Genomic DNA, 72,089 nt, shown 5'->3' with positions numbered 1-72,089 from the left:
ATTTCGTGCAGAATTCTGCTGTTTTCTTGCAATTCAGCCGTTGAATCTTGGTAAAAAGTGATGATTTTGTAGATTTCGTGCTCTTCTTTATGAATTCAAGCCAGAAAACAACAAAAATCGGCGAGAAATCGTTGTTTTGCATCGAAATATGCGGTTTTCTGTAAGAATTTTGATGATTTCGTGCAGAATTCTGCTGTTTTCTTGCAATTCAGCCGTAGAATCTTGGTAAAAAATGATGATTTTGTAGATTTCGTGCTCTTCTTTGCGAATTCAAGCCAGAAAACAACAAAAATCGGCGAGAAATCGTTGTTTTGCATCGAAATATGCGGTTTTCTGTAAGAATTTTGATGATTTCGTGCAGAATTCTGCTGTTTTCTTGCAATTCAGCCGTTGAATCTTGGTAAAAATCATGATTTTGTAGATTTCGTGCTCTTCTTTGCGAATTCAAGCCAGAATACAACGAAAATCGGCGAGAAATCGTCGTTTTGCATCGAAATATGCGGTTTTCAGTAAGAATTTTGACGATTTCGTGCAGAATTCTGCTGTTTTCTTGCAATTCAGCCGTTGAATCTTTGTAAAAAGTCATGATTTTGTAGATTTCGTGCTCTTCTTTGCGAATTCAAGATAGAAAACAACGAAAATCAGCGAGAAATCGTCGTTTTGCATCGAAATATGCGGTTTTCTGTAAGAATTTTGATGATTTCGTGCAGAATTCTGCTGTTTTCTTGCAATTCAGCCGTAGAATCTTGGTAAAAAGTGATGATTTTGTAGATTTCATGCTCTTCTTTGCGAATTCAAGCCAGAAAACAACGAAAATCGGCGAGAAATCGTTGTTTTGCATCGAAATATGCGGTTTTCTCTAAGAATTTTGATGATTTCGTGCAGAATTCTGCTGTTTTCTTGCAATTCAGCCGTTGAATCTAGGTAAAAAGTCATGATTTTGTAGATTTCGTGCTCTTCTTGGCGAATTCAAGATAGAAAACAACGAAAATCGGCGAGAAATCGTTGTTTTGCATCGAAATATGCAGTTTTCTCTAAGAATTTTGATGATTTCGTGCAGGATTCTGGTGTTTTCTTGCAATTCAGCCGTTGAATCTTGATAAAAAGTCATGATTTTGTAGATTTCGTGCTCTTCTTTGCGAATTCAAGCCAGAAAACAACGAAAATCCGCGAGAAATCGTCGTTTTGCATCGAAATATGCGGTTTTCTGTAAGAATTTTGATGATTTCGTGCAGAATTCTGCTGTTTTCTTGCAATTCAGCCGTAGAATCTTGGTAAAAAGTGATGATTTTGTAGATTTCGTGCTCTTCTTTGCGAATTCAAGCCAGAAAACAACAAAAATCGGCGAGAAATCGTTGTTTTGCATCGAAATATGCGGTTTTCTGTAAGAATTTTGATGATTTCGTGCAGAATTCTGCTGTTTTCTTGCAATTCAGCCGTTGAATCTAGGTAAAAAGTCATGATTTTGTAGATTTCGTGCTCTTCTTGGCAAATTCAAGATAGAAAACAACGAAAATCGGCGAGAAATCGTTGTTTTGCATCGAAATTTGCAGTTTTCTCTAAGAATTTTGATGATTTCGTGCAGAATTCTGCTGTTTTCTTGAAATTCAGCCGTTGAATCTTGGTAAAAAGTCATGATTTTGTAGATTTCGTGCTCTTCTTGGCGAATTCAAGATAGAAAACAACGAAAATCGGCGAGAAATCGTTGTTTTGCATCGAAATATGCAGTTTTCTCTAAAAATTTTGATGATTTCGTGCAGAATTCTGCTGTTTTCTTGCAATTCAGCCGTTGAATCTTGGTAAAAAGTCATGATTTTGTAGATTTCGTGCTCTTCTTTGCGAATTTAAGCCAGAAAACAACGAAAATCGGCGAGAAATCGTCGTTTTGCATCGAAATATGCGGTTTTCTCTAAGAATTTTGACGATTTCGTGCAGAATTCGGCTGTTTTCTTGCAATTCAGCCGTTGAATCTTGGTAAAAAGTCATGATTTTGTAGATTTCGTGCTCTTCTTTGCGAATTCAAGATAGAAAACAACGAAAATCAGCGAGAAATCGTCGTTTTGCATCGAAATATGCGGTTTTCTCTAAGAATTTTGATGATTTCGTGCAGAATTCTGCTGTTTTCTTGCAATTCAGCCGTTGAATCTTGGTAAAAAGTCATGATTTTGTAGATTTCGTGCTCTTCTTTGCAAATTCATGCCTGAAAACAACGAAAATCGGCGAGAAATCGTCGTTTTGCATCGAAATATGCGGTTTTCTGTAAGAATTTTGATGATTTCGTGCAGAATTCTGCTGTTTTCTTGCAATTCAGCCATTGAATCTTGGTAAAAAGTCATGATTTTGTAGATTTTGTGCTCTTCTTTGCAAATTCAAGCCAGAAAACAACGAAAATCGGCGAGAAATCGTCGTTTTGCATCGAAATATGCCGTTTTCTGTAAGAATTTTGATGATTTCGTGCAGAATTCTGCTGTTTTCTTGCAATTCAGCCGTTGAATCTAGGTAAAAAGTCATGATTTTGTAGATTTCGTGCTCTTCTTGGCAAATTCAAGATAGAAAACAACGAAAATCGGCGAGAAATCGTTGTTTTGCATCGAAATTTGCAGTTTTCTCTAAGAATTTTGATGATTTCGTGCAGAATTCTGCTGTTTTCTTGAAATTCAGCCGTTGAATCTTGGTAAAAATCATGATTTTGTAGATTTCGTGCTCTTCTTTGCGAATTCAAGCCAGAAAACAACGAAAATCGGCGAGAAATCGTCGTTTTGCATCGAAATATGCGGTTTTCTGTAAGAATTTTGATGATTTCGTGCAGAATTCTGCTGTTTTCTTGCAATTCAGCCGTAGAATCTTGGTAAAAAGTGATGATTTTGTAGATTTCGTGCTCTTCTTTGCGAAATCAAGCCAGAAAACAACGAAAATCGGCGAGAAATCGTCGTTTTGCATCGAAATATGCGGTTTTCTGTAAGAATTTTGATGATTTCGTGCAGAATTCTGCTGTTTTCTTGCAATTCAGCTGTTGAATGTTGGTAAAAAGTGATGATTTTGTAGATTTCGTGCTCTTCTTTGCGAATTCAAGATAGAAAACAACGAAAATCAGCGAGAAATCGTCGTTTTGCATCGAAATATGCGGTTTTCTCTAAGAATTTTGATAATTTCGTGCAGAATTCTGCTGTTTTCTTGCAATTCAGCCGTAGAATCTTGGTAAAAAGTGATGATTTTGTAGATTTCGTGCTCTTCTTGGCGAATTCAAGATAGAAAACAACGAAAATCGGCGAGAAATCGTTGTTTTGCATCGAAATATGCGGTTTTCTGTAAGAATTTTGATGATTTCGTGCAGAATTCTGCTGTTTTCTTGCAATTCAGCCGTTGAATCTATGTAAAAAGTCTTGATTTTGTAGATTTCGTGCCCTTCTTTGCGAATTCAAGCCAGAAAACACCGAAAATCGGCGAGAAATCGTCGTTTTGCATCGAAATATGCGGTTTTCAGTAAGAATTTTGATGATTTCGTGCAGAATTCTGCTGTTTTCTTGCAATTCAGCTGTTGAATCTAGGTAAAAAGTCATGATTTTGTAGATTTCGTGCTCTTCTTGGCAAATTCAAGATAGAAAACAACGAAAATCGGCGAGAAATCGTTGCTTTGCATCGAAATATGCGGTTTTCTGTAAGAATTTTGATGATTTCGTGCAGAATTCTGCTGTTTTCTTGCAATTCAGCCGTTGAATCTTGGTAAAAATCATGATTTTGTAGATTTCGTGCTCTTCTTTGCGAATTCAAGCCAGAAAACAACGAAAATCGGCGAGAAATCGTCGTTTTGCATCGAAATATGCGGTTTTCAGTAAGAATTTTGATGATTTCGTGCAGAATTCTGCTGTTTTCTTGCAATTCAGCCGTAGAATCTTGGTAAAAAGTCATAATTTTGTAGATTTCGTGCTCTTCTTTGCGAATTCAAGCCAGAAAACAACGAAAATCGGCGAGAAATCGTCGTTTTGCATCGAAATATGCGGTTTTCTGTAAGAATTTTGATGATTTCGTGCAGAATTCTGCTGTTTTCTTGCAATTCAGCTGTTGAATCTTGGTAAAAAGTGATGATTTTGTAGATTTCGTGCTCTTCTTTGCGAATTCAAGCCAGAAAACAACGAAAATCGGCGAGAAATCGTCGTTTTGCATCGAAATATGCGGTTTTCTCTAAGAATTTTGATGATTTCGTGCAGAATTCTGCTGTTTTCTTGCAATTCAGCCGTTGAATCTTGGTAAAAAGTGATGATTTTGTAGATTTCGTGCTCTTCTTTATGAATTCAAGCCAGAAAACAACAAAAATCGGCGAGAAATCGTTGTTTTGCATCGAAATATGCGGTTTTCTGTAAGAATTTTGATGATTTCGTGCAGAATTCTGCTGTTTTCTTGCAATTCAGCCGTAGAATCTTGGTAAAAAATGATGATTTTGTAGATTTCGTGCTCTTCTTTGCGAATTCAAGCCAGAAAACAACAAAAATCGGCGAGAAATCGTTGTTTTGCATCGAAATATGCGGTTTTCTGTAAGAATTTTGATGATTTCGTGCAGAATTCTGCTGTTTTCTTGCAATTCAGCCGTTGAATCTTGGTAAAAATCATGATTTTGTAGATTTCGTGCTCTTCTTTGCGAATTCAAGCCAGAATACAACGAAAATCGGCGAGAAATCGTCGTTTTGCATCGAAATATGCGGTTTTCAGTAAGAATTTTGACGATTTCGTGCAGAATTCTGCTGTTTTCTTGCAATTCAGCCGTTGAATCTTTGTAAAAAGTCATGATTTTGTAGATTTCGTGCTCTTCTTTGCGAATTCAAGATAGAAAACAACGAAAATCAGCGAGAAATCGTCGTTTTGCATCGAAATATGCGGTTTTCTGTAAGAATTTTGATGATTTCGTGCAGAATTCTGCTGTTTTCTTGCAATTCAGCCGTAGAATCTTGGTAAAAAGTGATGATTTTGTAGATTTCATGCTCTTCTTTGCGAATTCAAGCCAGAAAACAACGAAAATCGGCGAGAAATCGTTGTTTTGCATCGAAATATGCGGTTTTCTCTAAGAATTTTGATGATTTCGTGCAGAATTCTGCTGTTTTCTTGCAATTCAGCCGTTGAATCTAGGTAAAAAGTCATGATTTTGTAGATTTCGTGCTCTTCTTGGCGAATTCAAGATAGAAAACAACGAAAATCGGCGAGAAATCGTTGTTTTGCATCGAAATATGCAGTTTTCTCTAAGAATTTTGATGATTTCGTGCAGGATTCTGGTGTTTTCTTGCAATTCAGCCGTTGAATCTTGATAAAAAGTCATGATTTTGTAGATTTCGTGCTCTTCTTTGCGAATTCAAGCCAGAAAACAACGAAAATCCGCGAGAAATCGTCGTTTTGCATCGAAATATGCGGTTTTCTGTAAGAATTTTGATGATTTCGTGCAGAATTCTGCTGTTTTCTTGCAATTCAGCCGTAGAATCTTGGTAAAAAGTGATGATTTTGTAGATTTCGTGCTCTTCTTTGCGAATTCAAGCCAGAAAACAACAAAAATCGGCGAGAAATCGTTGTTTTGCATCGAAATATGCGGTTTTCTGTAAGAATTTTGATGATTTCGTGCAGAATTCTGCTGTTTTCTTGCAATTCAGCCGTTGAATCTAGGTAAAAAGTCATGATTTTGTAGATTTCGTGCTCTTCTTGGCAAATTCAAGATAGAAAACAACGAAAATCGGCGAGAAATCGTTGTTTTGCATCGAAATTTGCAGTTTTCTCTAAGAATTTTGATGATTTCGTGCAGAATTCTGCTGTTTTCTTGAAATTCAGCCGTTGAATCTTGGTAAAAAGTCATGATTTTGTAGATTTCGTGCTCTTCTTGGCGAATTCAAGATAGAAAACAACGAAAATCGGCGAGAAATCGTTGTTTTGCATCGAAATATGCAGTTTTCTCTAAAAATTTTGATGATTTCGTGCAGAATTCTGCTGTTTTCTTGCAATTCAGCCGTTGAATCTTGGTAAAAAGTCATGATTTTGTAGATTTCGTGCTCTTCTTTGCGAATTTAAGCCAGAAAACAACGAAAATCGGCGAGAAATCGTCGTTTTGCATCGAAATATGCGGTTTTCTCTAAGAATTTTGACGATTTCGTGCAGAATTCGGCTGTTTTCTTGCAATTCAGCCGTTGAATCTTGGTAAAAAGTCATGATTTTGTAGATTTCGTGCTCTTCTTTGCGAATTCAAGATAGAAAACAACGAAAATCAGCGAGAAATCGTCGTTTTGCATCGAAATATGCGGTTTTCTCTAAGAATTTTGATGATTTCGTGCAGAATTCTGCTGTTTTCTTGCAATTCAGCCGTTGAATCTTGGTAAAAAGTCATGATTTTGTAGATTTCGTGCTCTTCTTTGCAAATTCATGCCTGAAAACAACGAAAATCGGCGAGAAATCGTCGTTTTGCATCGAAATATGCGGTTTTCTGTAAGAATTTTGATGATTTCGTGCAGAATTCTGCTGTTTTCTTGCAATTCAGCCATTGAATCTTGGTAAAAAGTCATGATTTTGTAGATTTTGTGCTCTTCTTTGCAAATTCAAGCCAGAAAACAACGAAAATCGGCGAGAAATCGTCGTTTTGCATCGAAATATGCCGTTTTCTGTAAGAATTTTGATGATTTCGTGCAGAATTCTGCTGTTTTCTTGCAATTCAGCCGTTGAATCTAGGTAAAAAGTCATGATTTTGTAGATTTCGTGCTCTTCTTGGCAAATTCAAGATAGAAAACAACGAAAATCGGCGAGAAATCGTTGTTTTGCATCGAAATTTGCAGTTTTCTCTAAGAATTTTGATGATTTCGTGCAGAATTCTGCTGTTTTCTTGAAATTCAGCCGTTGAATCTTGGTAAAAATCATGATTTTGTAGATTTCGTGCTCTTCTTTGCGAATTCAAGCCAGAAAACAACGAAAATCGGCGAGAAATCGTCGTTTTGCATCGAAATATGCGGTTTTCTGTAAGAATTTTGATGATTTCGTGCAGAATTCTGCTGTTTTCTTGCAATTCAGCCGTAGAATCTTGGTAAAAAGTGATGATTTTGTAGATTTCGTGCTCTTCTTTGCGAAATCAAGCCAGAAAACAACGAAAATCGGCGAGAAATCGTCGTTTTGCATCGAAATATGCGGTTTTCTGTAAGAATTTTGATGATTTCGTGCAGAATTCTGCTGTTTTCTTGCAATTCAGCTGTTGAATGTTGGTAAAAAGTGATGATTTTGTAGATTTCGTGCTCTTCTTTGCGAATTCAAGATAGAAAACAACGAAAATCAGCGAGAAATCGTCGTTTTGCATCGAAATATGCGGTTTTCTCTAAGAATTTTGATAATTTCGTGCAGAATTCTGCTGTTTTCTTGCAATTCAGCCGTAGAATCTTGGTAAAAAGTGATGATTTTGTAGATTTCGTGCTCTTCTTGGCGAATTCAAGATAGAAAACAACGAAAATCGGCGAGAAATCGTTGTTTTGCATCGAAATATGCGGTTTTCTGTAAGAATTTTGATGATTTCGTGCAGAATTCTGCTGTTTTCTTGCAATTCAGCCGTTGAATCTATGTAAAAAGTCTTGATTTTGTAGATTTCGTGCCCTTCTTTGCGAATTCAAGCCAGAAAACACCGAAAATCGGCGAGAAATCGTCGTTTTGCATCGAAATATGCGGTTTTCTTTAAGAATTTTGACGATTTCGTGCAGAATTCTGCTGTTTTCTTGCAATTCAGCCGTTGAATCTTGGTAAAAAGTCATGATTTTGTAGATTTCGTGCTCTTCTTTGCGAATTCAAGACAGAAAACAACGAAAATCAGCGAGAAATCGTCGTTTTGCATCGAAATATGCGGTTTTCTCTAAGAATTTTGATGATTTCGTGCAGAATTCTGCTGTTTTCTTGCAATTCAGCCATAGAATCTTGGTAAAAAGTGATGATTTTGTAGATTTCGTGCTTTTCTTTGCGAATTCAAGCCAGAAAACAACGAAAATCGGCGAGAAATCGTTGTTTTGCATCGAAATATGCGGTTTTCTGTAAGAATTTTGATGATTTCGTGCAGAATTCTGCTGTTTTCTTGCAATTCAGCCGTTGAATCTTGGTAAAAAGTCATGATTTTGTAGATTTCGTGCTCTTCTTTGCGAATTCAAGCCAGAAAACAACGAAAATCGGCGAGAAATCGTCGTTTTGCATCGAAATATGCGGTTTTCTGTAAGAATTTTGATGATTTCGTGCAGAATTCTGCTGTTTTCTTGCAATTCAGCCGTTGAATCTAGGTAAAATGTCATGATTTTCTAGATTTCGTGCTCTTCTTGGCGAATTCAAGATAGAAAACAACGAAAATCGGCGAGAAATCGTTGTTTTGCATCGAAATATGCGGTTTTCTGTAAGAATTTTGATGATTTCGTGCAAAATTCTGCTGTTTTCTTGCAATTCAGCCGTTGAATCTATGTAAAAAGTCATGATTTTGTAGATTTCGTGCTCTTCTTGGCGAATTCAAGATAGAAAACAACGAAAATCGGCGAGAAATCGTTGTTCTGCATCGAAATAGGCAGTTTTCTCTAAGAATTTTGATGATTTCGTGCAGAATTCTGCTGTTTTCTTGCAATTCAGCCGTTGAATCTTGGTAAAAAGTCATGATTTTGTAGATTTCGTGCTCTTCTTAGCGAATTCAAGCCAGAAAACAACGAAAATCGGCGAAAAATCGTCGTTTTGCATCGAAATATGCGGTTTTCTGTAAGAATTTTGATGATTTCGTGCAGAATTCTGCTGTTTTCTTGCAATTCAGCCGTAGAATCTTGGTAAAAAGTGATGATTTTGTAGATTTTGTGCTCTTCTTTGCGAATTCAAGCCAGAAAACAACGAAAATCGGCGAGAAATCGTTGTTTTGCATCGAAATATGCGGTTTTCTGTAAGAATTTTGATGATTTCGTGCAGAATTCTGCTGTTTTCTTGCAATTCAGCCGTTGAATCTATGTAAAAAGTCATGATTTTGTAGATTTCGTGCTCTTCTTTGCGAATTCAAGCCAGAAAACAACGAAAATCGGCGAGAAATCGTCGTTTTGCATCGAAATATGCGGTTTTCTCTAAGAATTTTGACGATTTCGTGCTGAATTCTGCTGTTTTCTTGCAATTCAGCCGTTGAATCTTGGTAAAAAGTCATGATTTTTTAGATTTCGTGCTCTTCTTTGCGAATTCAAGACAGAAAACAACGAAAATCAGCGAGAAATCGTCGTTTTGCATCGAAATATGCGGTTTTCTCTAAGAATTTTGATGATTTCGTGCAGAATTCTGCTGTTTTCTTGCAATTCAGCCATAGAATCTTGGTAAAAAGTGATGATTTTGTAGATTTCGTGCTCTTCTTTGCGAATTCAAGCCAGAAAACAACGAAAATCGGCGAGAAATCGTTGTTTTGCATCGAAATATGCGGTTTTCTGTAAGAATTTTGATGATTTCGTGCAGGATTCTGCTGTTTTCTTGCAATTCAGCCGTTGAATCTTGGTAAAAAGTCATGATTTTGTAGATTTCGTGCTCTTCTTTGCGAATTCATGCCAGAAAACAACGAAAATCGGCGAGAAATCGTCGTTTTGCATCGAAATATGCGGTTTTCTGTAAGAATTTTGATGATTTCGTGCAGAATTCTGCTGTTTTCTTGCAATTCAGCCGTTGAATTTAGGTAAAATGTCATGATTTTCTAGATTTCGTGCTCTTCTTGGCGAATTCAAGATAGAAAACAACGAAAATCGGCGAGAAATCGTTGTTTTGCATCGAAATATGCGGTTTTCTGTAAGAATTTTGATGATTTCGTGCAAAATTCTGCTGTTTTCTTGCAATTCAGCCGTTGAATCTATGTAAAAAGTCATGATTTTGTAGATTTCGTGCTCTTCTTGGCGAATTCAAGATAGAAAACAACGAAAATCGGCGAGAAATCGTTGTTCTGCATCGAAATAGGCAGTTTTCTCTAAGAATTTTGATGATTTCGTGCAGAATTCTGCTGTTTTCTTGCAATTCAGCCGTTGAATCTTGGTAAAAAGTCATGATTTTGTAGATTTTGTGCTCTTCTTAGCGAATTCAAGCCAGAAAACAACGAAAATCGGCGAGAAATCGTCGTTTTGCATCGAAATATGCGGTTTTCTGTAAGAATTTTGATGATTTCGTGCAGAATTCTGCTGTTTTCTTGCAATTCAGCCGTAGAATCTTGGTAAAAAGTGATGATTTTGTAGATTTCGTGCTCTTCTTTGCGAATTCAAGCCAGAAAACAACGAAAATCGGCGAGAAATCGTTGTTTTGCATCGAAATATGCGGTTTTCTGTAAGAATTTTGATGATTTCGTGCAGAATTCTGCTGTTTTCTTGCAATTCAGCCGTTGAATCTTGGTAAAAAGTCATGATTTTGTAGATTTCGTGCTCTTCTTTGCGAATTCAAGCCAGAAAACAACGGAAATCGGCGAGAAATCGTCGTTTTGCATCGAAAAATGCGGTTTTCTGTAAGAATTTTGATGATTTCGTGCAGAATTCTGCTGTTTTCTTGCAATTCAGCCGTTGAATCTTGGTGAAAAGTCATGATTTTGTAGATTTCGTGCTCTTCTTTGCGAATTCAAGCCAGAAAACAACGAAAATCGGCGAGAAATCGTCGTTTTGCATCAAAAAATGCGGTTTTCTGTAAGAATTTTGATGATTTCGTGCAGAATTCTGCTGTTTTCTTGCAATTCAGCCGTTGAATCTTGGTAAGAAGTAATGATTTTGTAGATTTCGTGCTCTTCTTTGCGAATTCAAGCCAGAAAACAACGAAAATCGGCGAGAAATCGTCGTTTTGCATCGAAATATGCGGTTTTCTCTAAGAATTTAGACGATTTCGTGCAGAATTCGGCTGTTTTCTTGCAATTCAGCCGTTGAATTTTGGTAAAATGTCATGATTTTGTAGATTTCGTGCTCTTCTTTGCGAATTCAAGATATAAAACAACGAAAATCAGCGAGAAATCGTCGTTTTGCATCGAAATATGCGGTTTTCTGTAAGAATTTTGATGATTTCGTGCAGAATTCTGCTGTTTTCTTGCAATTCAGCCGTTGAATCTTGGTAAGAAGTAATGATTTTGTAGATTTCGTGCTCTTCTTTGCAAATTCATGAAAGAAAACAACGAAAATCGGCGAGAAATCGTCGTTTTGCATCAAAATATGCGGTTTTCTCTAAGAATTTTGATGATTTCGTGCAGAATTCTGCTGTTTTCTTGCAATTCAGCCGTTGAATCTTGGTAAAAAGTCATGATTTTGTAGATTTCGTGCTCTTCTTTGCGAATTCAAGCCAGAAAACAACGAAAATCGGAGAGAAATCGTCGTTTTGCATCGAAATATGCGGTTTTCTGTAAGAATTTTGATGATTTCGTGCAGAATCCTGCTGTTTTCTTGCAATTCAGCCGTAGAATATTGGTAAAAAGTGATGATTTTGTAGATTTCGTGCTCTTCTTTGCGAATTCAAGCCAGAAAACAACGAAAATCGGCGAGAAATCGTTGTTTTGCATCGAAATATGCGGTTTTCTGTAAGAATTTTGATGATTTCGTGCAGAATTCTGCTGTTTTCTTGCAATTCAGCCGTTGAATCTTGGTAAAAAGTCATGATTTTGTAAATTTCGTGCTCTTCTTTGCGAATTCAAGCCAGAAAACAACGAAAATCGGCGAGAAATCGTCGTTTTGCATCGAAAAATGCGGTTTTCTCTAAGAATTTTGATGATTTCGTGCAGAATTCTGCTGTTTTCTTGCATTTCAGCCGTTGAATCTAGGTAAAATGTCATGATTTTGTAGATTTCGTGCTCTTCTTTGCGAATTCAAGATAGAAAACAACGAAAATCGGTGAGAAATCGTTGTTTTGCATCGAAATATGCGGTTTTCTGTAAGAATTTTGATGATTTCGTGCAGAATTCTGCTGTTTTCTTGCAATTCAGCCGTTAAATCTATGTAAAAAGTCATGATTTTGTAGATTTCGTGCTCTTCTTGGCGAATTCAAGATAGAAAACAACGAAAATCGGCGAGAAATCGTTGTTTTGCATCGAAATATGCAGTTTTCTCTAAGAATTTTGATGATTTCGTGCAGAATTCTGCTGTTTTCTTGCAATTCAGCCGTTGAATCTTGGTAAAAAGTCATGATTTTGTAGATTTCGTGCTCTTCTTTGCGAATTCAAGCCAGAAAACAACGAAAATCGGCGAGAAATCGTCGTTTTGCATCGAAATATGCGGTTTTCTGTAAGAATTTTGATGATTTCGTGCAGAATTCTGCTGATTTCTTGCAATTCAGCCGTAGAATCTTGGTAAAAAGTGATGATTTTGTAGATTTCGGGCCCTTCTTTGCGAATTCAAGCCAGAAAACAACGAAAATCGGCGAGAAATCGTTGTTTTGCATGGAAATATGCGGTTTTCTGTAAGAATTTTGATGATTTCGTGCAGAATTCTGCTGTTTTCTTGCGATTCAGCCGTTGAATCTTGGTAAAAAGTCATGATTTTGTAGATTTCGTGCTCTTCTTTGCGAATTCAAGCCAGAAAACAACGAAAATCGGCGAGAAATCGTCGTTTTGCATCGAAAAATGCGGTTTTCTGTAAGAATTTTGATGATTTCGTGCAGAATTCTGCTGTTTTCTTGCAATTCAGCCGTTGAATCTTGGTGAAAAGTCATGATTTTGTAGATTTCGTGCTCTTCTTTTCGAATTCAAGCCAGAAAACAACGAAAATCGGCGAGAAATCGTCGTTTTGCATCGAAAAATGCGGTTTTCTGTAAGAATTTTGATGATTTCGTGCAGAATTCTGCTGTTTTCTTGCAATTCAGCCGTTGAATCTTGGTAAGAAGTAATGATTTTGTAGATTTCGTGCTCTTCTTTGCGAATTCAAGCCAGAAAACAACGAAAATCGGCGAGAAATCGTCGTTTTGCATCGAAAAATGCGGTTTTCTCTAAGAATTTTGACGATTTCGTGCAGAATTCTGCTGTTTTCTTGCAATTCAGCCGTTGAATCTTGGTAAAAAATCATGATTTTGTAGATTTCGTGCTCTTCTTTGCGAATTCAAGCCAGAAAACAACGAAAATCGGCGAAAAATCGTCGTTTTGCATCGAAATATGCGGTTTTCTCTAAGAATTTTGATGATTTCGTGCAGAATTCTGCTGTTTTCTTGCAATTCAGCTGTAGAATCTTGGTAAAAAGTGATGATTTTGTAGATTTCGTGCTCTTCTTTGCGAATTCAAGCCAGAAAACAACGAAAATCGGCGAGAAATCGTCGTTTTGCATCAAAATATGCGGTTTTCTCTAAAAATTTTGATGATTTCGTGCAGAATTCTGCTGTTTTCTTGCAATTCAGCTTTGAATCTTGGTAAAAAGTCATGATTTTGTAGATTTCGTGCTTTTCTTTGCGAATTCATGCCAGAAAACAACAAAAATCGGCGAGAAATCGTCGTTTTGCATCGAAATATGCGGTTTTCTGTAAGAATTTTGATGATTTCGTGCAGAATTCTGCTGTTTTCTTGCAATTCAGCCGTTGAATCTTGGTAAAAAGTCATGATTTTGTAGATTTCGTGCTCTTCTTTGCGAATTCAAGCCAGAAAACAACGAAAATCGGCGAGAAATTGTCGTTTTGCATCGAAATATGCGGTTTTCTGTAAGAATTTTGATGATTTCGTGCAGAATTCTGCTGTTTTCTTGCAATTCAGCCGTTGAATCTTGGTAAAAAGTGATGATTTGGTAGATTTCGTGTTCTTCTTTGCAAATTCAAGCCAGAAAACAACGAAAATCGGCGAGAAATCGTCGTTTTGCATCGAAATATGCGGTTTTCTCTAAAAATTTTGACGATTTCGTGCAGAATTCTGCTGTTTTCTTGCAATTCAGCCGTTGAATCTTGGTAAAAAGTCATGATTTTGTAGATTTCGTGCTCTTCTTTGCGAATTCAAGATAGAAAACAACGAAAATCAGCGAGAAATCGTCGTTTTGCATCGAAATATGCGGTTTTCTCTAAGAATTTTGATGATTTCGTGCAGAATTCTGCTGTTTTCTTGCAATTCAGCCGTAGAATCTTGGTAAAAAAGTGATGATTTTGTAGATTTCGTGCTTTTCTTTGCGAATTCAAGCCAGAAAACAACGAAAATCGGCGAGAAATCGTTGTTTTGCATCGAAATATGCGGTTTTCTGTAAGAATTTTGATGATTTCGTGCAGAATTCTGCTGTTTTCTTGCAATTCAGCCGTTGAATCTTGGTAAAAAGTCATGATTTTGTAGATTTCGTGCTCTTCTTTGCAAATTCAAGCCAGAAAACAACGAAAATCGGCGAGAAATCGTCGTTTTGCATCGAAATATGCGGTTTTCTGTAAGAATTTTGATGATTTCGTGCAGAAATCTGCAATTTTCTTGCAATTCAGCCGTTGAATCTAGGTAAAATGTCTTGATTTTGTAGATTTCGTGCTCTTCTTGGCGAATTGAAGATAGAAAACAACGAAAATCGGCGGGAAATCGTTGTTTTGCATCGAAATATGCGGTTTTCTGTAAGAATTTTGATGATTTCGTGCAGAATTCTGCTGTTTTCTTGCAATTCAGCCGTTGAATCTATGTAAAAAGTCATGATTTTGTAGATTTCGTGCTCTTCTTGGCGAATTCAAGATAGAAAACAACGAAAATCGGCGAGAAATCGTTGTTTTGCATCGAAATATGCAGTTTTCTCTAAGAATTTTGATGATTTCGTGCAGAATTCTGCTGTTTTCTTGCAATTCAGCCGTTGAATCTTGGTAAAAAGTCATGATTTTGTAGATTTCGTGCTCTTCTTAGCGAATTCAAGCCAGAAAACAACGAAAATCGGCGAGAAATCGTCGTTTTGCATCGAAATATGCGGTTTTCTGTAAGAATTTTGATGATTTCGTGCAGAATTCTGCTGTTTTCTTGCAATTCAGCCGTAGAATCTTGGTAAAAAGTGATGATTTGGTAGATTTCGTGTTCTTCTTTGCGAATTCAAGCCAGAAAACAACGAAAATCGGCGAGAAATCGTCGTTTTGCATCGAAATATGCGGTTTTCTCTAAGAATTTTGACGATTTCGTGCAGAATTCTGCTGTTTTCTTGCAATTCAGCCGTTGAATCTTGGTAAAAAGTCATGATTTTGTAGATTTCGTGCTCTTCTTTGCAAATTCATGAAAGAAGACAACGAAAATCGGCGAGAAATCGTCGTTTTGCATCGAAATATGCGGTTTTCTGTAAGAATTTTGATGATTTCGTGCAGAATTCTGCTGTTTTCTTGCAATTCAGCCGTTGAATCTTGGTAAAAAGTCATGATTTTGTAGATTTCGTGCTCTTCTTTTCGAATTCAAGCCAGAAAACAACGAAAATCGGAGAGAAATCGTCGTTTTGCATCGAAATATGCGGTTTTCTGTAAGAATTTTGATGATTTCGTGCAGAATTCTGCTGTTTTCTTGCAATTCAGCCGTTGAATCTAGGTAAAAAGTCATGATTTTGTAGATTTCGTGCTCTTCTCGGCGAATTCAAGATAGAAAACAACGAAGATCGGCGAGAAATCGTTCTTTTGCATCGAAATATGCGGTTTTCTGTAAGAATTTTGATGATTTCGTGCAGAATTCTGCTGTTTTCTTGCAATTCAGCCGTTGAATCTTGGTAAAAAGTGATGATTTTGTAGATTTCGTGCTCTTCTTTGCGAATTCAAGCCAGAAAACAACGAAAATCGGCGAGAAATCGTCGTTTTGCATCGAAATATGCGGTTTTCTCTAAGAATTTTGATGATTTCGTGCAGAATTCTGCTGTTTTCTTGCAATTCAGCCGTTGAATCTTGGTAAAAAGTGATGATTTTGTAGATTTCGTGCTCTTCTTTGCGAATTCAAGCCAGAAAACAACGAAAATCGGCGAGAAATCGTCGTTTTGCATCGAAATATGCGGTTTTCTCTAAGAATTTTGACGATTTCGTGCAGAATTCTGCTGTTTTCTTGCAATTCAGCCGTTAAATCTTGGTAAAAAGTCATGATTTTGTAGATTTCGTGCTCTTTCTTGCGAATTCAAGATAGAAAACAACGAAAATCAGCGAGAAATCGTCGTTTTGCATCGAAATATGCGGTTTTCTCTAAGAATTTTGATGATTTCGTGCAGAATTCTGCTGTTTTCTTGCAATTTAGCTGTTGAATCTTGGTAGAAAGTCATGATTTTGTAGATTTCGTGCTCTTCTTTGCAAATTCATGCCAGAAAACAGCGAAGATCGGCGAGAAATTGTCGTTTTGCATCGAAATATGCGGTTTTCTGTAAGAATTTTGATGATTTCGTGCAGAATTCTGCTGTTTTCTTGCAATTCAGCTGTTGAATCTTGGTAAAAAGTCATGATTTTGTAGATTTCGTGCTTTTCTTTACGAATTCAAGCCAGAAAACAACGAAAATCGGCGAGAAATCGTCGTTTTGCATCGAAATATGCGGTTTTCTGTAAGAATTTTGATGATTTCGTGCAGAATTCTGCTGTTTTCCTGCAATTCAGCCGTTGAATCTAGGTAAAAAGTCATGATTTTGTAGATTTCGTGCTCTTCTTGGCGAATTCAAGATAGAAAACAACGAAAATCGGCGAGAAATCGTTGTTTTGCATCGAAATATGCGGTTTTCTGTAAGAATTTTGATGATTTCGTGCAGAATTCTGCTGTTTTCTTGCAATTCAGCCGTTGAATCTATGTAAAAAGTCATGATTTTGTAGATTTCGTGCTCTTCTTGGCGAATTCAAGATAGAAAACAACGAAAATCGGCGAGAAATCGTTGTTTTGCATCGAAATATGCAGTTTTCTCTAAAAATTTTGACGATTTCGTGCAGAATTCTGCTGTTTTCTTGCAATTCAGCCGTTGAATCTTGGTAAAAAGTCATGATTTTGTAGATTTCGTGCTCTTCTTTGCGAATTCAAGATAGAAAACAACGAAAATCAGCGAGAAATCGTCGTTTTGCATCGAAATATGCGGTTTTCTCTAAGAATTTTGATGATTTCGTGCAGAATTCTGCTGTTTTCTTGCAATTCAGCCGTAGAATCTTGGTAAAAAGTGATGATTTTGTAGATTTCGTGCTTTTCTTTGCGAATTCAAGCCAGAAAACAACGAAAATCGGCGAGAAATCGTTGTTTTGCATCGAAATATGCGGTTTTCTGTAAGAATTTTGATGATTTCGTGCAGAATTCTGCTGTTTTCTTGCAATTCAGCCGTTGAATCTTGGTAAAAAGTCATGATTTTGTAGATTTCGTGCTCTTCTTTGCAAATTCAAGCCAGAAAACAACGAAAATCGGCGAGAAATCGTCGTTTTGCATCGAAATATGCGGTTTTCTGTAAGAATTTTGATGATTTCGTGCAGAAATCTGCTGTTTTCTTGCAATTCAGCCGTTGAATCTAGGTAAAATGTCTTGATTTTGTAGATTTCGTGCTCTTCTTGACGAATTGAAAATAGAAAACAACGAAAATCGGCGGGAAATCGTTGTTTTGCATCGAAATATGCGGTTTTCTGTAAGAATTTTGATGATTTCGTGCAGAATTCTGCTGTTTTCTTGCAGTTCAGCCGTTGAATCTATGTAAAAAGTCATGATTTTGTAGATTTCGTGCTCTTCTTGGCGAATTCAAGATAGAAAACAACGAAAATCGGCGAGAAATCGTTGTTTTGCATCGAAATATGCAGTTTTCTCTAAGAATTTTGATGATTTCGTGCAGAATTCTGCTGTTTTCTTGCAATTCAGCCGTTGAATCTTGGTAAAAAGTCATGATTTTGTAGATTTCGTGCTCTTCTTAGCGAATTCAAGCCAGAAAACAACGAAAATCGGCGAGAAATCGTCGTTTTGCATCGAAATATGCGGTTTTCTGTAAGAATTTTGATGATTTCGTGCAGAATTCTGCTGTTTTCTTGCAATTCAGCCGTAGAATCTTGGTAAAAAGTGATGATTTGGTAGATTTCGTGTTCTTCTTTGCGAATTCAAGCCAGAAAACAACGAAAATCGGCGAGAAATCGTCGTTTTGCATCGAAATATGCGGTTTTCTCTAAGAATTTTGACGATTTCGTGCAGAATTCTGCTGTTTTCTTGCAATTCAGCCGTTGAATCTTGGTAAAAAGTCATGATTTTGTAGATTTCGTGCTCTTCTTTGCAAATTCATGAAAGAAGACAACGAAAATCGGCGAGAAATCGTCGTTTTGCATCGAAATATGCGGTTTTCTGTAAGAATTTTGATGATTTCGTGCAGAATTCTGCTGTTTTCTTGCAATTCAGCCGTTGAATCTTGGTAAAAAGTCATGATTTTGTAGATTTCGTGCTCTTCTTTTCGAATTCAAGCCAGAAAACAACGAAAATCGGAGAGAAATCGTCGTTTTGCATCGAAATATGCGGTTTTCTGTAAGAATTTTGATGATTTCGTGCAGAATTCTGCTGTTTTCTTGCAATTCAGCCGTTGAATCTAGGTAAAAAGTCATGATTTTGTAGATTTCGTGCTCTTCTTGGCGAATTCAAGATAGAAAACAACGAAGATCGGCGAGAAATCGTTCTTTTGCATCGAAATATGCGGTTTTCTGTAAGAATTTTGATGATTTCGTGCAGAATTCTGCTGTTTTCTTGCAATTCAGCCGTTGAATCTTGGTAAAAAGTGATGATTTTGTAGATTTCGTGCTCTTCTTTGCGAATTCAAGCCAGAAAACAACGAAAATCGGCGAGAAATCGTCGTTTTGCATCGAAATATGCGGTTTTCTCTAAGAATTTTGATGATTTCGTGCAGAATTCTGCTGTTTTCTTGCAATTCAGCCGTTGAATCTTGGTAAAAAGTGATGATTTTGTAGATTTCGTGCTCTTCTTTGCGAATTCAAGCCAGAAAACAACGAAAATCGGCGAGAAATCGTCGTTTTGCATCGAAATATGCGGTTTTCTCTAAGAATTTTGACGATTTCGTGCAGAATTCTGCTGTTTTCTTGCAATTCAGCCGTTAAATCTTGGTAAAAAGTCATGATTTTGTAGATTTCGTGCTCTTTCTTGCGAATTCAAGATAGAAAACAACGAAAATCAGCGAGAAATCGTCGTTTTGCATCGAAATATGCGGTTTTCTCTAAGAATTTTGATGATTTCGTGCAGAATTCTGCTGTTTTCTTGCAATTTAGCTGTTGAATCTTGGTAGAAAGTCATGATTTTGTAGATTTCGTGCTCTTCTTTGCAAATTCATGCCAGAAAACAGCGAAGATCGGCGAGAAATTGTCGTTTTGCATCGAAATATGCGGTTTTCTGTAAGAATTTTGATGATTTCGTGCAGAATTCTGCTGTTTTCTTGCAATTCAGCTGTTGAATCTTGGTAAAAAGTCATGATTTTGTAGATTTCGTGCTTTTCTTTACGAATTCAAGCCAGAAAACAACAAAAATCGGCGAGAAATCGTCGTTTTGCATCGAAATATGCGGTTTTCTGTAAGAATTTTGATGATTTCGTGCAGAATTCTGCTGTTTTCTTGCAATTCAGCCGTTGAATCTAGGTAAAAAGTCATGATTTTGTAGATTTCGTGCTCTTCTTGGCGAATTCAAGATAGAAAACAACGAAAATCGGCGAGAAATCGTTGTTTTGCATCGAAATATGCGGTTTTCTGTAAGAATTTTGATGATTTCGTGCAGAATTCTGCTGTTTTCTTGCAATTCAGCCGTTGAATCTATGTAAAAAGTCATGATTTTGTAGATTTCGTGCTCTTCTTGGCGAATTCAAGATAGAAAACAACGAAAATCGGCGAGAAATCGTTGTTTTGCATCGAAATATGCAGTTTTCTCTAAGAATTTTGATGATTTCGTGCAGAATTCTGCTGTTTTCTTGCAATTCAGCCGTTGAATCTTGGTAAAAAGTCATGGTTTTGTAGATTTCGTGCTCTTCTTTGCGAATTCAAGCCAAAAAACAACGAAAATCGGCGAGAAATCGTCGTTTTGCATCGAAATATGCGGTTTTCTGTAAGAATTTTGATGATTTCGTGCAGAATTCTGCTGTTTTCTTGCAATTCAGCTGTTGAATCTTGGTAAAAAGTCATGATTTTGTAGATTTCGTGCTTTTCTTTGCGAATTCAAGCCAGAAAACAACGAAAATCGGCGAGAAATCGTCGTTTTGCATCGAAATATGCGGTTTTCTGTAAGAATTTTGATGATTTCGTGCAGAATTCTGCTGTTTTTTTGCAATTCAGCCGTTGAATCTTGGTAAAAAGTCATGATTTTGTAGATTTCGTGCTCTTCTTTGCGAATTCAAGCCAGAAAACAACGAAAATCGGCGAGAAATTCGTTTTGCATCGAAATATGCGGTTTTCTGTAAGAATTTTGATGATTTCGTGCAGAATTCTGCTGTTTTCTTGCAATTCAGCCGTTGAATCTTGGTAAAAAGTGATGATTTTGTAGATTTCGTGTTCTTCTTTGCGAATTCAAGCCAGAAAACAACGAAAATCGGCGAGAAATCGTCGTTTTGCATCGAAATATGCGGTTTTCTCTAAGAATTTTGACGATTTCGTGCAGAATTCTGCTGTTTTCTTGCAATTCAGCCGTTGAATCTTGGTAAAAAGTCATGATTTTGTAGATTTCGTGCTCTTCTTTGCGAATTCAAGATAGAAAACAACGAAAATCAGCGAGAAATCGTCGTTTTGCATCGAAATATGCGGTTTTCTCTAAGAATTTTGATGATTTCGTGCAGAATTCTGCTGTTTTCTTGCAATTCAGCCGTAGAATCTTGGTAAAAAGTGATGATTTTGTAGATTTCGTGCTCTTCTTTGCGAATTCAAGCCAGAAAACAACGAAAATCGGCGAGAAATCGTTGTTTTGCATCGAAATATGCGGTTTTCTGTAAGAATTTTGATGATTTCGTGCAGAATTCTGCTGTTTTCTTGCAATTCAGCCGTTGAATCTTGGTAAAAAGTCATGATTTTGTAGATTTCGTGCTCTTCTTTGCAAATTCAAGCCAGAAAACAACGAAAATCGGCGAGAAATCGACGTTTTGCATCGAAATATGCGGTTTTCTGTAAGAATTTTGATGATTTCGTGCAGAAATCTGCTGTTTTCTTGCAATTCAGCCGTTGAATCTAGGTAAAAAGTCATGATTTTGTAGATTTCGTGCTCTTCTTGGCGAATTCAAGAAAGAAAACAACGAAAATCGGCGAGAAATCGTTGTTTTGCATCGAAATATGCAGTTTTCTCTAAGAATTTTGATGATTTCGTGCAGAATTCTGCTGTTTTCTTGCAATTCAGCTGTTGAATCTTGGTAAAAAGTCATGATTTTGTAGATTTCGTGCTCTTCTTAGCGAATTCAAGCCAGAAAACAACGAAAATCGGCGAGAAATCGTCGTTTTGCATCGAAATATGCGGTTTTCTGTAAGAATTTTGATGATTTCGTGCAGAATTCTGCTGTTTTCTTGCAATTCAGCCGTTGAATCTTGGTAAAAAGTCATGATTTTGTAGATTTCGTGCTCTTCTTTGCGAATTCAAGCCAGAAAACGACGAAAATCGGCGAGAAATCGTCGTTTTGCATCGAAAAATGCGGTTTTCTGTAAGAATTTTGATGATTTCGTGCAGAATTCTGCTGTTTTCTTGCAATTCAGCCGTTGAATCTTGGTGAAAAGTCATGATTTTGTAGATTTCGTGCTCTTCTTTGCGAATTCAAGCCAGAAAACAACGACAATCGGCGAGAAATCGTCGTTTTGCATCGAAAAATGCGGTTTTCTGTAAGAATTTTGATGATTTCGTGCAGAATTCTGCTGTTTTCTTGCAATTCAGCCGTTGAATCTTGGTAAGAAGTAATGATTTTGTAGATTTCGTGCTCTTCTTTGCGAATTCAAGCCAGAAAACAACGAAAATCGGCGAGAAATCGTCGTTTTGCATCGAAATATGCGATTTTCTCTAAGAATTTTGACGATTTCGTGCAGAATTCTGCTGTTTTCTTGCAATTCAGCCGTTGAATCTTGGTAAAAAGTCATGATTTTGTAGATTTCGTGCTCTTCTTTGCAAATTCATGAAAGAAGACAACGAAAATCGGCGAGAAAACGTCGTTTTGCATCGAAATATGCGGTTTTCTGTAAGAATTTTGATGATTTCGTGCAGAATTCTGCTGTTTTCTTGCAATTCAGCCGTTGAATCTTGGTAAAAAGTCATGATTTTGTAGATTTCGTGCTCTTCTTTTCGAATTCAAGCCAGAAAACAACGAAAATCGGAGAGAAATCGTCGTTTTGCATCGAAATATGCGGTTTTCTGTAAGAATTTTGATGATTTCGTGCAGAATTCTGCTGTTTTCTTGCAATTCAGCCGTTGAATCTAGGTAAAAAGTCATGATTTTGTAGATTTCGTGCTCTTCTTGGCGAATTCAAGATAGAAAACAACGAAAATCGGCGAGAAATCGTTGTTTTGCATCGAAATATGCGGTTTTCTGTAAGAATTTTGATGATTTCGTGCAGAATTCTGCTGTTTTCTTGCAATTCAGCCGTTGAATCTTGGTAAAAAGTGATGATTTTGTAGATTTCGTGCTCTTCTTTGCGAATTCAAGCCAGAAAACAACGAAAATCGGCGAGAAATCGTCGTTTTGCATCGAAATATGCGGTTTTCTCTAAGAATTTTGATGATTTCGTGCAGAATTCTGCTGTTTTCTTGCAATTCAGCCGTTGAATCTTGGTAAAAAGTGATGATTTTGTAGATTTCGTGCTCTTCTTTGCGAATTCAAGCCAGAAAACAACGAAAATCGGCGAGAAATCGTCGTTTTGCATCGAAATATGCGGTCTTCTCTAAGAATTTTGACGATTTCGTGCAGAATTCTGCTGTTTTCTTGCAATTCAGCCGTTAAATCTTGTAAAAAGTCATGATTTTGTAGATTTCGTGCTCTTTCTTGCGAATTCAAGATAGAAAACAACGAAAATCAGCGAGAAATCGTCGTTTTGCATCGAAATATGCGGTTTTCTCTAAGAATTTTGATGATTTCGTGCAGAATTCTGCTGTTTTCTTGCAATTTAGCCGTTGAATCTTGGTAGAAAGTCATGATTTTGTAGATTTCGTGCTCTTCTTTGCAAATTCAAGCCAGAAAACAACGAAAATCGGCGAGAAATCGTCGTTTTGCATCGAAATATGCGGTTTTCTGTAAGAATTTTGATGATTTCGTGCAGAAATCTGCTGTTTTCTTGCAATTCAGCCGTTGAATCTAGGTAAAAAGTCATGATTTTGTAGATTTCGTGCTCTTCTTGGCGAATTCAAGATAGAAAACAACGAAAATCGGCGAGAAATCGTTGTTTTGCATCGAAATATGCAGTTTTCTCTAAGAATTTTGATGATTTCGTGCAGAATTCTGCTGTTTTCTTGCAATTCAGCTGTTGAATCTTGGTAAAAAGTCATGATTTTGTAGATTTCGTGCTCTTCTTAGCGAATTCAAGCCAGAAAACAACGAAAATCGGCGAGAAATCGTCGTTTTGCATCGAAATATGCGGTTTTCTGTAAGAATTTTGATGATTTCGTGCAGAATTCTGCTGTTTTCTTGCAATTCAGCCGTAGAATCTTGGTAAAAAGTGATGATTTTGTAGATTTCGTGCTCTTCTTTGCGAATTCAAGCCAGAAAACAACGAAAATCGGCGAGAAATCGTTGTTTTGCATCGAAATATGCGGTTTTCTGTAAGAATTTTGATGATTTCGTGCAGAATTCTGCTGTTTTCTTGCAATTCAGCCGTTGAATCTTGGTAAAAAGTCATGATTTTGTAGATTTCGTGCTCTTCTTTGCGAATTCAAGCCAGAAAACTACGAAAATCGGCGAGAAATCGTCGTTTTGCATCGAAAAATGCGGTTTTCTGTAAGAATTTTGATGATTTCGTGCAGAATTCTGCTGTTTTCTTGCAATTCAGCCGTTGAATCTTGGTGAAAAGTCATGATTTTGTAGATTTCGTGCTCTTCTTTGCGAATTCAAGCCAGAAAACAACGAAAATCGGCGAGAAATCGTCGTTTTGCATCGAAAAATGCGGTTTTCTGTAAGAATTTTGATGATTTCGTGCAGAATTCTGCTGTTTTCTTGCAATTCAGCCGTTGAATCTTGGTAAGAAGTAATGATTTTGTAGATTTCGTGCTCTTCTTTGCGAATTCAAGCCAGAAAACAACGAAAATCGGCGAGAAATCGTCGTTTTGCATCGAAATATGCGATTTTCTCTAAGAATTTTGACGATTTCGTGCAGAATTCTGCTGTTTTCTTGCAATTCAGCCGTTGAATCTTGGTAAAAAGTCATGATTTTGTAGATTTCGTGCTCTTCTTTGCAAATTCATGAAAGAAGACAACGAAAATCGGCGAGAAAACGTCGTTTTGCATCGAAATATGCGGTTTTCTGTAAAAATTTTGATGATTTCGTGCAGAATTCTGCTGTTTTCTTGCAATTCAGCCGTTGAATCTTGGTAAAAAGTCATGATTTTGTAGATTTCGTGCTCTTCTTTGCGAATTCAAGCCAGAAAACAACGAAAATCGGCGAGAAATCGTTGTTTTGCATCGAAATATGCGGTTTTCTGTAAGAATTTTGATGATTTCGTGCAGAATTCTGCTGTTTTCTTGCAATTCAGCCGTTGAATCTAGGTAAAAAGTCATGATTTTGTAGATTTCGTGCTCTTCTTGGCGAATTCAAGATAGAAAACAACAAAAATCGGCGAGAAATCGTTGTTTTGCATCGAAATATGCGGTTTTCTGTAAGAATTTTGATGATTTCGTGCAGAATTCTGCTGTTTTCTTGCAATTCAGCCGTTGAATCTATGTAAAATGTCATGATTTTGTAGATTTCGTGCTCTTCTTGGCGAATTCAAGATAGAAAACAACGAAAATCGGCGAGAAATCGTTGTTTTGCATCGAAATATGCAGTTTTCTCTAAGAATTTTGATGATTTCGTGCAGAATTCTGCTGTTTTCTTGCAATTCAGCCGTTGAATCTTGGTAAAAAGTCATGATTTTGTAGATTTCGTGCTCTTCTTTGCGAATTCAAGCCAGAAAACAACGAAAATCGGCGAGAAATCGTCGTTTTGCATCGAAATATGCGGTTTTCTGTAAGAATTTTGATGATTTCGTGCAGAATTCTGCTGTTTTCTTGCAATTCAGCCGTAGAATATTGGTAAAAAGTGATGATTTTGTAGATTTCGTGCTCTTCTTTGCGAATTCAAGCCAGAAAACAACGAAAATCGGCGAGAAATCGTTGTTTTGCATCGTAATATGCGGTTTTCTGTAAGAATTTTGATGATTTCGTGCAGAATTCTGCTGTTTTCTTGCAATTCAGCCGTTGAATCTTGGTAAAAAGTCATGATTTTGTAGATTTCGTGCTCTTCTTTGCGAATTCAAGCCAGAAAACAACGAAAATCGGCGAGAAATCGTCGTTTTGCATCGAAAAATGCGGTTTTCTCTAAGAATTTTGATGATTTCGTGCAGAATTCTGCTGTTTTCTTGCAATTCAGCCGTTGAATCTAGGTAAAATGTCATGATTTTGTAGATTTCGTGCTCTTCTTGGCGAATTCAAGATAGAAAACAACGAAAATCGGCGAGAAATCGTTGTTTTGCATCGAAATATGCGGTTTTCTGTAAGAATTTTGATGATTTCGTGCAGAATTCTGCTGTTTTCTTGCAATTCAGCCGTTGAATCTATGTAAAAAGTCATGTATTTGTAGATTTCGTGCTCTTCTTGGCGAATTCAAGATAGAAAACAACGAAAATCGGCGAGAAATCGTTGTTTTGCATCGAAATATGCAGTTTTCTCTAAGAATTTTGATGATTTCGTGCAGAATTCTGCTGTTTTCTTGCAATTCAGCCGTTGAATCTTGGTAAAAAGTCATGATTTTGTAGATTTCGTGCTCTTTTTTGCGAATTCAAGCCAGAAAACAACGAAAATCGGCGAGAAATCGTCGTTTTGCATCGAAAAATGCGGTTTTCTGTAAGAATTTTGATGATTTCGTGCAGAATTCTGCTGTTTTCTTGCAATTCAGCCGTTGAATCTTGGTGAAAAGTCATGATTTTGTAGATTTCGTGCTCTTCTTTGCGAATTCAAGCCAGAAAACAACGAAAATCGGCGAGAAATCGTCGTTTTGCATCGAAAAATGCGGTTTTCTGTAAGAATTTTGATGATTTCGTGCAGAATTCTGCTGTTTTCTTGCAATTCAGCCGTTGAATCTTGGTAAGAAGTAATGATTTTGTAGATTTCGTGCTCTTCTTTGCGAATTCCAGCCAGAAAACAACGAAAATCGGCGAGAAATCGTCGTTTTGCATCGAAATATGCGGTTTTCTCTAAGAATTTTGACGATTTCGTGCAGAATTCTGCTGTTTTCTTGCAATTCAGCCGTTGAATCTTGGTAAAAAGTCATGATTTTGTAGATTTTGTGCTCTTCTTTGCGAATTCAAGATAGAAAACAACGAAAATCAGCGAGGAATCGTCGTTTTGCATCGAAATATGCGGTTTTCTCTAAGAATTTTGATGATTTCGTGCAGAATTCTGCTGTTTTCTTGCAATTCAGCCGTTGAATCTTGGTAAAAAGTCATGATTTTGTAGATTTCGTGCTCTTCTTTGCAAATTCATGAAAGAAAACAACGAAAATCGGCGAGAAATCGTCGTTTTGCATCGAAATATGCGGTTTTCTGTAAGAATTTTGATGATTTCGTGCAGAATTCTGCTGTTTTCTTGCAATTCAGCCGTTGAATCTTGGTAAAAAGTCATGATTTTGTAGATTTCGTGCTCTTCTTTGCGAATTCAAGCCAGAAAACAACGAAAATCGGCGAGAAATCGTCGTTTTGCATCGAAATATGCGGTTTTCTGTAAGAATTTTGATGATTTCGTGCAGAATTCTGCTGTTTTCTTGCAATTCAGCCGTTGAATCTAGGTAAAAAGTCATGATTTTGTAGATTTCGTGCTCTTCTTGGCGAATTCAAATTAGAAAACAACGAAAATCGGCGAGAAATCGTCGTTTTGCATCGAAATATGCGGTTTTCTCTAAGAATTTTGACGATTTCGTGCAGAATTCTGCTGTTTTCTTGCAATTCAGCCGTTGAATCTTGGTAAAAAGTCATGATTTTGTAGATTTCGTGCTCTTTCTTGCGAATTCAAGATAGAAAACAACGAAAATCAGCGAGAAATCGTCGTTTTGCATCGAAATATGCGGTTTTCTCTAAGAATTTTGATGATTTCGTGCAGAATTCTGCTGTTTTCTTGCAATTCAGCCGTTGAATCTAGGTAAAAAGTCATGATTTTGTTGATTTCGTGCTCTTCTTGGCGAATTCAAGATAGAAAACAACGAAAATCGGCGAAAAATCGTTGTTTTGCATCGAAATATGCAGTTTTCTCTAAGAATTTTGATGATTTCGTGCAGACTTCTGCTGTTTTCATGCAATTCAGCCGTTGAATCTTGGTAAAAGGTGATGATTTTGTAGATTTCGTGCTCTTCTTCGCGAATTCAAGCCAGAAAACAACGAAAATCGGCGAGAAATCGTCGTTTTGCATCGAAATATGCGGTTTTCTCTAAGAATTTTGATGATTTCGTGCAGAATTCTGCTGTTTTCTTGCAATTCAGCCGTTGAATCTTGGTAAAAAGTGATGATTTTGTAGATTTCGTGCTCTTCTTTGCGAATGTAGGCCAGAAAACAACGAAAATCGGCGAGAAATCGTTGTTTCGCATCGTAATATGCGGTTTTCTATAAGAATTTTGATGATTTCGTGCAAAATTCTGCTGTTTTCTTGCAATTCAGCCGTTGAATCTTGGTAAAAAGTCATGATTTTGTAGATTTCGTGCTCTTCTTTGCAAATTCATGCCAGAAAACAGCGAAGATCGACGAGAAATCGTCGTTTTGCATCGAAATATACGGTTTTCTGTAAGAATTTTGATGATTTCGTGCAGAATTCTGCTGTTTTCTTGCAATTCAGCTGTTGAATCTTGGTAAAAAGTCATGATTTTGTAGATTTCGTGCTCTTCTTTGCGAATTCAAGCCAGAAAACCACGAAAATCGGCGAGAAATCGTTGTTTTGCATCGAAATATGCGGTTTTCTGTAAGAATTTTGATGATTTCGTGCAGAATTCTGCTGTTTTCTTGCAATTCAGCCGTTGAATCTATGTAAAAAGTCATGATTTTGTAGATTTCGTGCTCTTCTTGGCGAATTCAAGATAGAAAACAACGAAAATCGGCGAGAAATCGTTGTTTTGCATCAAAATATGCAGTTTTCTCTAAGAATTTTGATGATTTCGTGCAGAATTCTGCTGTTTTCTTGCAATTCAGCCGTTGAATCTTGGTAAAAAGTCATGATTTTGTAGATTTCGTGCTCTTCTTTGCGAATTCAAGCCAGAATACAACGAAAATCGGCGAGAAATCGTCGTTTTGCATCGAAATATGCGGTTTTCTGTAAGAATTTTGATGATTTCGTGCAGAATTCTGCTGTTTTCTTGCAATTCAGCCGTAGAATATTGGTAAAAAGTGATGATTTTGTAGATTTCGTGCTCTTCTTTGCGAATTCAAGCCAGAAAACAACGAAAATCGGCGAGAAATCGTTGTTTTGCATCGAAATATGCGGTTTTCTGTAAGAATTTTGATGATTTCGTGCAGAATTCTGCTGTTTTCTTGCAATTCAGCCGTTGAATCTTGGTAAAAAGTCATGATTTTGTAGATTTCGTGCTCTTCTTTGCGAATTCAAGCCAGAAAACAACGAAAATCGGCGAGAAATCGTCGTTTTGCATCGAAAAATGCGGTTTTCTCTAAGAATTTTGATGATTTCGTGCAGAATTCTGCTGTTTTCTTGCAATTCAGCTGTTGAATCTTGGTAAAAAGTCATGATTTTGTAGATTTCGTGCTCTTCTTTGCGAATTCAAGCCAGAATACAACGAAAATCGGCGAGAAATCGTCGTTTTGCATCGAAATATGCGGTTTTCTGTAAGAATTTTGATGATTTCGTGCAGAATTCTGCTGTTTTCTTGCAATTCAGCCGTTGAATCTTGGTAAAAGTCTTGATTTTGTAGATTTCGTGCTCTTCTTTGCGAATTCAAGCCAGAAAACAACGAAAATCGGCGAGAAATCGTCGTTTTGCATCGAAATATGCGGTTTTCTGTAAGAATTTTGATGATTTCGTGCAGAATTCTGCTGTTTTCTTGCAATTCAGCCGTAGAATCTTGGTAAAAAGTGATGATTTTGTAGATTTCGTGCTCTTCTTTGCGAATTCAAGCCAGAAAACAACGATAATCGGCGAGAAATCGTTGTTTTGCATCGAAATATGCGGTTTTCTGTAAGAATTTTGATGATTTCGTGCAGAATTCTGCTGTTTTCTTGCAATTCAGCTGTTGAATCTTGGTAAAAAGTCATGATTTTGTAGATTTCGTGCTCTTCTTTGCGAATTCAAGCCAGAAAACCACGAAAATCGGCGAGAAATCGTTGTTTTGCATCGAAATATGCGGTTTTCTGTAAGAATTTTGATGATTTCGTGCAGAATTCTGCTGTTTTCTTGCAATTCAGCCGTTGAATCTATGTAAAAAGTCATGATTTTGTAGATTTCGTGCTCTTCTTGGCGAATTCAAGATAGAAAACAACGAAAATCGGCGAGAAATCGTTGTTTTGCATCGAAATATGCAGTTTTCTCTAAGAATTTTGATGATTTCGTGCAGAATTCTGCTGTTTTCTTGCAATTCAGCCGTTGAATCTTGGTAAAAAGTCATGATTTTGTAGATTTCGTGCTCTTCTTTGCGAATTCAAGCCTGAATACAACGAAAATCGGCGAGAGATCGTCGTTTTGCATCGAAATATGCGGTTTTCTGTAAGAATTTTGATGATTTCGTGCAGAATTCTGCTGTTTTCTTGCAATTCAGCCGTAGAATATTGGTAAAAAGTGATGATTTTGTAGATTTCGTGCTCTTCTTTGCGAATTCAAGCCAGAAAACAACGAAAATCGGCGAGAAATCGTTGTTTTGCATCGAAATATGCGGTTTTCTGTAAGAATTTTGATGATTTCGTGCAGAATTCTGCTGTTTTCTTGCAATTCAGCCGTTGAATCTTGGTAAAAAGTCATGATTTTGTAGATTTCGTGCTCTTCTTTGCGAATTCAAGCCAGAAAACAACGAAAATCGGCGAGAAATCGTCGTTTTGCATCGAAAAATGCGGTTTTCTCTAAGAATTTTGATGATTTCGTGCAGAATTCTGCTGTTTTCTTGCAATTCAGCCGTTGAATCTTGGTAAAAAGTCATGATTTTGTAGATTTCGTGCTCTTCTTTGCGAATTCAAGCCAGAATACAACGAAAATCGGCGAGAAATCGTCGTTTTGCATCGAAATATGCGGTTTTCTGTAAGAATTTTGATGATTTCGTGCAGAATTCTGCTGTTTTCTTGCAATTCAGCCGTTGAATCTTGGTAAAAGTCTTGATTTTGTAGATTTCGTGCTCTTCTTTGCGAATTCAAGCCAGAAAACAACGAAAATCGGCGAGAAATCGTCGTTTTGCATCGAAATATGCGGTTTTCTGTAAGAATTTTGATGATTTCGTGCAGAATTCTGCTGTTTTCTTGCAATTCAGCCGTAGAATCTTGGTAAAAAGTGATGATTTTGTAGATTTCGTGCTCTTCTTTGCAAATTCAAGCCAGAAAACAACGAAAATCGGCGAGAAATCGTTGTTTTGCATCGAAATATGCGGTTTTCTGTAAGAATTTTGATGATTTCGTGCAGAATTCTGCTGTTTTCTTGCAATTCAGCAGTTGAATCTTGGTAAAAAGTCATGATTTTGTAGATTTCGTGCTCTTCTTTGCGAATTCAAGCCAGAAAGCAACGAAAATCGGCGAGAAATCGTCGTTTTGCATCGAAAAATGCGGTTTTCTGTAAGAATTTTGATGATTTCGGGCAGAATTCTGCTGTTTTCTTGCAATTCAGCCGTTGAATCTTGGTAAAAAGTCATGATTTTGTAGATTTCGTGCTCTTCTTTGCGAATTCAAGCCAGAAAACAACGAAAATCGGCGAGAAATCGTCGTTTTGCATCGAAATATGCGGTTTTCTCTAAGAATTTTGATGATTTCGTGCAGAATTCTGCTGTTTTCTTGCAATTCAGCCGTTGAATCTTGGTAAAAAGTGATGATTTTGTAGATTTCGTGCTCTTCTTTGCGAATTCAAGCCAGAAAACAACGAAAATCGGCGAGAAATCGTCGTTTTGCATCGAAAAATGCGGTTTTCTCTAAGAATTTTGATGATTTCGTGCAGAATTCTGCTGTTTTCTTGCAATTCAGCCGTTGAATCTTGGTAAAAAGTCATGATTTTGTAGATTTCGTGCTCTTCTTTGCGAATTCAAGCCAGAATACAACGAAAATCGGCGAGAAATCGTCGTTTTGCATCGAAATATGCGGTTTTCTGTAAGAATTTTGATGATTTCGTGCAGAATTCTGCTGTTTTCTTGCAATTCAGCCGTTGAATCTTGGTAAAAGTCTTGATTTTGTAGATTTCGTGCTCTTCTTTGCGAATTCAAGCCAGAAAACAACGAAAATCGGCGAGAAATCGTCGTTTTGCATCGAAATATGCGGTTTTCTGTAAGAATTTTGATGATTTCGTGCAGAATTCTGCTGTTTTCTTGCAATTCAGCCGTAGAATCTTGGTAAAAAGTGATGATTTTGTAGATTTCGTGCTCTTCTTTGCGAATTCAAGCCAGAAAACAACGAAAATCGGCGAGAAATCGTTGTTTTGCATCGAAATATGCGGTTTTCTGTAAGAATTTTGATGATTTCGTGCAGAATTCTGCTGTTTTCTTGCAATTCAGCAGTTGAATCTTGGTAAAAAGTCATGATTTTGTAGATTTCGTGCTCTTCTTTGCGAATTCAAGCCAGAAAGCAACGAAAATCGGCGAGAAATCGTCGTTTTGCATCGAAAAATGCGGTTTTCTGTAAGAATTTTGATGATTTCGTGCAGAATTCTGCTGTTTTCTTGCAATTCAGCCGTTGAATCTTGGTAAAAAGTGATGATTTTGTAGATTTCGTGCTCTTCTTTGCGAATTCAAGCCAGAAAACAACGAAAATCGGCGAGAAATCGTCGTTTTGCATCGAAATATGCGGTTTTCTCTAAGAATTTTGACGATTTCGTGCAGAATTCTGCTGTTTACTTGCAATTCAGCCGTTGAATCTTGGTGAAAAGTCATGATTTTGTAGATTTCGTGCTCTTCTTTGCGAATTCAAGATAGAAAACAACGAAAATCAGCGAGAAATCGTCGTTTTGCATCGAAATATGCGGTTTTCTCTAAAAATCTTGATGATTTCGTGCAGAATTCTGCTGTTTTCTTGCAATTCAGCAGTTGAATCTTGGTAAAAAGTCATGATTTTGTAGATTTCGTGCTCTTCTTTGCGAATTCAAGCCAGAAAACAACGAAAATCGGCGAGAAATCTTCGTTTTGCATCGAAATATGCGGTTTTCTGTAAGAATTTTGATGATTTCGTGCAGAATTCTGCTGTTTTCATGCAATTCAGCCGTTGAATCTTGGTAAAAAGTCATGATTTTGTAGATTTCGTGCTCTTCTTTGCGAATTCAAGCCAGAAAACAACGAAAATCGGCGAGAAATCGTCGTTTTGCATCGAAATATGCGGTTTTCTCTAAGAATTTTGATGATTTCGTGCAGAATTCTGCTGTTTTCTTGCAATTCAGCAGTTGAATCTTGGTAAAAAGTCATGATTTTGTAGATTTCGTGCTCTTCTTTGCAAATTCATGCCAGAAAACAACGAAAATCGCCGAGAAATCGTCGTTTTCCATCGAAATATGCGGTTTTCTGTAAGAATTTTGATGATTTCGTGCAGAATTCTGCTGTTTTCTTGCAATTCAGCCGTTGAATCTTGGTAAAAAGTCATGATTTTGTAGATTTCGTGCTCTTCTTTGCGAATTCAAGCCAGAAAACAACGAAAATCGGCGAGAAATCGTCGTTTTGCATCGAAATATGCGGTTTTCTCTAAGAATTTTGATGATTTCGTGCAGAATTCTGCTGTTTTCTTGCAATTCAGCCGTTGAATCTTGGTAAAAAGTGATGATTTTGTAGATTTCGTGCTCTTCTTTGCGAATTCAAGCCAGAAAACAACGAAAATCGGCGAGAAATCGTAGTTTTGCATCGAAATATGCGGTTTTCTCTAAGAATTTTGACGATTTCGTGCAGAATTCTGCTGTTTACTTGCAATTCAGCCGTTGAATCTTGGTAAAAAGTCATGATTTTGTAGATTTCGTGCTCTTCTTTGCGAATTCAAGATAGAAAACAACGAAAATCAGCGAGAAATCGTCGTTTTGCATCGAAATATGCGGTTTTCTCTAAAAATCTTGATGATTTCGTGCAGAATTCTGCTGTTTTCTTGCAATTCAGCAGTTGAATCTTGGTAAAAAGTCATGATTTTGTAGATTTCGTGCTCTTCTTTGCGAATTCAAGCCAGAAAACAACGAAAATCGGCGAGAAATCGTCGTTTTGCATCGAAATATGCGGTTTTCTGTAAGAATTTTGATGATTTCGTGCAGAATTCTGCTGTTTTCTTGCAATTCAGCCGTTGAATCTTGGTAAAAAGTCATGATTTTGTAGATTTCGTGCTCTTCTTTACGAATTCAAGCCAGAAAACAACGAAAATCGGCGAGAAATCGTCGTTTTGCATCGAAATATGCGGTTTTCTGTAAGAATTTTGATGATTTCGTGCAGAATTCTGCTGTTTTCTTGCAATTCAGCCGTTGAATCTTGGTAAAAGTCATGATTTTGTAGATTTCGTGCTCTTCTTTGCGAATTCAAGCCAGAAAACAACGAAAATCGGCGAGAAATCGTCGTTTTGCATCGAAATATGCGGTTTTCTCTAAGAATCTTGATGATTTCGTGCAGAATTCTGCTGTTTTCTTGCAATTCAGCTGTTGAATCTTGGTAAAAAGTGATGATTTTGTAGATTTCGTGCTCTTCTTTGCGAATTCAAGCCAGAAAACAACGAAAATCTGCGAAAAATTGTCGTTTTGCATCGAAATATGCGGTTTTCTCTAAGAATTTTGACGATTTCGTGCAGAATTCCGCTGTTTTCTTGCAATTCAGCCGTTGAATCTTGGTAAAAAGTCATGATTTTGTAGATTTCGTGCTCTTCTTTGCGAATTCAAGATAGAAAACAACGAAAATCAGCGAGAAATCGTGGATTTGCATCGAAATATGCGGTTTTCTCTAAGAATTTTGATGATTTCGTGCAGAATTCTGCTGTTTTCTTGCAATTCAGCCGTTGAATCTTGGTAAAAAGTAATGATTTTGTAGATTTCGTGCTCTTCTTTGCAAATTCATGCCAGAAAACAACGAAAATCGGCGAGAAATCGTCGTTTTGCATCGAAATATGCGGTTTTCTGTAAGAATTTTGATGATTTTGTGCAGAATTCTGCTGTTTTCTTGCAATTCAGCCGTTGAATCTTGGTAAAAAGTCATGATTTTGTAGATTTCGTGCTCTTCTTTGCGAATTCAAGCCAGAAAACAACGAAAATCGGCGAGAAATCGACGTTTTGCATCGAAAAATGCGGTTTTCTCTAAGAATTTTGACGATTTCGTGCAGAATTCTGCTGTTTTCTTGCAATTCAGCTGTTGAATCTTGGTAAAAAGTCATGATTTTGTAGATTTCGTGCTCTTCTTGGCGAATTCAAGATAGAAAACAACGAAAATCGGCGAGAAATCGTTGTTTTGCATCGAAATATGCAGTTTTCTCTAAGAATTTTGATGATTTCGCGCAGAATTCTGCTGTTTTCTTGCAATTCAGCCGTTGAATCTTGGTAAAAAGAGATGATTTTGTTGATTTCGTGCTCTTCTTTGCGAATTCAAGCCAGAAAACAACGAAAATCGGCGAGAAATCGTCGTTTTGCATCGAAATATGCGGTTTTCTCTAAGAATTTTGACGATTTCGTGCAGAATTCTGCTGTTTTCTTGCAATTCAGCCGTAGAATCTTGGTAAAAAGTGATGATTTTGTAGATTTCGTGCTCTTCTTTGCGAATTCAAGCCAGAAAACAACGAAAATCGGCGAGAAATCGTTGTTTTGCATCGAAATATGCGGTTTTCTGTAAGAATTTTGATGATTTCGTGCAGAATTCTGCTGTTTTCTTGCAATTCAGCCGTTGAATCTTGGTAAAAAGTCATGATTTTGTAGATTTCGTGCTCTTCTTTGCGAATTCAAGCCAGAAAACAACGAAAATCGGCGAGAAATCGACGTTTTGCATCGAAAAATGCGGTTTTCTGTAAGAATTTTGATGATTTCGTGCAGAATTCTGCTGTTTTCTTGCGATTCAGCCGTTGAATCTTGGTAAAAAGTCATGATTTTGTAGATTTCGTGCTCTTCTTTGCGAATTCAAGCCAGAAAACAACGAAAATCGGCGAGAAATCGTCGTTTTGCATCGAAATATGCGGTTTTCTGTAAGAATTTTGATGATTTCGTGCAGAATTCTGCTGTTTTCTTGCAATTCAGCCGTTGAATCTTGGTAAAAAGTCATGATTTTGTAGATTTCGTGCTCTTCTTTACGAATTCAAGCCAGAAAACAACGAAAATCGGCGAGAAATCGTCGTTTTGCATCGAAATATGCGGTTTTCTCTAAGAATTTTGACGATTTCGTGCAGAATTCTGCTGTTTTCTTGCAATTCAGCCGTTGAATCTTGGTAAAAAGTCATGATTTTGTAGATTTCGTGCTCTTCTTTGCAAATTCATGCCAGAAAACAACGAAAATCGGCGAGAAATCGTCGTTTTGCATCGAAATATGCGGTTTTCCGTAAGAATTTTGATGATTTCGTGCAGAATTCTGCTGTTTTCTTGCAATTCAGCCATTGAATCTTGGTAAAAAGTCATGATTTTGTAGATTTCGTGCTCTTCTTTGCGAATTCAAGCCAGAAAACAACGAAAATCGGCGAGAAATCGTCGTTTTGCATCGAAATATGCGGTTTTCTGTTAGAATTTTGATGATTTCGTGCAGAATTCTGCTGTTTTCTTGCAATTCAGCCGTTGAATCTTGGTAAAATGTCATGATTTTGTAGATTTCGTGCTCTTCTTTGCGAATTCATGCCAGAAAACAACGAAAATCGGCGAGAAATCGTCGTTTTGCATCGAAATATGCGGTTTTCTGTAAGAATTTTGATGATTTCGTGCAGAATTCTGCTGTTTTCTTGCAATTCAGCCGTTGAATCTTGGTAAAAGTCATGATTTTGTAGATTTCGTGCTCTTCTTTGCGAATTCAAGCCAGAAAACAACGAAAATCGGCGAGAAATCGTCGTTTTGCATCGAAATATGCGGTTTTCTGTAAGAATTTTGATGATTTCGTGCAGAATTCTGCTGTTTTCTTGCAATTCAGCCATTGAATCTTGGTAAAAAGTCATGATTTTGTAGATTTCGTGCTCTTCTTTGCGAATTCAAGCCAGAAAACAACGAAAATCGGCGAGAAATCGTCGTTTTGCATCGAAATATGCGGTTTTCTGTAAGAATTTTGATGATTTCGTGCAGAATTCTGCTGTTTTCTTGCAATTCAGCCGTTGAATCTTGGTAAAATGTCATGATTTTGTAGATTTCGTGCTCTTCTTTGCGAATTCATGCCAGAAAACAACGAAAATCGGCGAGAAATCGTCGTTTTGCATCGAAATATGCGGTTTTCTGTAAGAATTTTGATGATTTCGTGCAGAATTCTGCTGTTTTCTTGCAATTCAGCCGTTGAATCTTGGTAAAAGTCATGATTTTGTAGATTTCGTGCTCTTCTTTGCGAATTCAAGCCAGAAAACAACGAAAATCGGCGAGAAATCGTCGTTTTGCATCGAAATATGCGGTTTTCTCTAAGAATCTTGATGATTTCGTGCAGAATTCTGCTGTTTTCTTGCAATTCAGCTGTTGAATCTTGGTAAAAAGTGATGATTTTGTAGATTTCGTGCTCTTCTTTGCGAATTCAAGCCAGAAAACAACGAAAATCTGCGAAAAATTGTCGTTTTGCATCGAAATATGCGGTTTTCTCTAAGAATTTTGACGATTTCGTGCAGAATTCCGCTGTTTTCTTGCAATTCAGCCGTTGAATCTTGGTAAAAAGTCATGATTTTGTAGATTTCGTGCTCTTCTTTGCGAATTCAAGATAGAAAACAACGAAAATCAGCGAAAAATCGTGGATTTGCATCGAAATATGCGGTTTTCTCTAAGAATTTTGATGATTTCGTGCAGAATTCTGCTGTTTTCTTGCAATTCAGCCGTTGAATCTTGGTAAAAAGTGATGATTTTGTAGATTTCGTGCTCTTCTTTGCAAATTCATGCCAGAAAACAACGAAAATCGGCGAGAAATCGTCGTTTTGCATCGAAATATGCGGTTTTCTGTAAGAATTTTGATGATTTCGTGCAGAATTCTGCTGTTTTCTTGCAATTCAGCCGTTGAATCTTGGTAAAAAGTCATGATTTTGTAGATTTCGTGCTCTTCTTTGCGAATTCAAGCCAGAAAACAACGAAAATCGGCGAGAAATCGTCGTTTGGCATCGAAATATGCGGTTTTCTGTAAGAATTTTGATGATTTCGTGCAGAATTCTGCTGTTTTCTTGCAATTCAGCCGTTGAATCTATGTAAAAAGTCATGATTTTGTAGATTTCGTGCTCTTCTTGGCGAAATCAAGATAGAAAACAACGAAAATCGGCGAGAAATCGTTGTTTTGCATCGAAATATGCGGTTTTCTGTAAGAATTTTGATGATTTCGTGCAGAATTTTGCTGTTTTCTTGCAATTCAGCCGTTGAATCTTGGTAAAAAGTCATGATTTTGTAGATTTCGTGCTCTTCTTTGCGAATTCAAGCCAGAAAACAACGAAAATCGGCGAGAAATCGTTGTTTTGCATCGAAATATGCGGTTTTCTGTAAGAATTTTGATGATTTCGTGCAGAATTCTGCTGTTTTCTTGCAATTCAGCCGTTGAATCTTGGTAAAAGTCATGATTTTGTAGATTTCGTGCTCTCCTTGGCGAATTCAAGATAGAAAACAACGAAAATCGGCGAGAAATCGTTGTTTTGCATCGAAATATGCAGTTTTCTCTAAGAATTTTGATGATTTCGTGCAGAATTCTGCTGTTTTCTTGCAATTCAGCCGTAGAATCTTGGTAAAAAGTGATGATTTTGTAGATTTCGTGCTCTTCTTTGCGAATTCAAGCCAGAAAACAACGAAAATCGGCGAGAAATCGTTGTTTTGCATCGAAATATGCGGTTTTCTGTAAGAATTTTGATGATTTCGTGCAGAATTCTGCTGTTTTCTTGCAATTCAGCCGTTGAATCTTGGTAAAAAGTCATGATTTTGTAGATTTCGTGCTCTTCTTTGCGAATTTAAGCCAGAAAACCACGAAAATCGGCGAGAAATCGTCGTTTTGCATCGAAATATGCGGTTTTCTCTAAGAATTTTGATGATTTCGTGCAGAATTCTGCTGTTTTCTTGCAATTCAGCTGTTGAATCTTGGTAAAAAGTGATGATTTTGTAGATTTCGTGCTCTTCTTTGCGAATTCAAGCCAGAAAACAACAAAAATCGGCGGGAAATCGTTGTTTTGCATCGAAATATGCGGTTTTCTGTAAGAATTTTGATGATTTCGTGCAGAATTCTGCTGTTTTCTTGCAATTCAGCCGTTGAATCTTGGTAATAAGTCATGATTTTTAAATTTCGTGCTCTTCTTTGCGAATTCAAGCCTGAAAACAACGAAAATCGGCGAGAAATAATCGTTTTGCATCGAAATATGCGGTTTTCTGTAAGAATTTTGATGATTTCGTGCAGAATTCTGCTGTTTTCTTGCAATTCAGCCGTTGAATCTTGGTAAAAAATCATGATTTTGTAGATTTCGTGCTCTTCTTTGCGAATTTAAGCCAGAAAACCACGAAAATCGGCGAGAAATCGTCGTTTTGCATCGAAATATGCGGTTTTCTCTAAGAATTTTGATGTTTTCGTGCAGAATTCTGCTGTTTTCTTGCAATTCAGCCGTTGAATCTTGGTAAAAAGTGATGATTTTGTAGATTTCGTGCTCTTCTTTGCAAATTCAAGCCAGAAAACAACGAAAATCGGCGAGAAATCGTCGTTTTGCATCGAAATATGCGGTTTTCTCTAAGAATTTTGACGATTTCGTGCAGAATTCTGCTGTTTTCTTGCAATTCAGCCGTTGAATCTTGGTGAAAAATCATGATTTTGTAGATTTCGTGCTCTTCTTTGCGAATTCAAGCCAGAAAACAACGAAAATCGGCGAGAAATCGTCGTTTTGCATCGAAAAATGCGGTTTTCTGTAAGAATTTTGATGATTTCGTGCAGAATTCTGCTGTTTTCTCGCAATTCAGCCGTTGAATCTTGGTAAAAAGTCATGATTTTGTAGATTTCGTGCCCTTCTTTGCGAATTCAAGCCAGAAAACAACAAAAATCGGCGAGAAATCGTCGTTTTGCATCGAAAAATGCGGTTTTCTGTAAGAATTTTGATGATTTCGTGCAAAATTCTGCTGTTTTCTTGCAATTCAGCCGTTGAATCTTGGTAAAAAGTCATGATTTTGTAGATTTCGTGCTCTTCTTGGCGAATTCAAGATAGAAAACTACGAAAATCGGCGAGAAATCGTTGTTTTGCATCGAAATATGCAGTTTTCTCTAAGAATTTTGATGATTTCGTGCAGAATTCTGCTGTTTTCTTGCAATTCAGCCGTTGAATCTTGATAAAAAGTCATGATTTTGTAGATTTCGTGCTCTTCTTTGCGAATTCAAGCCAGAAAACGACGAAAATCCGCGAGAAATCGTCGTTTTGCATCGAAATATGCGGTTTTCTGTAAGAATTTTGATGATTTCGTGCAGAATTCTGCTGTTTTCTTGCAATTCAGCCGTAGAATCTTGGTAAAAAGTGATGATTTTGTAGATTTCGTGCTCTTCTTTGCGAATTCAAGCCAGAAAACAACAAAAATCGGCGAGAAATCGTAGTTTTGCATCGAAATATGCGGTTTTCTGTAAGAATTTTGATGATTTCGTGCAGAATTCTGCTGTTTTCTTGCAATTCAGCCGTTGAATCTTGGTAAAAAGTCATGATTTTGCAGATTTCGTGCTCTTCTTTGCGAATTTAAGCCAGAAAACCACGAAAATCGGCGAGAAATCGTTGTTTTGCATCGAAATGTGCGGTTTTCTCTAAGAATTTTGATGATTTCGTGCAGAATTCTGCTGTTTTCTTGCAATTCAGCCGTTGAATCTTGGTAAAAAGTGATGATTTTGTAGATTTCGTGCCCTTCTTTGCAAATTCAAGCCAGAAAACAACGAAAATCGGCGAGAAATCGTCGTTTTGCATCGAAATATGCGGTTTTCTCTAAGAATTTTGACGATTTCGTGCAGAATTCTGCTGTTTTCTTGCAATTCAGCCGTTGAATCTTGGTAAAAAGTCATGATTTTGTAGATTTCGTGCTCTTCTTTCCGAATTCAAGCCAGAAAACAACGAAAATCGGCGAGAAATCGTCGTTTTGCATCGAAAAATGCGGTTTTCTGTAAGAATTTTGATGATTTCGTGCAGAATTCTGCTGTTTTCTCGCAATTCAGCCGTTGAATCTTGGTAAAAAGTCATGATTTTGTAGATTTCGTGCCCTTCTTTGCGAATTCAAGCCAGAAAACAACAAAAATCGGCGAGAAATCGTCGATTTGCATCGAAAAATGCGGTTTTCTGTAAGAATTTTGATGATTTCGTGCAGAATTCTGCTGTTTTCTTGCAATTCAGCCGTTGAATCTTGGTAAAAAGTCATGATTTTGTAGATTTCGTGCTCTTCTTGGCGAATTCAAGATAGAAAACTACGAAAATCGGCGAGAAATCGTTGTTTTGCATCGAAATATGCAGTTTTCTCTAAGAATTTTGATGATTTCGTGCAGAATTCTGCTGTTTTCTTGCAATTCAGCCGTTGAATCTTGATAAAAAGTCATGATTTTGTAGATTTTGTGCTCTTCTTTGCGAATTCAAGCCAGAAAACAACGAAAATCCGCGAGAAATCGTCGTTTTGCATCGAAATATGCGGTTTTCTGTAAGAATTTTGATGATTTCGTGCAGAATTCTGCTGTTTTCTTGCAATTCAGCTGTAGAATCTTGGTAAAAAGTGATGATTTTGTAGATTTCGTGCTCTTCTTTGCAAATTCAAGCCAGAAAACAACAAAAATCGGCGAGAAATCGTAGTTTTGCATCGAAATATGCGGTTTTCTGTAAGAATTTTGATGATTTTGTGCAGAATTCTGCTGTTTTCTTGCAATTCAGCCGTTGAATCTTGGTAAAAAGTCATGATTTAGTAGATTTCGTGCTCTTCTTTGCGAATTCAAACCAGAAAACAACGAAAATCGGCGAGAAATGGTCGTTTTGCATCGAAAAATGCGGTTTTCTGTAAGAATTTTGATGATTTCGTGCAGAATTCTGCTGTTTTCTTGCAATTCAGCCGTTGAATCTTGGTAAAAAGTCATGATTTTGTAGATTTCGTGCTCTTCTTTGCGAATTCAAGCCAGAAAACAACGAAAATCGGCAAGAAATCGTCGTTTTGCATCGAAATATGCGGTTTTCTGTAAGAATTTTGATGATTTCGTGCAGAATTCTGCTGTTTTCTTGCAATTCAGCCGTTGAATTTTGGTAAAAAGTCATGCATTTGTAGATTCCGTGCTCTTCTTTGCGAATTCAAGATAGAAAACAACGAAAATCAGCGAGAAATCGTCGTTTTGCATCGAAATATGCGGTTTTCTCTAAGAATTTTGATGATTTCGTGCAGAATTCTACTGTTTTCTTGCAATTCAGCCGTTGAATCTTGGTAAAAAGTGATGACTTTGTAGATTTCGTGCTCTTCTTTGCGAATTCAAGCCAGAAAACAACGGAAATCGGCGAGAAATCGTCGTTTTGCATCGAAATATGCGGTTTTCTCTAAGAATTTTGACGATCTCGTGCAGAATTCTGCTGTTTTCTTGCAATTCAGCCGTTGAATCTTGGTAAAAAGTCATGATTTTGTAGATTTCGTGCTCTTCTTTGCAAATTCATGCCTGAAAACAACGAAAATCGGCGAGAAATCGTCGTTTTGCATCGAAATATGCGGTTTTCTGTAAGAATTTTGATGATTTCGTGCAGAATTCTGCTGTTTTCTTGCAATTCAGCCGTTGAATCTTGGTAAAAAGTCATGATTTTGTAGATTTCGTGCTCTTCTTTGCGAATTCAAGCCAGAAAACAGCGAAAATCGGCGAGAAATCGTCGTTTTGCATCGAAATATGCGGTTTTCTGTAAGAATTTTGATGATTTCGTGCAGAATTCTGCTGTTTTCTTGCAATTCAGCCGTTGAATCTAGGTAAAAAGTCATGATTTTGTAGATTTCGTGCTATTCTTGGCAAATTCAAGATAGAAAACAACGAAAATCGGCGAGAAATCGTTGTTTTGCATCGAAATATGCGGTTTTCTGTAAGAATTTTGATGATTTCGTGCAGAATTCTGCTGTTTTCTTGCAATTCAGCCGTTGAATCTAGGTAAAAAGTCATGATTTTGTAGATTTCGTGCTCTTCTTGGCAAATTCAAGATAGAAAACAACGAAAATCGGCGAGAAATCGTTGTTTTGCATCGAAATATGCAGTTTTCTCTAAGAATTTTGATGATTTCGTGCAGAATTCTGCTGTTTTCTTGCAATTCAGCCGTTGAATCTTGGTAAAAAGTGATGATTTTGTAGATTTCGTGCTCTTCTTTGCGAATTCAAGATAGCAAACAACGAAAATCAGCGAGAAATCGTCGTTTTGCATCGAAATATGCGGTTTTCTCTAAGAATTTTGATGATTTCGTGCAGAATTCTGCTGTTTTCTTGCAATTCAGCCGTTGAATCTTGGTAAAAAGTAATGATTTTGTAGATTTTGTGCTCTTCTTTGCGAATTCAAGCCAGAAAACAACGAAAATCGGCGAGAAATCGTCGTTTTGCATCGAAATATGCGGTTTTCTGTAAGAATTTTGATGATTTCGTGCAGAATTCTGCTGTTTTCTTGCAATTCAGCCGTAGAATCTTGGTAAAAAGTGATGATTTTGTAGATTTCGTGCTCTTCTTTGCGAATTCAAGCCAGAAAACAACGAAAATCGGCGAGAAATCGTTGTTTTGCATCGAAATATGCGGTTTTCTGTAAGGATTTTGATGATTTCGTGCAGAATTCTGCTGTTTTCTTGCAATTCAGCCGTTGAATCTTGGTAAAAAGTGATGATTTTGTAGATTTCGTGCTCTTCTTTGCGAATTCAAGCCAGAAAACAACGAAAATCGGCGAGAAATCGTCGTTTTGCATCAAAATATGCGGTTTTCTCTAAGAATTTTGACGATTTCGTGCAGAATTCTGCTGTTTTCTTGCAATTCAGCCGTTGAATCTTGGTAAAAAGTCATGATTTTGTAGATTTCGTGCTCTTCTTTGCGAATTCAAGATAGAAAACAACGAAAATCAGCGAGAAATCGTCGTTTTGCATCGAAATATGCGGTTTTCTCTAAGAATTTTGATGATTTCGTGCAGAATTCTGCTGTTTTCTTGCAATTCAGCCGTTGAATCTTGGTAAAAAGTCATGATTTTGTAGATTTCGTGCTCTTCTTTCCAAATTCATGCCAGAAAACAACGAAAATCGGCGAGAAATCGTCGTTTTGCATCGAAATATGCGGTTTTCTGTAAGAATTTTGATGATTTCGTGCAGAATTCTGCTGTTTTCTTGCAATTCAGCCGTTGAATCTTCGTAAAAAGTCATGATTTTGTAGATTTCGTGCTCTTCTTTGCGAATTCAAGCCAGAAAACAACGAAAATCGGCGAGAAATCGTCGTTTTGCATCGAAATATGCGGTTTTCTCTAAGAATTTTGAAAATTTTGTGCAGAATTCTGCTGTTTTCTTGCAATTCAGCCGTTGAATCTTGGTAAAAAGTGATGATTTTGTAGATTTCGTGCTCTTCTTTGCGAATTCAAGCCAGAAAACAACGAAAATCGGCGAGAAATCGTCGTTTTGCATCGAAATATGCGGTTTTCTCTAAGAATTTTGACGATTTCGTGCAGAATTCTGCTGTTTTCTTGCAATTCAGCCGTTGAATCTTGGTAAAAACTCATGATTTTGTAGATTTCGTGCTCTTCTTTTGCGAATTCAAGATAGAAAACAACGAAAATCAGCGAGAAATCGTCGTTTTGCATCGAAATATGCGGTTTTCTCTAAGAATTTTGATGATTTCGTGCAGAATTCTGCTGTTTTCTTGCAATTCAGCCGTTGAATCTTGGTAAAAAGTGATGATTTTGTAGATTTCGTGCTCTTTTTTGCGAATTCAAGCCAGAAAACAACGAAAATCGGCGAGAAATCGTTGTTTTGCATCGAAATATGCGGTTTTCTGTAAGAATTTTGATGATTTCGTGCAGAATTCTGCTGTTTTCTTGCAATTCAGCCGTTGAATCTTGGTAAAAGTCATGATTTTGTAGATTTCGTGCTCTTCTTTGCGAATTCAAGCCAGAAAACAACGAAAATCGGCGAGAAATCGTCGTTTTGCATCGAAATATGCGGTTTTCTGAAAGAATTTTGATGATTTCGTGCAGAATTCTGCTGTTTTCTTGCAATTCAGCCGTTGAATCTTGGTAAAAAGTCATGATTTTGTAGATTTCGTGCTCTTCTTTGCAAATTCATGCCAGAAAACAACAAAGATCGGCGAGAAATCGTCGTTTTGCATCGAAATATGCGGTTTTCTGTAAGAATTTTGATGATTTTGTGCAGAATTCTGCTGTTTTCTTGCAATTCAGCCGTTGAATCTATGTAAAAAGTCATGATTTTGTAGATTTCGTGCTCTTCTTGGCGAATTCAAGATAGAAAACAACGAAAATCGGCGAGAAATCGTTGTTTTGCATCGAAATATGCAGTTTTCTCTAAGAATTTTGATGATTTCGTGCAGAATTCTGCTGTTTTCTTGCAATTCAGCCGTTGAATCTTGGTAAAAAGTCATGATTTTGTAGATTTCGTGCTCTTCTTTGCGAATTCAAGCCAGAAAACAACGAAAATCGGCGAGAAATCGTCGTTTTGCATCGAAATATGCGGTTTTCTGTAAGAATTTTGATGATTTCGTGCAGAATTCTGCTGTTTTCTTGCAATTCAGCCGTAGAATCGTGGTAAAAAGTGATGATTTTGTAGATTTCGTGCTCTTCTTTGCGAATTCAAGCCAGAAAACAACGAAAATCGGCGAGAAATCGTTGTTTTGCATCGAAATATGCGGTTTTCTGTAAGAATTTTGATGATTTCGTGCATAATTCTGCTGTTTTCTTGCAATTCAGCCGTTGAATCTTGGTAAAAAGTCATGATTTTGTAGATTTCGTGCTCTTCTTTGCGAATTCAAGCCTGAAAACAACGAAAATCGGCGAGAAATCGCCGTTTTGCATCGAAAAATGCGGTTTTCTGTAAGAATTTTGATGATTTCGTGCTGAATTCTGCTGTTTTCTTGCAATTCAGCTGTTGAATCTTGGTAAAAAGTCATGATTTTGTAGATTTCGTGCTCTTCTTTGCAAATTCAAGCCAGAATACAACGAAAATCGGCGAGAAATCGTCGTTTTGCATCGAAATATGCGGTTTTCTGTAAGAATTTTGATGATTTCGTGCAGAATTCTGCTGTTTTCTTGCAATTCAGCCGTTGAATCTTGGTAAAAAGTGATGATTTTGTAGATTTCGTGCTCTTCTTTGCGAATTCAAGCCAGAAAACAACAAAAATCGGCGAGAAATCGTCGTTTTGCATCGAAATATGCGGTTTTCTCTAAGAATTTTGACGATTTCGTGCAGAATTCTGCTGTTTTCTTGCAATTCAGCCGTTGAATCTTGGTAAAAAGTCATGATTTTGTAGATTTCGTGCTTTTTGCGAATTCAAGATAGAAAACAACGAAAATCAGCGAGAAATCGTCGTTTTGCATCGAAATATGCGGTTTTCTCTAAGAATTTTGATGATTTCGTGCAGAATTCTGCTGTTTTCTTGCAATTCAGCCGTTGAATCTTGGTAAAAAGTCATGATTTTGTAGATTTCGTGCTCTTCTTTGCAAATTCATGCCAGAAAACAACAAAGATCGGCGAGAAATCGTCGTTTTGCATCGAAATATGCGGTTTTCTGTAAGAATTTTGATGATTTTGTGCAGAATTCTGCTGTTTTCTTGCAATTCAGCCGTTGAATCTATGTAAAAAGTCATGATTTTGTAGATTTCGTGCTTTTCTTGGCGAATTCAAGATAGAAAACAACGAAAATCGGCGAGAAATCGTTGTTTTGCATCGAAATATGCAGTTTTCTCTAAGAATTTTGATGATTTCGTGCAGAATTCTGCTGTTTTCTTGCAATTCAGCCGTTAAATCTTGGTAAAAAGTCATGAGTTTGTAGATTTCGTGCTCTTCTTTGCGAATTCAAGCCAGAAAACAACGAAAATCGGCGAGAAATCGTCGTTTTGCATCGAAATATGCGGTTTTCTATAAGAATTTTGATGATTTCGTGCAGAATTCTGCTGTTTTCTTGCAATTCAGCTGTTGAATCTTGGTAAAAAGTCATGATTTTGTAGATTTCGTGCTCTTCTTTGCGAATTCAAACCAGAATACAACGAAAATCGGCGAGAAATCGTCGTTTTGCATCGAAATATGCGGTTTCCTCTAAGAATTTTGACGATTTCGTGCAGAATTCTGCTGTTTTCTTGCAATTCAGCCGTTGAATCTTGGTAAAAAGTCATGATTTTGTAGATTTTGTGCTCTTCTTTGCGAATTCAAGATAGAAAACAACGAAAATCAGCGAGAAATCGTCGTTTTGCATCGAAATATGCGGTTTTCTCTAAGAATTTTGATGATTTCGTGCAGAATTCTGCTGTTTTCTTGCAATTCAGCCGTTGAATCTTGGTAAAAAGTCATGATTTTGTAGATTTCGTGCTCTTCTTTGCGAATTCAAGCCAGAAAACAACGAAAATCGGCGAGAAATCGCCGTTTTGCATCGAAAAATGCGGTTTTCTGTAAGAATTTTGATGATTTCGTGCAGAATTCTGCTGTTTTCTTGCAATTCAGCCGTTGAATCTTGGTAAAAAGTCATGATTTTGTAGATTTCGTGCTCTTCTTTGCGAATTCAAGCCAGAAAACAACGAAAATCGGCGAGAAATCGTTGTTTTGCATCGAAATATGCGGTTTTTTGTAAGAATTTTGATGATTTCGTGCATAATTCTGCTGTTTTCTTGCAATTCAGCCGTTGAATCTTGGTAAAAAGTCATGATTTTGTAGATTTCGTGCTCTTCTTTGCGAATTCAAGCCAGAAAACAACGAAAATCGGCGAGAAATCGCCGTTTTGCATCGAAAAATGCGGTTTTCTGTAAGAATTTTGATGATTTCGTGCAGAATTCTGCTGTTTTCTTGCAATTCAGCTGTTGAATCTTGGTAAAAAGTCATGATTTTGTAGATTTCGTGCTCTTCTTTGCAAATTCAAGCCAGAATACAACGAAAATCGGCGAGAAATCGTCGTTTTGCATCGAAATATGCGATTTTCTGTAAGAATTTTGATGATTTCGTGCAGAATTCTGCTGTTTTCTTGCAATTCAGCCGTTGAATCTTGGTAAAAAGTGATGATTTTGTAGATTTCGTGCTCTTCTTTGCGAATTCAAGCCAGAAAACAACAAAAATCGACGAGAAATCGTCGTTTTGCATCGAAATATGCGGTTTTCTCTAAGAATTTTGACGATTTCGTGCAGAATTCTGCTGTTTTCTTGCAATTCAGCCGTTGAATCTTGGTAAAAAGTCATGATTTTGTAGATTTCGTGCTTTTTGCAAATTCAAGATAGAAAACAACGAAAATCAGCGAGAAATCGTCGTTTTGCATCGAAATATGCGGTTTTCTCTAAGAATTTTGATGATTTCGTGCAGAATTCTGCTGTTTTCTTGCAATTCAGCCGTTGAATCTTGGTAAAAAGTCATGATTTTGTAGATTTCGTGCTCTTCTTTGCAAATTCATGCCAGAAAACAACAAAGATCGGCGAGAAATCGTCGTTTTGCATCGAAATATGCGGTTTTCTGTAAGAATTTTGATGATTTTGTGCAGAATTCTGCTGTTTTCTTGCAATTCAGCCGTTGAATCTTGGTAAAAAGTCATGATTTTGTAGATTTCGTTCTCTTTTTGCGAATTCAAGCCAGAAAACAACGAAAATCGGCGAGAAATCGTTGTTTTGCATCGAAATATGCGGTTTTCTGTAAGAATTTTGATGATTTCGTGCAGAATTCTGCTGTTTTCTTGTAATTCAGCCGTTGAATCTATGTAAAAAGTCATGATTTTGTAGATTTCGTGCTCTTCTTGGGGAATTCAAGATAGAAAACAACGAAAATCGGCGAGAAATCGTTGTTTTGCATCGAAATATGCAGTTTTCTCTAAGAATTTTGATGATTTCGTGCAGAATTCTGCTGTTTTCTTGCAATTCAGCCGTTGAATCTTGGTAAAAAGTCATGAGTTTGTAGATTTCGTGCTCTTCTTTGCGAATTCAAGCCAGAAAACAACGAAAAGCGGCGAGAAATCGTCGTTTTGCATCGAAATATGCGGTTTTCTGTAAGAATTTTGATGATTTCGTGCAGAATTCTGCTGTTTTCTTGCAATTCAGCCGTAGAATCTTGGTAAAAAGTGATGATTTTGTAGATTTCGTGCTCTTCTTTGCGAATTCAAGCCAGAAAACAACGAAAATCGGCGAGAAATCGTTGTTTTGCATCGAAATATGCGGTTTTCTGTAAGAATTTTGATGATTTCGTGCATAATTCTGCTGTTTTCTTGCAATTCAGCCGTTGAATCTTGGTAAAAAGTCATGATTTTGTAGATTTCGTGCTCTTCTTTGCGAATTCAAGCCAGAAAACAACGAAAATCGGCGAGAAATCGTCGTTTTGCATCGAAAAATGCGGTTTTCTGTAAGAATTTTGATGATTTCGTGCAGAATTCTGCTGTTTTCTTGCAATTCAGCCGTTGAATCTTGGTAAAAAGTGATGATTTTGTAGATTTCGTGCTCTTCTTTGCGAATTCAAGCCAGAAAACAACGAAAATCGGCGAGAAATCGTCGTTTTGCATCGAAATATGCGGTTTTCTCTAAGAATTTTGACGATTTCGTGCAGAATTCTGCTGTTTTCTTGCAATTCAGCCGTTGAATTTTGGTAAAAAGTCATGATTTTGTAGATTTGGTGCTTTTTGCGAATTCAAGATAGAAAACAACTAAAATCAGCGAGAAATCGTCGTTTTGCATCGAAATATGCGGTTTTCTCTAAGAATTTTGATGATTTCGTGCAGAATTCTGCTGTTTTCTTGCAATTCAGCCGTTGAATCTTGGTAAAAAGTCATGATTTTGTAGATTTCGTGCTCTTATTTGCAAATTCATGCCAAAAAACAACAAAGATCGGCGAGAAATCGTCGTTTTGCATCGAAATATGCGGTTTTCTGTAAGAATTTTGATGATTTCGTGCAGAATTCTGCTGTTTTCTTGTAATTCAGCCGTTGAATCTATGTAAAAAGTCATGATTTTGTAGATTTCGTGCTCTTCTTGGCGAATTCAAGATAGAAAACAACGAAAATCGGCGAGAAATCGTTGTTTTGCATCGAAATATGCAGTTTTCTCTAAGAATTTTGATGATTTCGTGCAGAATTCTGCTGTTTTCTTGCAATTCAGCCGTTAAATCTTGGTAAAAAGTCATGAGTTTGTAGATTTCGTGCTCTTCTTTGCGAATTCAAGCCAGAAAACAACGAAAATCGGCGAGAAATCGTCGTTTTGCATCGAAATATGCGGTTTTCTGTAAGAATTTTGATGATTTCGTGCAGAATTCTGCTGTTTTCTTGCAATTCAGCTGTTGAATCTTGGTAAAAAGTCATGATTTTGTAGATTTCGTGCTCTTCTTTGCGAATTCAAGCCAGAATACAACGAAAATCGGCGAGAAATCGTCGTTTTGCATCGAAATATGCGAGTAGTGAGAGAATGGGGAGGCAAACGAGGTCATCCCAAGGCCATTCTAAGGCCACCTCCCACCCTAGTTTTTTTCCAAGGTCAATTGCGGCAGTGTCCACCCGACCACCGACCAGGGACAGTCTCCCTTAACTCTCCATCTAAGACAGTCATGCGCTATTTCCGTTTTACGTGTACTGGTGGTAGTTTGTTTAGTGAAACTTGTTATTTCAATCAATTGGGCCATTTGGACTTGGATGGTAGTTCCCTGCAAAGATTTTTTACTTTGTCAGATTATTGCAAGTGTTGCAAGAAAAGAAGAAGCAAGTCGTGTGACGCCCCCATGTGAAACGTTTGATAGTACCGAATTTACCATCGACGTCATTTGTGATGAGAAGAAATTGAGGGAATGCATTCAAGAATATGGAAAACCGTGTAAGGATTGTAAGGAGATATTTTTCAAAGTGACTTCAGTGGAACCTTACAATACAACACCATTAGTGACAACATGGCAGTGATAACTTGTTACCAAATTATTATCGACATACATTGATTTGGGTCTCCTAACAGTTGAACGCCACAGAATAGTTTATTTGGCCTTGAACCCAGTGCTCACCAGTCTCGCTCTCCGTCATTAATTGATGAGTAATCACCATGACCGAAGATATTATCGAATACCCGTTGAGACAAATGAAGTGTTTTGAAGATCGGTTGTTGACATTTCACGATTGGCCGCTAAAAGATGTTGATCCATTAAAATTAGCCAACAACGGGTTTTACTACCTCAAGAAGTTCGATATTGTGCGCTGTTTTCATTGCAACATCGAGCTGGGATCATTTCGTTCAACGGATGTAATTTCCGAAGAACATCTCAAGTATTCAAAGGATTGTGGTTTTGCAAAACTCTGTGTTAGTAATAAAAAGTTTTATAGGATTGAATATATTGTGATCATCCTACTTATTACAAAAATTGTATGTATAATGTTGACTTATAATAAATACTGTTAAAGAAATGTTGTTGACCTTGCGGAGATGTTGACCGAATAATGCACACCTATGACTCGTCATTGCAGCCTGCAGCTCTACGGTTTCTTTTTAAGATCGATTCTCGATCTTCAGAAAAACCTTTCAAGTTTTTCAGCAGCAGTTGCTGCTTAAAAATGACGGAAAAGTTAAGCAAAGCTGAGTGAAAAAAAGTGGCTTTGAACACCACAGAATGGATTGTTTAATTTGATGTCTATGCAGGATCTCCTTAACCTTGAACGCCACTCATGTAAAGAATGGATGGATATTTTTTACTCATTTCTTCAGGATGGATATTCTTTAATTGTAGATCATATACAGGATGGATATTTGTTATCATACTTACGAGTTGGGTTAAATAAACAGTTGATTAAAAAAAAAGTTTTTTATTATAAAAAAAAAACTATACATATTTAGGGTCTTAAGCCCACAACTCCTCATCCCAAAAGAAGATGGGGAGTTGTACAAACTTATACCGCTCCTCCTTAGGTTCAAATGGTGGCTGCCATGGGTCCTCTGGCAGTGGAGGCGGCGCGACCAAGGCAGCCCGACACTTGGCTAAATGTTTAGCCAAGTTTTTGGGCTTCACCCAATGGTTTTTTACCAAACCACATTGAACCACTGTTAAAAATAAAGTAATTAACAATTGTTAATAATTGAAAGAATACTTACAGAACAGCTTCCTACCCATTGTTGCGACTAACTATCAACTGATATGATTGACGGTGTTTTATAAGAAGTCCCCTCCTTTATTACGAAGGACTTTAGCCAGACGGTTCAAGGTCTTTTAGTTTTCCTTATTGCTGTCGGATGCACCTTCATGCAGTTTAGTTGCATCCGCATACGTGAAAGTGAAAAAGGTTAACAAGTGAGTAATTTATGGGTACCAGAAGTAATTATTATTTTTTAGAATATGTATTGTTACAAAGTTTGGGAAGATGAAGAGGAAGATTTCATCTGTAAATGGTGCATTAAGCTTCAACAAAAAAATTGGTTGACGCTTTATCATATCCATTCAGTCGGACCAACTCATTATCAGTGCCATCACTGTAATTTAATTATATGTGATGAGGGACCAAGAAGTTGTAGGGGTGAAGAGGAGTGTCAAATTATGTATTATATAGACTATACTTCTGCAGTGCGAAGTGAAATATATTATGACACTGATGAAGAATTCGAAAGTAGTAGTGATAGTGGATTGGGGGATGAAACCTGTTTTGAATCTTGGTCCGATGATGAGATAAGTAGTGATTAGAGGTATATAAGGCATGTGAAAACATATATTGTATTAGTCTTGAATATGTGTAGAGATTAAAAGCATGAAAAGAAAATCGTGTGTTACTAAGAAGAAAACAGGAGGTTCAATTATTAAAAGAACATTAGATAAAATAAAGAATATAGAGTGGCATATTCCTTCATATAAGTAAGTTAAAAAAATATATACCATCCCAATACAATATTCTTTCCTCTAAAAGCTTCTGCGGTCCCAGAACTCAATTAGATAAAAGATTAGCAAGAGGTGATAAGGGTATTAATCCACTAGACGAGTATTGTAAAAAACACGACATTGTATACAGTAAATCCACCGATTTACCAACCCGACATCAGGCTGATCGTGAATTAATTCAACAAGCGAGTGAAAGACTTAAATCAAAAGACGCCTCAGTAGGTGAAAAAGCAGCAGCTTTTTTAGTTAAAAATATAATGAAGGGTAAAGTGAAGATCGGTTTAGGTGTGAAGAAGAGTAAACGAAAATCGCGTAAAACTCGGGTAGTAAAAGCACCCAACTTTACAGCAGCAAAACGTGGAGGGTTTCTACCCTTTCTTCTTCCATTATTAGGGGCTCTTGGAGCGTTAGGGGGTGGAGCTGCAGGTATTGCTACAGCGGTAAATAAAGCTAAATCAGATAAACAAATGTTGGAAGAAACACAACGCCATAATAAAGCTATGGAAAGCCTAAATACTCTTAGTACAGGGAAAGGGTTGGGAAAGAAAAGTGGAAAAGGTTTATATCTAGGACCTTATCAATGGTATTTAAAAAATTCTGGAAAACGCAACGGGCGTTAAATAATATTGAACTCGCTACAATAGTAAAAAAATTAAAAATTCCATATTTCCGTGGGATTTTTATGAGAACAAAACTACCCCACCGGATTAAATTATATGAAACTGGTATCATCAATATGGATCATTCTAAAGGTGAAGGAACACATTGGACAGCTTATATAAAACGACGAAACAATGTAATCTATTTCGACAGTATGGGACAATTACCACCCCCAAGAGAAGCTGTGAAATATTTTAAAAGTGATAATCGGATGAATAAAATCAGATATAATCATGATAGATATCAAAAATTTGAATCACATAATTGTGGACAATTGTGTGTAAACTTTTTATATACAAATGTTCGGTGAAGAAATCGATCATTAAAGGAGAAATAAGTGAAGCAAAATGTTGTTTGTATTTACTGGAAAATCATCTGTTTTAAGTGCTGATTTCAACCCACCCGTGGAAATTGAAGATGGGACATATGTGTTAGGATTAGTTTCATTTGAAGCGTTCAATAGTATTCCAAATGTAGATTCAGACATTAATGTGTTCAAGTTTGGTGGAAAGGTGTATACAATTCCTATTGGGTGTTATCAGTTACAAGATATTTCGAACTATTTAAATAAACAAATTGGAAAAGATTTTCCCGACGCTGTTTTGGAATTATATGGAAATCCAAATACTCTCCACACACATATTAAGTCAACACATGAAATAGATTTTAATATACCTAACTCAATCGGACCACTTTTTGGTTTCACTTCAACGAAAAAAATTAAAAAAAATACCGGGCTTGAATCAGATAACATAGCGGAAATAATGAGAGTGTCTAGTATTTGTATAGAATCTAATGTGACAGTGGGTAGTTTTAAAAACGGAAAAGAATCGCATACCCTACATTTATTTAGTATCTCTGTCCCACCAGGGTTCAAAATAATAGAGGCCCCTGAACATGTAACATACCTCCCACTCAATACCGATAAGATTCGAAATATAACCCTTAAAATAGTAGATCAAGAGGGGAAACTCATCAATTTCCAAAACGAAACCGTGACAGTGGTAGTAAATTTACAGAAGCAAGGTTAAGGTATGGGTCTTTTGTTCAAACCTTATAAACCCTATTCATGTAAGAAACTAGTTAGTAAGAAGAAGTGTGTGGAAGTGTTAACTACAACTAACAAACAATTTTTAATAAGTCTTGGATTTAAACTCGTGTAAAATGTTGAATGTTCAAGATCCAATATCTATCGATGATAGTATAACTAGAAAGGAATTTCAATCTTCGCTAAGTTATTTTTCTAATTTTAATCACAATGATGAAATCAGAATAAGTCTCAAGGAAGATTTGTGTGTTTTTCCAAAAGACAGTTATCTTTATATCTCGGGAAAAATAGTCAAGGCAAATGATACTTCACAAATTGCAACAGATACAGAGTTAGTGTCAAACGGTATATTATCCCTATTTAACGAAATTCGACTAGAGCTCAATGGTCATAAGATTGATTCTTGTACAAAACCAGGAATAACTTCAACCATAAAAGGATTGGTTTCGTTTAATCAAGCTGAAAGTATTAAATTAGGAAATGCAGGATGGTTCCCAGATAAACCTTGTACGATTGTAAAAAATGGGAAATTTAATGCTTGCATACCATTAAGTATGATTTTCGGTATGATGGAAGATTTTGATAAAGTTCTTGTAAATATGCCTCAAGAACTAATATTAATTAGAAGTAATACCGATAAAAACGCACTAATTAACAAAAAAGAAAATTCAACCGAGGAAGCTACCGTTGTCATTGATAAGATTGTATGGAGAAACAAACATATTACACCAAATTTAAAAGAAGAATTAGCTCTAACAAAAATAATTGAAAAAGGAAAAGATTTGATGGTCGGCTTTAGAACGTGGGATTTACATACATGTCCTCTCATACCAGGAACAAAAAAACATAATTGGCCAGTAAAAACAACAACCACTTTTGAAACGCCTAGACACATTTTAATAGCCTTCCAAACTGATAGAGAAGGGAATTTAAAAAAAGATTTCAGTGAATTTGATAATTGTAATATCACAAATATTCGAGTTTATCTAAACAATGAGGTATATCCATATGAAAACATTAATGTTTCATTTGAGCAGAATCAAGTGTCAACATTATATGAAATGTTCACTCAATTTAGATCAACTTTTTATAATATCAATAAAAGTGAAGTCAACATTACACTACAGCAGTTTATAACAAAATATCCACTGATTCACATCGATACCAGTAATCAACGAAGCAATTTAGCACAACAAGCTGTATCTGTTAGAATAGAGTTAGAAACAGAAAAACCTATCGAAGCAAATACAAATATCTTTGCCCTTTTAATATCAGATCGAATGTTTTCATATAATCCTCTAACGAAAGCTGTAAAAGGAGTGTGAAATGGAGACCGATAGTGTGATTGTGGACGTTCAAGGTTTTTATGTGGGAAAGAAAACATTTATTGTTAAAGAATTGGCAATTTTAAATAACCATCTACAAATGGAACATTATGTTTTCCAAGAACCCTTTAAATTTTCAAAATTATCCAACGATCGAAAAAGACAAGCTAAATGGCTTATGAAGTTCCACCATTGTATAAAGTGGCAGACCGGATGGATTGAACAGGAAAAGTTCAAGGTTATTCTACAAACAGTGGTGAAGAATGTTAAGAAGATTTATGTTAAAGGACTTGAAAAAGCTAATTATCTTCGAACATTTTTAAACAAGGATTTAATTCTACTTCCCGAAAATCCAAGTCTTCAATACGGTATCCCTTCCTGTATGAGTCATACATCACAAAATTGTATCTGTGCTCTAAGCAATGTTAAGATGTTAGCGAAGGCATTTTTTAATATCGATGTTAATAAAAAAAATTAAAATAGATTTATTTCCTTTGTTCAAAATAATGTTTAAAACAAGGTTAACCTTGTGATTTCCTGAAAAGAGGGGGGTTGTAGAATTGCATGGTTGCAGTTGCATATAAAAGATTAAGGAGTACAATCCTACTTCAGTTTGCTTTCTCGTTAGCACTGTAAACATTATACCATAAACAATGAAAAAATTTATAGAATCTTTTCAACCGTGTAGTCAACCCTCTACGTCGAGAGGGTGTGAGTGTCATAAGTGTTCACAACAGAACGTAGAGAATCCACCCTCTACTCCACATGTTGAAACACAGCATTCTTCATCAGAACCCGTAAGTACCACGCTTTTACAAAGATGTCTGGAGGGTGAACCTGGTTGTAACCCTTACAAAAAAATAGTTATTCTTGAAAATATTTTGGTGCAACCACCCACCACTTTAGACATTAAACGAAGTGTGACGACTCCTACAATATTAGATATAAAACATGAGTCTGATATTCAAAATTATATTTCGAAAATGCTAAACCTTGAAACTCAAGAACTAATTGAATTGTTTTTTCCAAACCCTTCCACCCCTGACAAATCGTTACCCGTTTTATCAGATTCATTGTTTGAAACTGTTGATAGTCCTTCTCCACTTTCAAAAACTTATATAATCTCACGTCGCTCAAATTCAGATCCATCAGTAAAGTCGAAAAGTGAGAGTGTTTTATCATTTTCATTTAATAAATCTGACTTTAACGAGTCGTGGGGAAAGGCAGCCCCCTCCTCCGATGAGTCGTTCGATTTTAGTCCCTCTATAACATCTACCCCAAAATCTAAAATTATTTTTTCACCAAACTTATTCGATAGTAACACTTCTAATTTGGAAAAATTATTAACACCTCCAACAATGTTTATAAATACTCCTCCTCCTCCTCCTCCTTCTCCTAATCCCTTTCCTGATGAGGAAGATGACCTATATGCCAATATTCCTTCCCCAGTACATGAAGAATTAGATGACAAAATTATTAAAAGAATTGAAAGAAAACGTAAAGCTGCCATATCAAAAAGAAAGTGTTTGATTAAATTGCGTAAAAAAGATATTTTTTAATCGACACTTTTATGTCTTGTTTTTATGTTTAATGTTGGAGGAGTATAAATCAAAATTATCATGTTTTTTCATTGTTTATAAAGGATACTCTCTTTACAAAGGAGGTATGTGATAATTTTTATCAAATAATGGGTACTAATTGGTTTTAATTAAAGATCAAGTTCCCATGTGAAAAATGTGGTTTTCTATTCAAAACCAAAGAAACCCGTTTGAAGCATAGTGAAGCTGCTTGCAACAGACGTTTACAGAGTAGTCAAGGGAAAAGGAAGAGAGCGGTTGATTCAGTACCCAATTCAAAAAGATCAACCGGTAATTAACAAGTTGTTAATAATTATTAATTTATGTTTTACTTTTAGCATTTTGTGAAAGCTGTCAAATCACCATTCCTCAGACATCTCTTTGCAACCATTACAAAAGTGCTCAACATCTACAAAAAAGTTTGTTTAAAGTAGAAGATGGTGTGGCGTTAATTCAGAGTGCGTTTAAAAGTAGAATTGCGACCTACCGACTTTACCCCGATATGGATTATATAGATTTGAAACAGTTTTTTGCGAGCATTGATTCAAAATTCAAACAGTTACTAAAGTTACATTTACAGAAAATGAAAACGTTAAAAGTGAATCTAGAATTGTTTGGGTTTTACGTAAAGCAGTCGGATGCTGAGGATGAGTTTGAGGTCAAATCGTTTACGACTCCAAACAAGATTATCACTTTTGGTTTAGATTTAACAGACTACATAAATGATCAGAGGGAGCAACTGCATGAAAAAATGTTGGAGTTTGCAGAGAGACAATCTGGTAAGAAGCATTACATCATGTTTGTAGAATTAATTTTCTATTATTTTAGGATGGTCTTTAATTAAATTATTACACCTCGATATTAAAATCAACTATTACAACCCACTACGAGCTTCCTCTTACATCAGACTTCCACCGTACATTGCGAAAAAGCAGGCAGTTTTAAACGTAGTCAACAGAGATGTATTTTGCTTCGCCTGGGCCATAGTGGCTGCGTTAAGAAAACCGAATGGGAAAAAGACCTTAACAACATCTTACGAAGACTTTAATAGCGTATGTGATTTTAGTAATATTGAATTTCCGGTTAAATTAGATCAGATAAAAATTTTTGAATCTCAAAACAATATTTCTATAAATGTTTATGGATTAGAAGCGTGTTCAAACCAGGGTGAGAGAACTCATGATATAGTCGGACCTTTATACTATACAACAAATAAAAGAGCTACTCATATCAATCTCTTATTATTGGAAGATGGTTGTGGTAATCAACATTATGCCACAATAATAAATTTACCTAAACTTGTTAGAAGTCAAATGTCAAGACATAAGGGTAAAATATTTTTCTGCGATGGTTGTTTACAATCGTTCACTACTCAAAAATTACTTGATAGACATTTAGAAAATGATTGCAACCACATTGTTACGAAATTACCCTCAAAAGATCCAGTTATTAATAAATTTGGTAAAACAGTTCGGGAAGATATTTTAGAATTTACTGCTTTCCAACGTCAATTACCAATCCCATTTATTTTCTATTGCGATTGTGAAGCCATGTTGACACCTTTAAGTACAGTTTCACCTAATCCAACTGAATCATTTTCTATGAAAACGTTTAAACACATTCCATACTCTTGTGCATATTACTTGCACTGTTCGTTTAATGATTCTCTATCCAAATTTGTACTGTTTCGTGGTGAAAAGTGTATTGATGACTTTGTAGCAGCTTTGGATGCTGAAGTTCGTCATTTATACGAAAATTATTTTAGTGTTATAAAACCAATGATTCCTCTAACTCCAGAACAACAATATCAACATTTCATGGCAACGGAATGCTATTTATGTGAACAACCCTTTAAACAAAATGATGTAAAAGTTCGCGATCACAATCATTTTACAGGTAGTTTTAACGGTACAGTCCACCAATCATGTAACTTGCAGTATCAGATTCCAAATTTTATACCAGTAGTATTTCACAATTTATCAAATTATGATTGTCATTTATTTATCAAAAGATTAGCTTGTCATGAAGAAAAGTTGGATGTAATTGGTAAAACTACCGAAAAATATATAACTTTTGGAAAGTATGTTCATGTCGGTAACTATCCAGATGCAACAGGCAAAATTCAACCAAAATATTTAAAATTACGATTCGTGGATTCATTTCAATTTTTAGCTACATCATTGGAAAAATTGGCAAATACATTGGAATCACACCAATGTAATATTGTAAACAAATATTTTAGTATTGATGAGGAATTTTGTTTGATTAGACAAAAGGGTGTTTTCCCCTATTCCTTCATTGATGATTTTTCAAAATTAAATTATCCAAATTTACCAACAAAAGATGAATTTTTCGATAACCTTAGAGAACAACCAATATCTGATTCGGATTATGAGAGAGCTCAAAAAGTATGGAATGTGTTTAAATGTACAAATTTGGCTGATTACTCTGATATTTATTTAAAAACTGATGTGTTACTATTGGCTGATATTTTTGAAAATTTTAGAAGTATTTGTTTGGAACATTATAAATTAGATCCTGCTCATTATGTAACCGCTCCATCGCTTAGTTGGGATGCAATGCTAAAATCTACTAAAGTAAAATTGGAACTTTTAACCGATATAGATATGCTTCATTTTTTTAAAAAAGGTATTCGAGGTGGTGTTAGTTCTTGTATCAAACGATATGCCACCGCCAATAATAAATATTTAAAAAATTATGATGACTCGCTTCCAACAAGTTATATAACTTATTTTGACGCTACTAATCTCTATGGCTTTTCAATGATACAAAAACTACCCTTTGGTGCGTTCGAATTTTTAACTGATGAAGAAATTCAGCTTTTCGATATTTTTACACTTGAAGATGAGTCGGATATCGGATACGTTTTGGAAGTTGATTTGCAGTATTCCGAAGATTTACATGATTTGCATAATGATATGCCGTTTTGCCCCGAAAGCATATTACCACCCAATAGTAAATATCCAAAATTAATTCCAAATTTATATAACAAAACTAACTATATTATTCATTATAAAAATTTAAAGCAGTGTCTTAAACATGGCTTACAGTTGATAAAAATTCATAGAATATTAAAATTTAAACAATCCAATTGGCTTCAAAAGTATGTTGCTTTGAATACAAATTTACGCAATAAAGCACAAACAAAATTTGAAAAAGATTTATTTAAATTACTCGTTAATAGCGTGTATGGTAAATGTATAGAAAATGTTGATAAACGTGTTGATATAAAATTGGCTTCACACTGGGGTAAGAGAGGGAAACAATTTGGAGCTGAAACTTGGATATCTAAAGCAAGTTTTAAAAATTGTACAATTTTTTGTGAAGAACTGGTTGCAATTCAAATGAATAGAGTGAAAATCGTGTATGATAAACCTGTTTATGTTGGATTTTGTATTTTAGAATTGGCCAAGTATGTCATGTATGGTTTTTATTATGACTTTTTACAACCCCAATATAGAAATAATCTAAATTTATTATACACCGACACCGATTCATTCATTTTAGAGATTTTCTGTGATGATGTTTACCAAGATATTCAAGCAAGCAGTGAACGCTTTGATTTATCAAATTTCCCACGCAATAACCCTTATGGTATTACCCCAAATAAATCAAAACTAGGAAATTTTAAAGTGGAATTTTGTGAACAGGCGGTGAAAGCGTTTTATGGAACGGGTGCAAAAGCTTATTGTGTTGAATTAGAAAATAAACTAATTAAAAGAGCTAAAGGTATTAGTAAACACATCACCGAAACTAAATTACAACTTTTGGATTATGTAAAAGTTGTTGAAACAAATGCTACAATTATTTGTTGTATGTCTGTTTTTAAATCTTATTTACACGAAATGTTTTCTGAATTACGAAACAAGGTCGCTCTTTCTGGTTTGGACGATAAAAGGTTTTTAATAAAAAAATCACCAAAAACACTCGCTTGGGGTCATTTCGATATAGATCGTCAAATTAGGTTTGACACCTTTCTAGAATTAGCATTAAAATCTGTATAAATTAATATGTTTACTTTGTATATAGTTAGTCGTAAGAATGGAGCTTGTAAAACAAAAGGAAAAATTAAAAGTTGTTAACCATGATTATGTGTGTGATATTCCTTCTTTTATACGACATAGTGCTCTAATTGGTGCCAATTCCAAAAGAGGATTAATTATTGGAAAATCCGGTTCAGGAAAGACTAATGCTTTAATTAGTCTTTTAACAGAAAATAATGGTCTACGCTATCGTAATATTTATTTATATAGTAAGACTATTAATCAACCCAAGTATCAGTTTTTAAAAAAGGTCTTTGAAGCAATTCCTGAAATTGGATACATCGAGTACGAGAATCATGAAGACATCATACCACCACAAGAAGCTGAACCTTATAGTGTTGTTATATTTGATGATGTTCTTACAAGTAATCAAAATATTATTCGCGACTACTTTGCATATGGTAGACATTATAACTTGGATCCATTCTATTTAGCTCAAACATATTCGGCAATTCCAAAACAGATTATTCGAGATAATGCGAATTTTCTAGTGATTTTCCCCCAAGATGAAACAAATTTAAAACATATATATAATGATCACGGGAATCAAACAGGTTTATCATTTATTCAGTTTAAAAAAATGGCGCAAAAGTGTTGGATCGAACCGTTTAGTTTTCTTGTGATTGATAAAGAAAGTGATGTGATGAAAGGTCGTTATAGACAAAAGTTTGATACATTTATTAATCCCTGAAAAGCATTTTCAACTCAGTGTAGTCGTTGCAATATGGATAAACATACCGCTCTCGCGTTAGACAAAGCAAGACGCAATGTTAAACAAAAGTTACGATCCCTTAATACTGATATAGTTATGTCTCAGTCTAAAATACAACGTCAATATCAACCAATTACTGACCCCATTCACAGTTTATTAACTGAACTCAAACGAGAAAAACCAATGGTTAAAACCGAATTACCGACATCTTTCACTACATCCACACCCGCCGTACCGATTAAACAACAACAACAAACGACCTCTAAAACTCCGGAATTTTTAAAAAGTGTTCCAGTGACCGAATTTAAACCTGACTCACCTGAATCCCCAAGTATCGATGAATTAAAAAGCCAAGTACTAACATTGCAAAATTCCAAGGAATTTCAAGAGTTTTTAGATCAGTGGAGTGGTCTAGCTAGAGACTATATTGAACAAATGATTACAGACACTGAAGATGCGTTTGATCATAAATATGGAGTACGCTTTGATCATGAATTGGCTAAATGTTATATTGGTGACTCTGAGATTGATTTTGATGATACTATGATTTACGTCAAAGGACTCAAATTTCCACAAACAGTTGGATTAATGGAATTATTGTTTAAAAAGATTCCACATGGATACACAATATTAGATCATAATCATTACATCTCTATTGTTCAAGCCACAAATGCTAATAGAAAGAATTACGATCCCACATCACAGATTAGTGGCAATGTTGGATACAAGTATAAAAATATTATTCAATCACGTCCCCGTAGTGGTAGCGTGTCAACGATATATCATGAAACACCGGTACGCAGAGGTAAAGGAATGCGTCTGGATGATTTGAAAAAAAATGTCGAATTTGTACCGTGGAAAAACCCTAACAAATTGGTAAATCGCTTACGACTCTTGATGGCATCGAAAAAAGCTGGAAATACCAATCACACGAATGAGATTAATGAAATTATCGATGAGTTACGCGAAGCAAAAATAATATATTAATGGATCAGTAATGGAAAATTGTTTAGTATACCAGCTACCATGACGATAGATAAATTCTACAATCACATTTCGGAACATCAGTTTGAACGATTGTTTGAGAAAAACTCTACAAAAGTTTTACAACCATCAGAAAAACTTTATTCAACAACCCACATACATTTATATGCAACCCGTGAAGACTCAGAAATTATTTATAAATTGTTTCCGCATAAATCACAACATTACATTTTTCCTTACGATAAAGCCACAGTGATAAATTATACTTGCAAACCATCTGGAGTTGAAGTCGTGCACAACACAAAAGCAAATTTGAAGAAAGGATCAATTTTAAACAAAGGAGATTTGATTTGGTTCAGACAAGTTTCGGCCACGCAGGACACTACGTTATTTTTCGAACTACTCATACGACTGGAACTTTTAAATGAAGAAACCCACTCCAAAACAGCGCAAAAAGGAGGTCAACAAAACAAGTCTCAAGAGACAATTGGTTAATTTATTACACAAACCAGCCAGGGTCCATTATCCTCGTAGACATGTAATAATTAAAGGCTTAACAGATTTGGGTCAAGTTGATCTCATTGATATGCGTGATTATTCAAAAACCAATAAAGGATATAATTACATTTTAGTATACATAAATGTGTTTTCAAAATCTGTTGATTGTATCCCCCTAAAAACTAAAACTGGTCTTGAAGTAACCAAAGCGATGAGTACCATTTTGGATAGAATAAAATATCCCGTTTCAAAAATTCAATCTGATGATGGAAAAGAATTTTTAAATACACATTTTCAAGCTTTAATGGAAAAGCATGGAATACAACACTATCGTACATTCTCAAATTTAAAAGCCAGTATTGTAGAAAGAGTTAACCGCACATTAAAAAATAAATTATGGAAAGAATTCAGCTATAGAGGCAACTATAAATGGATAGATATTTTAGATTCAATAGTGGAAAAATACAATGCTACCAAACACAGAACGATTCAAATGGAGCCCCGAAAAGTTAATAAAAGAAATGCTAAAAACATCTTACATAATGTATACGATAAATTAAAAACTGTCGACCCTAAAACACCTCGCTTTCACCTGAATGATGTCGTTAGAATTAGCAAATATAGGTCGATTTTTCAAAAGGGTTACTTACCAAAATATTCAAATGAGGTCTTTACCGTTTATAAGGTAAACAACACCTACCCACGTACATATTTATTACGCGACATGTTTAATGAAAACATAGCCGGGAGTTTTTACGAGCAAGAATTACAATTAGTACCACCTTCATTACACGGTGTACACTTGGTTGAAAAAATACTTCGCAGGAAAGGTAAAAAGGCTTATGTGAAATGGTGGCAAATGGATGATAAGCACAACTCTTGGATTAATCTATCAAACATCCTTACTTAAATGTTTTTTTAATAAAATAAATATATATATAATCATTTGTTTATTGATACATCAAAAAGGCATTTTACATCTATAAAACTCATTTAGTTGTGATATAATAAACTCGGGATATCTGTATCGCAACTCCATCAATATGTTGTTGTTAGGGGTGTTGTCAAATGTCAACTCTTCTATATGTTTAAGAGGGTCACCACCCTGCTTAGAAATTACCCTTCGTTTGGTGTTTTCAAAGAATTCCTCAAATTGGTGTTGTCCTAGTTTCCCCAAATAATCATTAAGTACTGGTTTCAGTTGAAATAATTTTTGTAGCGACTCTTTTCCAAAATATAAATAATGATCGATACCATTGTTCTTTTGGATCAACAACATCTTGTATTGCTGTTCGATTACTCGGAGGGTGAATGTGGGTGTTGACTTCATGATATTCATTGGTTGTTTTCCATCCAAAGCGCTGAAGATCCACTCTTTGTGTTGCAAAAAAGTGAGAAATTCTTCCTTCGTCAGCTCCACACCCGTTGGTACACCAAGTATTTTACCCAAATGGATAATTGGGGTAAAACGAACGTTCACATCTAAACCGACACTCACATACTTTGATTTGCTCTTGTTTAAAAAGAACATACGCTCACCCACCAACATGGGGTTTGCATATGGAGGACACACATAGTCAACGGTATTTTCTTCGGAACACATCTTGAACTAACCCTCTATTCCATTACACCACTCAATTTATACACGATAGCATTTTTTTAGTTTCAAGGTTACATTTTCTTTCAAGGCCACTTTTTTCCAAGGTCACTTTTTTTTCAAGGTCACTCAGCTTTGCTTAACTCTGTGGTGTTCAAAGCCACTTTTTTTCACTCAGCTTTGCTTAACTTTTCCGTCATTTTTAAGCAGCAACTGCTGCTGAAAAACTTGAAAGGTTTTTCTGAAGATCGAGAATCGATCTTAAAAAGAAACCGTAGAGCTGCAGGCTGCAATGACGAGTCATAGGTGTGCATTATTCGGTCAACGTCTCCGCAAGGTCAACAACATTTCTTTAACAGTATTTATTATAAGTCAACATTATACAAACATTTTTTGTAATAAGTAGGATGATCACAATATATTCAATCCTATAAAACTTTTTATTACTAACACAGAGTTTTGCAAAACCACAATCCTTTGAATACTTGAGATGTTCTTCGGAAATTACATCCGTTGAACGAAATGATCCCAGCTCGATGTTGCAATGAAAACAGCGCACAATATCGAACTTCTTGAGGTAGTAAAACCCGTTGTTGGCTAATTTTAATGGATCAACATCTTTTAGCGGCCAATCGTGAAATGTCAACAACCGATCTTCAAAACACTTCATTTGTCTCAACGGGTATTCGATAACATCTTCGGTCATGGTGATTACTCATCAATTAATGACGGAGAGCGAGACTGGTGAGCACTGGGTTCAAGGCCAAATAAACTATTCTGTGGCGTTCAACTGTTAGGAGACCCAAATCAATGTATGTCGATAATAATTTGGTAACAAGTTATCACTGCCATGTTGTCACTAATGGTGTTGTATTGTAAGGTTCCACTGAAGTCACTTTGAAAAATATCTCCTTACAATCCTTACACGGTTTTCCATATTCTTGAATGCATTCCCTCAATTTCTTCTCATCACAAATGACGTCGATGGTAAATTCGGTACTATCAAACGTTTCACATGGGGGCGTCACACGACTTGCTTCTTCTTTTCTTTTATCGTAGCAACACTTGCAATAATCTGACAAAGTAAAAAATCTTTGCAGGGAACTACCATCCAAGTCCAAATGGCCCAATTGATTGAAATAACAAGTTTCACTGAACACCAGTACACGTAAAACGGAAATAGCGCATGACTAGATGGAGAGTTAAGGGAGACTGTCCCTGGTCGGTGGTCGGGTGGACACTGCCGCAATTGACCTTGGAAAAAAACTAGGGTGGGAGGTGGCCTTAGAATGGCCTTGGGATGACCTCGTTTGCCTCCCCATTCTCTCACTACTTATGCGGTTTCCTCTAAGAATTTTGACGATTTCGTGCAGAATTCTGCTGTTCTCTTGCAATTCAGCCGTTGAATCTTGGTAAAAAGTCATGATTTTGTAGATTTTGTGCTCTTCTTTGCGAATTCAAGATAGAAAACAACGAAAATCAGCGAGAAATCGTCGTTTTGCATCGAAATATGCGGTTTTCTCTAAGAATTTTGACGATTTCGTGCAGAATTCTGCTGTTTTCTTGCAATTCAGCCGTTGAATCTTGGTAAAAAGTCATGATTTTTTAGATTTCGTGCTTTTTGCGAATTCAAGATAGAAAACAACTAAAATCAGCGAGAAATCGTCGTTTTGCATCGAAATATGCGGTTTTCTCTAAGAATTTTGATGATTTCGTGCAGAATTCTGCTGTTTTCTTGCAATTCAGCCGTTGAATCTTGGTAAAAAGTCATGATTTTGTAGATTTCGTGCTCTTCTTTGCGAATTCAAGCCAGAAAACAACGAAAATCGGCGAGAAATCGTCGTTTTGCATCGAAATATGCGGTTTTCTGTAAGAATTTTGATGATTTCGTGCAGAATTCTGCTGTTTTCTTGCAATTCAGCCGTTGAATCTTGGTAAAAAGTCATGATTTTGTAGATTTCGTGCTCTTCTTTGCGAATTCAAGCCAGAAAACAACGAAAATCGGCGAGAAATCGTCGTTATGCATCGAAATATGCGGTTTTCTGTGAGAATTTTGATGATTTCGTGCAGAATTCTGCTGTTTTCTTACAATTCAGCCGTTGAATCTTGGTGAAAAGTCATGATTTTGTAGATTTCGTGCTCTTCTTTGCGAATTCAAGCCAGAAAACAACGAAAATCGGCGAGAAATCGTTGTTTTGCATCGAAATATGCGGTTTTCTGTAAGAATTTTGATGATTTTGTGCATAATTCTGCTGTTTTCTTGCAATTCAGCCGTTGAATCTTGGTAAAAAGTCATGATTTTGTAGATTTCGTGCTCTTCTTTGCGAATTCAAGCCAGAAAACAACGAAAATCGGCGAGAAATCGTCGTTTTGCATCGAAAAATGCGGTTTTCTGTAAGAATTTTGATGATTTCGTGCAGAATTCTGCTGTTTTCTTGCAATTCAGCCGTTGAATCTTGGTAAAAAGTGATGATTTTGTAGATTTCGTGCTCTTCTTTGCGAATTCAAGCCAGAAAACAACGAAAATCGGCGAGAAATCGTCGTTTTGCATCGAAATATGCGGTTTTCTCTAAGAATTTTGACGATTTCGTGCAGAATTCTGCTGTTTTCTTGCAATTCAGCCGTTGAATCTTGGTAAAAAGTCATGATTTTTTAGATTTCGTGCTTTTTGCGAATTCAAGATAGAAAACAACTAAAATCAGCGAGAAATCGTCGTTTTGCATCGAAATATGCGGTTTTCTCTAAGAATTTTGATGATTTCGTGCAGAATTCTGCTGTTTTCTTGCAATTCAGCCGTTGAATCTTGGTAAAAAGTCATGATTTTGTAGATTTCGTGCTCTTCTTTGCGAATTCAAGCCAGAAAACAACGAAAATCGGCGAGAAATCGTCGTTTTGCATCGAAATATGCGGTTTTCTGTAAGAATTTTGATGATTTCGTGCAGAATTCTGCTGTTTTCTTGCAATTCAGCCGTTGAATCTTGGTGAAAAGTCATGATTTTGTAGATTTCGTGCTCTTCTTTGCGAATTCAACCCAGAAAACAACGAAAATCGGCGAGAAATCGTCGTTTTGCATCGAAAAATGCGGTTTTCTGTAAGAATTTTGATGATTTCGTGCAGAATTCTGCATTTTTCTTGCAATTCAGCCGTAGAATCTTGGTAAAAAGTGATGATTTTGTAGATTTCGTGCTCTTCTTTGCGAATTCAAGCCAGAAAACAACGAAAATCGGCGAGAAATCGTTGTTTTGCATCGAAATATGCGGTTTTCTGTAAGAATTTTGATGATTTTGTGCATAATTCTGCTGTTTTCTTGCAATTCAGCCGTTGAATCTTGGTAAAAAGTCATGATTTTGTAGATTTCGTGCTCTTCTTTGCGAATTCAAGCCAGAAAACAACGAAAATCGGCGAGAAATCGTCGTTTTGCATCGAAAAATGCGGTTTTCTGTAAGAATTTTGATGATTTCGTGCAGAATTCTGCTGTTTTCTTGCAATTCAGCCGTTGAATCTTGGTAAAAAGTGATGATTTTGTAGATTTCGTGCTCTTCTTTGCAAATTCAAGCCAGAAAACAACGAAAATCGGCGAGAAATCGTCGTTTTGCATCGAAATATGCGGTTTTCTCTAAGAATTTTGACGATTTCGTGCAGAATTCTGCTGTTTTCTTGCAATTCAGCCGTTGAATCTTGGTAAAAAATCATGATTTTTTAGATTTCGTGCTTTTTGCGAATTCAAGATAGAAAACAACTAAAATCAGCGAGAAATCGTCGTTTTGCATCGAAATATGCGGTTTTCTCTAAGAATTTTGATGATTTCGTGCAGAATTCTGCTGTTTTCTTGCAATTCAGCCGTTGAATCTTGGTAAAAAGTCATGATTTTGTAGATTTCGTGCTCTTCTTTGCAAATTCATGCCAGAAAACAACAAAGATCGGCGAGAAATCGTCGTTTTGCATCGAAATATGCGGTTTTCTGTAAGAATTTTGATGATTTTGTGCAGAATTCTGCTGTTTTCTTGCAATTCAGCCGTTGAATCTTGGTAAAAAGTCATGATTTTGTAGATTTCGTTCTCTTCTTTGCGAATTCAAGCCAGAAAACAACGAAAATCGGCGAGAAATCGTTGTTTTCCATCGAAATATGCGGTTTTCTGTAAGAATTTTGATGATTTCGTGCAGAATTCTGCTGTTTTCTTGTAATTCAGCCGTTGAATCCATGTAAAAAGTCATGATTTTGTAGATTTCGTGCTCTTCTTGGCGAATTCAAGATAGAAAACAACGAAAATCGGCGAGAAATCGTTGTTTTGCATCGAAATATGCAGTTTTCTCTAAGAATTTTGATGATTTCGTGCAGAATTCTGCTGTTTTCTTGCAATTCAGCCGTTAAATCTTGGTAAAAAGTCATGAGTTTGTAGATTTCGTGCTCTTCTTTGCGAATTCAAGATAGAAAACAACGAAAATCAGCGAGAAATCGTCGTTTTGCATCGAAATATGCGGTTTTCTCTAAGAATTTTGATGATTTCGTGCAGAATTCTGCTGTTTTCTTGCAATTCAGCCGTTGAATCTTGGTATAAAATCATGATTTTGTAGATTTCGTGCTCTTCTTTGCAAATTCATGAAAGAAAACAACGAAAATCGGCAAGAAATCGTCGTTTTGCATCGAAATATGCGGTTTTCTGTAAGAATTTTGATGATTTCGTGCAGAATTCTGCTGTTTTCTTGCAATTCAGCCGTTGAATCTTGGTAAAAAGTCATGATTTTGTAGATTTCGTGCTCTTCTTTGCGAATTCAAGCCAGAAAACAACGAAAATCGGCGAGAAATCGTCGTTTTGCATCGAAATATGCGGTTTTCTGTAAGAATTTTGATGATTTCGTGCAGAATTCTGCTGTTTTCTTGCAATTCAGCCGTTGAATCTTGGTGAAAAGTCATGATTTTGTAGATTTCGTGCTCTTCTTTGCGAATTCAAGCCAGAAAACAACGAAAATCGGCGAGAAATCGTCGTTTTGCATCGAAAAATGCGGTTTTCTGTAAGAATTTTGATGATTTCGTGCAGAATTCTGCTGTTTTCTTGCAATTCAGCCGTAGAATCTTGGTAAAAAGTGATGATTTTGTAGATTTCGTGCTCTTCTTTGCGAATTCAAGCCAGAAAACAACGAAAATCGGCGAGAAATCGTTGTTTTGCATCGAAATATGCGGTTTTCTGTAAGAATTTTGATGATTTCGTGCATAATTCTGCTGTTTTCTTGCAATTCAGCAGTTGAATCTTGGTAAAAAGTCATGATTTTGTAGATTTCGTGCTCTTCTTTGCGAATTCAAGCCAGAAAACAACGAAAATCGGCGAGAAATCGTCGTTTTGCATCGAAAAATGCGGTTTTCTGTAAGAATTTTGATGATTTCGTGCAGAATTCTGCTGTTTTCTTGCAATTCAGCCGTTGAATCTTGGTAAAAAGTGATGATTTTGTAGATTTCGTGCTCTTCTTTGCGAATTCAAGCCAGAAAACAACGAAAATCGGCGAGAAATCGTCGTTTTGCATCGAAATATGCGGTTTTCTCTAAGAATTTTGACGATTTCGTGCAGAATTCTGCTGTTTTCTTGCAATTCAGCCGTTGAATCTTGGTAAAAAGTCATGATTTTGTAGATTTCGTGCTTTTTGCGAATTCAAGATAGAAAACAACTAAAATCAGCGAGAAATCGTCGTTTTGCATCGAAATATGCGGTTTTCTCTAAGAATTTTGATGATTTCGTGCAGAATTCTGCTGTTTTCTTGCAATTCAGCCGTTGAATCTTGGTAAAAAGTCATGATTTTGTAGATTTCGTGCTCTTCTTTGCAAATTCATGCCAGAAAACAACAAAGATCGGCGAGAAATCGTCGTTTTGCATCGAAATATGCGGTTTTCTGTAAGAATTTTGATGATTTTGTGCAGAATTCTGCTGTTTTCTTGCAGTTCAGCCGTTGAATCTTGGTAAAAAGTCATGATTTTGTAGATTTCGATCTCTTCTTTGCGAATTCAAGCCAGAAAACAACGAAAATCGGCGAGAAATCGTTGTTTTCCATCGAAATATGCGGTTTTCTGTAAGAATTTTGATGATTTCGTGCAGAATTCTGCTGTTTTCTTGTAATTCAGCCGTTGAATCTATGTAAAAAGTCATGATTTTGTAGATTTCGTGCTCTTCTTGGCGAATTCAAGATAGAAAACAACGAAAATCGGCGAGAAATCGTTGTTTTGCATCGAAATATGCAGTTTTCTCTAAGAATTTTGATGATTTCGTGCAGAATTCTGCTGTTTTCTTGCAATTCAGCCGTTAAATCTTGGTAAAAAGTCATGAGTTTGTAGATTTCGTGCTCTTCTTTGCGAATTTAAGCCAGAAAACAACGAAAATCGGCGAGAAATCGTCGTTTTGCATCGAAATATGCGGTTTTCTGTAAGAATTTTGATGATTTCGTGCAGAATTCTGCTGTTTTCTTGCAATTCAGCTGTTGAATCTTGGTAAAAAGTCATGATTTTGTAGATTTCGTGCTCTTCTTTGCGAATTCAAGCCAGAATACAACGAAAATCGGCGAGAAATCGTCGTTTTGCATCGAAATATGCGGTTTCCTCTAAGAATTTTGACGATTTCGTGCAGAATTCTGCTGTTTTCTTGCAATTCAGCCGTTGAATCTTGGTAAAAAGTCATGATTTTGTAGATTTTGTGCTCTTCTTTGCGAATTCAAGATAGAAAACAACGAAAATCAGCGAGAAATCGTCGTTTTGCATCGAAATATGCGGTTTTCTCTAAGAATTTTGATGATTTCGTGCAGAATTCTGCATTTTTCTTGCAATTCAGCCGTAGAATCTTGGTAAAAAGTGATGATTTTGTAGATTTCGTGCTCTTCTTTGCGAATTCAAGCCAGAAAACAACGAAAATCGGCGAGAAATCGTTGTTTTGCATCGAAATATGCGGTTTTCTGTAAGAATTTTGATGATTTTGTGCATAATTCTGCTGTTTTCTTGCAATTCAGCCGTTGAATCTTGGTAAAAAGTCATGATTTTGTAGATTTCGTGCTCTTCTTTGCGAATTCAAGCCAGAAAACAACGAAAATCGGCGAGAAATCGTCGTTTTGCATCGAAAAATGCGGTTTTCTGTAAGAATTTTGATGATTTCGTGCAGATTTCTGCTGTTTTCTTGCAATTCAGCCGTTGAATCTTGGTAAAAAGTGATGATTTTGTAGATTTCGTGCTCTTCTTTGCGAATTCAAGCCAGAAAACAACGAAAATCGGCGAGAAATCGTCGTTTTGCATCGAAATATGCGGTTTTCTCTAAGAATTTTGACGATTTCGTGCAGAATTCTGCTGTTTTCTTGCAATTCAGCCGTTGAATCT

The 72,089-nt window shown here is 36.2% G+C and overlaps 1 protein-coding gene across 1 annotated transcript; it reads left to right on the top strand.

Moving 5' to 3' along the window:
* The first annotated feature begins 51,609 nt into the window (after positions 1-51,609).
* LOC148165883 (uncharacterized) lies at positions 51,610-52,092 on the top strand. Its single transcript, XM_088049644.1, has 2 exons — positions 51,610-51,689; positions 51,740-52,092. The coding sequence occupies exon 2, from the start codon at positions 51,743-51,745 to the stop codon at positions 52,082-52,084; it is 342 nt and encodes a 113-aa protein (XP_087905770.1). The 5' UTR covers positions 51,610-51,689; positions 51,740-51,742; the 3' UTR covers positions 52,085-52,092.
* The last annotated feature ends 19,997 nt before the right edge of the window (positions 52,093-72,089 follow it).

This window comes from Gnatocerus cornutus, unplaced genomic scaffold (genome assembly GCF_029298725.1).
Source record: "Gnatocerus cornutus isolate USDA-ARS CGAHR unplaced genomic scaffold, icGnaCorn1.1 ctg00000148.1, whole genome shotgun sequence".
In the NCBI taxonomy this organism is placed as follows: Eukaryota; Metazoa; Arthropoda; class Insecta; order Coleoptera; family Tenebrionidae; genus Gnatocerus; species Gnatocerus cornutus.
This window is presented reverse-complemented; position numbering and strand designations above follow the sequence as displayed.

Coding starts and splice junctions, on each gene's coding strand:
- LOC148165883 (XM_088049644.1), top strand. CDS start 51,743: ATGTATTGTTACAAAGTTTGGGAAGATGAAGAGGAAGATTTCATCTGT.